Below are 72089 nucleotides of genomic sequence, written 5' to 3'. Positions count from 1 at the left end.
GAAGAGCGACGAATATTCAATTTACGTTGAGGAAATACGTACAAATGGTAAGAGAACTTTAGGGGAAGTTACCAATATATATCATTCGATCAATTAGTTTATCAACATATGCAGTGTATAAGTATGTATATATTTAGTATAAAGTATAAACTACCTATATCTTTTGTACATATTTGGTAAATTAGATGGCCAAATAATTCCGGCTCGTAATTAACCCACTCCCCTCCCCTCTCCCCCCCCCCAAAAAAAAATAATAATTAATGAAGATAAATATAATAAAGAAACAATGAGAAGGCAACATCCAAGTGTAGTTTATACAATAGGTATGTATAAATAAGGAAGACCAATAAAATATTTCGGATACACCACATGAAACTTTGTGGGACAAGCTACAACTTAGGATTAAGATTAGTGTAATGACAGAAATTTACCTATTTTTGCAAATCAATTTAACATTTGCCATGTATATATAGGAGTCATCATCAAATCTTATATAGTATTTTGAAGTCTCAAATACTATCCTTCAGAATGTAAATGTTTGGTATCAATTTAACACTTTATTTCAAATAATTTTATCTCATCATCAAAATTAGTCGAACCTTAAAATATATATCAAACATCAAAAAATGAAGAAAAGTCTTTTCGATGTGACTGCACAGATCATAGTACTATTACTTTGACAGCTGATAGTGTGACATACTTTAGCCTTTAGGGCAAAATATTCTATTTCAATTTTCAGGATAAACTATGGCAACTCTTCTCATTTCCAACGCAATTATCCCTTTCTTGCTTGGTATGATTTTGGAAAGTTGTTAACATGTAGGGACAATCATATTAAGGTAACTTTTAGAAAGAAAAAAAAGCAAGTAAATTTCATTTTTAGGATATATTTGCTAGATTTTTTTAAAGCAATTTATAGACTTGGTATCAATTTTATTCAAAAGTGTCGCGATTCGAATTCGGGTGTGATGACACTTATTTCTTTTCATAGAAAAAATCAGCCTAAAACTCAACATTTGCGAAAATTAAAGCAGAAACAGTTTAAAATAGATAGGTAAATAAACAAAGCAGAAGTCTTCCAAACTTTAATAACCTCAAAGACTGGTTATCACATGTACAAGCCACTAAAACAAAATTAAAATGAAAATACAAGTCTCAAGTATGTCTTTGACTCTCAAGTAGAGTAAAGCATAAAATACAGGAATAAGAGAGTCCGCTTGATGTCAATAACTACCTCTTTCAGTCTCCCGGAAGCTTCAGATGATCAGAAAAGTGAACACTCACTGTCTGGGCTTAGAATCTATACAAGTGTAGAAGCACGGAGTGAGTACCAAATAACACGATACCTATCAAGCCAACTAACCAAACTAAGTAAATCTAATAGGATACATGAGCTCTTTTCCAATCCAACTAAACCTTCATAGGTACAACCTGCACAGAAAATTAGCTCAACCTAACAATTCATACTAAACAGTTCAAATAGTGTCCATAATCGCAACTCAATGTCACAAGTCATAACTCACAATTAATCGCAAGTCAAGTAAAAGTATCAAGTCTACCACACAAAATATGCAGGAATGCATATGCATACTCAATGATCATGTAGGTATGCAATCGCCGACAAAGACCTCGGTATCACAATCTCACCGAAAATGACCTCGGCATCATTCACTCATGTCGGCAATGACCACATCAAGCTCTCATCATAAATGATCTCGGCATCACAATCTTCTGCCAAAAATGGACTCGGCATCACAATCCTCCATAAAAAATAACCTCGGCCGCACAATCATGTCCATATAATCATAGTGTTCCAGAACAAAATGCAATCAACATGCTCATACATGTAATGAGGAAAATGACAAGTTCAAATAATCCGCAATCACAATGAGGTTATCAAAGTATCTCAACAAATACACATAGATATCAACATCACGACATGTCACAGTTTGAATAACAACATTAGCACATAATACCTTTTATTAACCTCGTTGATCAATTAAGATTAGTTCACAAAATAATTCAACCTGTAACCTCATCCCCATTACTCCCCAACACATACAAGAAAGGAAATTTGGGATCCTCTAAGATTCACAGAGTTTTAAAAGTTCACTTGCCTTAGTCAAAATCACAATCAATCAATAATGTGAGTCTTCCCCTTTCGAATATACTCTGAAACATGATAATCAAGTTAAATAATGATTCACGATAAAAAATTGAGTCCAACGACACCAAAAATATGAAATTCGGGAAAAAGGGTCATAATGACTCAAAAATATGATTCGAAAAATGGGGTCTAGATTTAGAAATTTTTGGATGAAAACATTTCTCATAGCATTAGGAATTTATTTGTGAAAACCGTTTTGAAAAGGAGTTCAAATCAGATCATAATCACCATTTAAATAAATTTCTAATGTTCTTGAAAAACTCCAATTTAACCAATTCAAAATCACCAATTTTCAAGTTAAAATCCACAATTAAGTAATGAGTTATGAAGATTATGGGTTAAAATCACTTACCCAATATGTTTGCCTCAAAAATTCTCTTGAAATCGCTTACCCAAGCTTCACAAACTTAAAAATGGTGAAAATGTATAAACCCTGGCTAAACCCCTCTCAGGTGTCGCGATCGCGATTCCAGGCTCGCTATCGCGACCCTCGCAAAAGCAACACCTAGTCATGAAATTAACCCCCGTAAAAATAGTTGGCTTCGCAAAAGTGCAGGGGACATCATGAAAGCGAAGTTCGAAAAAGCGAACCTCTTATCTCTCGATTGCGATGCATACACCAGATCACAGAAATTTCCAAAACTCCATTTTTCAAACTTTCTAATAGACCCTCGAAATTCGACTGGAGTTCCGTACACACAAATTATATATGCTACCATACTAATTTCGACGTTTCAGACTCAATGGAACCCTTAAAATTTAAATTCAAGGTCTCCTTGACCCACAATCCAACAAGTCGCAACCAAATTAACTCCAAGCCTCAAAAAGACCAAAACACCCTCGGAGCCTCCAAAAAATACACAAGAACTATGCATAGGCCTAACATCATTCTCCGAATAAAACAGAGTCATTGGAATTATATTATGAGCATCAAAACTCCAAACATTGACCAAATTCAACTCTATGATCAAAATTTCAAGAATTCACAACTCAAGACCTCAAATCTTTGTTGCAACTCCAAATCTAATTTTATCAACTCTCGTGGACCATAGTCCATATTATGGAGCTGATGGAATTGACGGAATTTCATTTTGAGACTCATAGCTTTAGTTGGTCTCAAATACCATTTTTGAACACTTTAAGCCTCTGAAAATTTCAAAAACTCCCAGGACAACTTTTCAAAGAATTTTCTAAAACCAATATCCAACACTGATCAGAAATGATTCGGGACAACTATCGAGAGAGGTAAAATGGTTATTTTTCAATAATTTTAAAAAATGACCTTCAAGATCATTACATCATTCACCAATAAAAACTATGTTTGTCCTCAAACATAAAGTAAAAGAAAGTACTTGAAGCCTCAAAAAGATAAGGATACTGAGCACGCATATCATCCTCTAATTCCTAAGTCACCTCTCTGACTGAATGGTGCCTCCACTACACCTTCGTTTAACTTATCTCCTAGGTTCTAAGTTTACGGACATGTCTATCAAGAATGACTATATGCTCCTCCTCAAATGTCAAACATAGATCCAACTCTAACGAACTCAAGGAAGATCACATGGAACTCGTCCGGAACATACTTTTGGAGCATGGAAACATGAAACACAGGATGCATGGTTGACAAACTAGGTGGCAAATCCAATCTATAAGACACCTCTCCCACTCAGCCTAAAATCTCAAATGGGTCAGTGAACCGAGGGCTAAGCTTTCCCTTCTTCCCGAACTGTATCACGCCCTTCATGGGTGACACTCGAAGCTAAACATATCACCCTTTATGAACTCCAGTGGTCGAACTCTACCATCCGTATAACTCTTTTGCCTACTTTGGGTTGTTAAGAGCCTGTCCTGAATCATGCGAACCTGCTCCATGGCATCTCTAAGCAAGTTTGTGTCTAAAGAGTCCATCTTAGCTGAATCAAATCACCCAATAAAAGATTAACACTGTCTACCATACAATGCCTCAAATGGGGCCATTTGAATATTGGAGTAATAACTATTATTGTAGGAAAAGTACGCTAAGGAAAAATATTGATCCCATCTAGTACCAAAATCAATAACATAGGCTCGAAGCGTATCCTTCAACACCTGAATAGTCTGCTCGGACTGAACATAAGTCTGTGGGTGAAAAGTTGTACTTATATCAAGCCTAGTACCAAACCATGCTTAATGCCCTCTAAAAGTGAGAAGAACAATGAACCCCAATCGGAAAAAATAGATACCGGCACCCCATGAAGCCAAACAATATGGCTGATGTACAACTCGCCTAGCTTCTCTGCCGTATACTTTACCCGAACTAGAATGAAATGGGTAGACCTTGTCAGTTTATCAATAACTACCCATATGGAATTATAACTACCCACGGTGGTAGGCAATCCCACAGCAAAGTCCATGGTCATTCGCTCCCACTTCTAAGTAGGAATAAGCATTCTCTAAGTCGTACCTCCAAGACGCTGGTGTTCACACTTGACCTGTTGACAGGTCAAACATTTGGACACAAACTCTGCGATGTCCCTCTTCATTCCATACCACTAGTAATGTTGCTAAGGTCCTGATACATCTTCGTCGCACCCGAATGAATAGAATATCGAGATCAATGTGCCTCCTCCAGAATCAATCTGGTCAAGTTAGACACCTTGGGCACACAAATCCTGCCCTCAATCTTTAAAACACCATATGAATCAAGCCTAGCCTATTTGGCTTCACCCCTCAACACATTGTCTCGAATGAGACATGTTACATTCTTATTTTTGCAACTAAGGCGCAACGTCGTGGGGCTCATTTTAAAAAAATTAATTTAATAGTTTAAAATAAAATTTAAAGAAAAAAATATTATTTTAAGGAGTCACCACCTAATTTTAGGTTAATTAGAAAATCAATTAATTATAAAAAAAAATATCTACGAAACCAATAGATTCTAGATAAGGGATTCAAGTGATTCCAAAGAAAAGGTATTAGCATACTTCAGAATCCACAACTGTATGTTTCGACTAAATTTATTTTTTAATTTGAGGAGGAGATAAAAATATCGCACAAGTATAATAAATATGAAATAAACACATAATATAGAGTAAAACAATAATATGAAGAGCACTCTAATATTTGTCTAACGTCAATAATGTACATAATAATAAATAAAAGATATTGTTCGAATTATATTCGAATAACTTACTCGGGAGAAACTCTGGTTACCTGTAAAGACATTTAGTAAAAATATTAGTAATACATAAATATGAACCAAAATAATAATAATAATAATAATAACAATAACAATAACAATAATAACAATAGCAATAACAATAGCAATACCAATACCAATACCAATAACAATAACAATAACAATAACAACAACAATAACAACAACAATAACAATAATAATAACAATAACAATAACAATAATAATAATAACAATAACAATAATAACAATAACAACAACAATAATAATAATAACAATAACAATAATAACAATAACAACAACAATAATAATAATAACAATAATAATAACAATAACAAATAATGATGATTATAATAATTATAGTAATGATGATAATGATAATAATACTACTAATAATAATGATAATAATGATGATGATAATGATGATAATAATGATGATAATTATGATGACAATAATGGTGATAATGATAATGATAATAATAATAATAACAATGTAACGACCCATTAGGTCATTTTGAGAACTAAAGCTTTTTATTTCATAAAAGACTCATTCCATAAATTTTTAATGTGTATTTAAGATTATTCAATAAATATGATTATTTAGTTGAGGGGTGAATTTAAATAACTAATTAAATTAATGGGCTAAAGTGTTAATTTAATTAATACTATATACCAATTATTAAAGGAAAAGGATAGGGTTTATAATTTTTTTATACATAATTAGTTTGAAAAAAAAAGAAGAAGAGGAGAACAGCGACGAACAGAAGCAGAAATTGGAAAAAAAAAATACGGAGGAAGAAAGAAAGCAAAGGGGAAAAGAAAAATAAAGGAGAGGAGAAAAATAAGAATTTTCATTCCAAAGCGTCAAGGTAATTATTCTCATCCTTTCCATTAAATTTTTATGTGATTATGAGCATATTTTTAGGGTATATTGGTGGAGAAATAATGCTAAAATAAGGAAATATGACCCTAGGGTTCTTCACATAAAATCTTGATTTGGGGGTCGAATTACGATCCGTTTTAGCTGAAATTTGACATGTGAATTTATTTTATCATGAGTGAACATAATCGAAAAGAAAATTTCAAATTTGACTTCAATGACTCGGGATGACTTTTTGACCCAATTTTTTTATCCGAAAATAAATATAGCTATATGGGTGTCATTGGATTCGTATTCTTATGAAGATTATGTATTTGAACATATTCTGATCATTCGGAAGCATTACGAGATGCTCAAGTTTTAAAGTGATTATTTAATTTAATTGAGGTTTAACCCTAGTTTTGAAATTCATAAATTATGGGAGTTGACATGTTAAGTGGCATTAAGATTAGGAACGTGTTTATAGAATTTGGTGAGTTATTGGGGCTAGGTTAAACAAATATATAATATTGGTGTTTACAGATTAGTTTACTTATAAATATTATATATTTGATAGATTGAGATTGGTCTGAGGCATTGAAGAAGGGGAAAGACATTGGTGGATTAGCTTGCTTTACTTTGGTTTTTCGGTTGAGGTAGGTTATGGTTTTTATTCTATATCATAGATAGACTCTTAATAGTGATTGATATTCATTGAGTAGTGTGTGAAGTTTACTACGCATTTAATTGTTGTGGTTTGGATGGTTGATATGTTGTTGTGATTGGTCTGAAATCCCGAGGCCATGAAATCCATAATCTTGAACTTGCCCTATCAAAAATGGTGCCTTGAATAAAGAAGGCTTGATGAAATATTGTTAATGAAGTGGAAGGTAATCATAAAGAATGATAAATTAATTATATTTGGATCGGATGTCACATTCCGACATGATATATTTGGATCGAGTGTCATGCTCCGACATGGTATATTTGGATCGGGTGTCACGTTCCGACACGGTAATATTAAAGGAAAATAAATTAAAATGACTTAATACTACCCAATCTCCAATAACTCATTTTCCAAAAGGGTGTGATATGGAGGCTTGAGTCCTCATGTGTGATCTTAATATTGTTGATTGGTTATGAAATTGTTCATTGTGTTGTCACTTGATCTTGATCTTGTTGGTTGCCACCTGTTAAGTGTTACGGTTGATTTCTCGCTATTACTTATTGCATATTGATTCCTATTTTGAGTCGGCCGATGATACCTACTCAGTACATGTTGTCCTTTACTGACCCCTACTTGTATCTTTTCTTGTTTATTTTGTGGGGTGCTGTCACGACCCAAGCCTAGGGCCTAGACGTGACATGGCGAATGAGGAACCCGAAAGTACCTCAAACAAGCCTCTTAGCATTCTTTTAGCCTTTCATAGGTAATGATGATAAATAGACAAGCGGAAATCATAATAATAAATCTTCAACATACATATGTCCAACAATACCTCTAACTATTAGATTTAATGGGGCTAAGACAAGTTCCTAGCTCACCCTCAATCATAATAGAAGAAATGCCATAATAAAATATCTTAACATATCATAAGCTAGAAAGACAAAGGAGTATTGTTCCCGGAACATGGGAACTCACCAAAAGTAGTCTTCAATGGAATATCAACTAGCCACGTGGAGGAGAACGAGGAGGAGCACCGATCCCTACATGGTGATATCATGTAGGTAAAAGAGTATGCGTTAGTACTTTGAATGTACTAAGTATGTAAGGATGCATGAACATTGAGAAAATATTATAACATTTATGTAATATGGAACATAATGTAATACATGCATAATAAATCATATGTATATCCTTTAAAACATTCATTTTGTGGGAAGCTAACCATAACCGACATTTAAGACCATGCGAGCTATTACATGGAATCCAACATAACCCCCTACGTTGGCCGGAGAGACTACTTGCCAGGTAGAACTCCGTCAACTTCATTCATTTCTTTAACTTTAACTTTAATGGCTATTTATGGATCCATTAGCCTAAGCCTACAAGGGCTCCTATGTTGGCACATAGTTAATGAGACAAGGGGTTGCTACTAGGATTCCCTTACCGAATCCCACCTCAATGCCTCATTCGGTGCTAAGTCATTCCCACGGAATAGTTTAATACTTCAAAATATTCATAGCATATAACTTGAGAATTCAAACATCATATTCGGTAGAATAGCTCATTAAAACATTTGATAATTCAAATATGCAAGAATTGTCCTTATTGCATAAAGAATCCATCATTCATATCATTTCATCATTCTTTCATTTCATAAGACTCCCTTTTTTATCATGGATATTGCTTTCATAAACATTTATTTGGAGTCAAAGCTTTCAAGTCAAATTTTATTAAAAATATAGTAAAATTAGGTGGGTTCAAATCACTTCAACTTAAAAACATGTATGTAAATAAATATACATAAATACTTTGAAATCCATTAATTAAAAATTATGTTTTAAACAACTCACCATGAATTTCAACAACCTTTAAAAATATAAATAAATAAATTACTTGCAATCCATCAATTCATACATATAAAATTATGTTGTATCAAAATAGACCAATAATCATTAGTTTAACCATGATTCATACTATTAAGTAAAAATAAAAATTACCATAACAAAATATTACTTGAAATCAAGAGACTTAATTGAAAGAGTTTTTGGACTATATGGATGGAAGAATTCATGGATAAACACCACATAACTTAGAGTAAAACTTAAAGAAAATAAATATAATTTATCATATAATTAAAATAATTTAGACATGAGAGTGGAATGAATACTCTCATTGAAACCTTACATACCTGGAAACCGAAGCTTTAGTTGGTACCGGAAGACTTAATGAACACTCTTGAGTCCTAGCTTCTCTCCTTGCCGGAACGTTTTGTGTACTACCCGGAATATATGAATCACCGGAATAGTATTTCTTCACTACTAAGAACTAAAACTATATTTGATAATGTGTATAGAGAGAAGATTTGCTTGAGAAAGCTTGATGAATAAAATGAGAAAATAAGGTGGGTATTTATAGGTGGGAAAGATGACCTAACAATAAATAAAATAATTATAAATAAAAATCTGAAAATTTAGTGGAATATATTGATGTCATGGATGATGTTAAATGGAGGACAATTTATGTCATGAGTGATGTCAAATGTATCTAGATCTTTCTATGGTAGGTGAAATGAGTTATCTTTGACAGAATACTGTTTTTGGGAGCTGCGTTTGAATAAGATAAATTCCTTATTAGGATTTGGTATCTTCATAAGAATTGTAGATATAGAAGTCTAGTTTCATATCGTTCAAGAATCAACCAATTTGGATAAACCTACAGTGAGATATGATTTTTCTTCTATAAACACTCATTTCCGTAACAGCATCCTACCTTACAAAGATTAATTTATTTGACCTACTTAACCTCCGAATCTTAAAATATGGTCTTCATAAAGGTTGTAGGTAATGATCTTGTGGTTACTCAGAAATTGGAATCACTCAATTTGGATATTTCTATGAAAAGTTATGACCAAAATACAGAGGCTGTATCATGTTTAGGCAAAAATTGAAATATCGTATACAACGTTTTTAGGGGATATTACAGGTGCAGTGAGTGTTCCACCGACTTCGACTCGACCTCAGCTTTAGTCATTCTCCAGTTCATAAGATTTCAGGGTGAGTTATCCTTCTAGCTGACGATTGATTCTCTTAGTCATGACATGATGTCCTTAGTGTTTGGACACAAACTATGTCACTTATTTTATTTTAGTGTTTAACATTCTAGACTTAGTATTTTAGAATTATATGTCCTTCATGTGATGACTTTTAGATTTTGGGGAAAATGTATTTATTTGAGCTTCCACGTTATTATTATTAGTTGGGGTTTGTATCGTTGGTTCTCTCACCTAGTCGGTTAAGTGTGGGTGCCACTCACGGCCCATTTTGGATCATGACAAACAACAACAACAACAACAATGATGATGATGATAATGATAATGATAATGATGACAATAATAATACTTCTTTCACTCTTTCTTACTTAGTGTTAAGGGTCTCACATTAATTTAGAGTTTGAATTTTGATACCTTTATCCTCCTCCTTTCTGTCAAGTACTTTGTTATTTTTTATTGTGTTCCACTCCACACCTTGGGGTTTTCAACTATTCTTTCACTCGATAAGAATCAGGTTGAATTTTTTTTATTATGGATTGTTTCTTAGTATCTTGTTGATGTTGTTAGTCTTCATTTCGAGACTCCATCTTTTCCTTCTAATTCTCGGATATGGTCTCTAGCTTATTTTTCATCAATTTAGGATGTAAAATTATGCACTCAATATTTGAGCATTTCTGAATTTTACGGTTTGAAAAATACTTTGGGAGATAGTCATATTGCATTATGTCTCTTTCTTTCCTTATTTCTTCATTATTTTTATAGTAGCTTGCCTTGAAAATTTGGCCAACAGATTGACCAGTATTGTGACTCTAGAGCTAGACCTTATTTTGTTGATTGTGGCCTTATGTCTTGGGATGTCTCCTCATCTAGCCTAAATTTTGCATGTGATATTTAGATCAATCCTTGAATCTGAGAAAATATGCGCTTTTTGAATATGATATTGCAGAAATCTTCGAGCAGACTAATCTAATTAAAACATGCATGTTTCAAAAATATTCAATCAGACATTCTCTTTTGATTTCATATTGCGTAGGAATTAATAATCACATTGCCTGGTCCATCACCAACGATGGTCGACCATTGATCTCAACCTTGATTTAAATAGAACGCCTTTTACAAGTTGACTAAAAACTTCTTTTAAAACACTAATACAATCCTCCTAAGGAACTAGTCTAATTAGATACAAGAGCTACTAACAGAGTACAATATACAAAAAATAAGACACAACTTCCACCATAAGGAAAGAAGGAGTGAAAGTTGCTGGAGATCATCATCATTTTCTCCTAAGAAACATCACTGATCCTACAATCAAACTATGCCAAGTATCATAACAAGAGTAATCAGTACAAACAACACGTACTGATAGGCATTATGGATCGGCCTGAAACCCACCACATAATATAAAGTAAATATGCAAAAGAAAACATGCAATAAGAAAATGCACCACCAAAATCTTTATCCGCATACTCTTACCATCCCTATTAGCTTAACCGTAATTAGCACACTTGATTCCATCCTCCTAACCTATTCCGCTACCAACTTTACCATTGTTCATTCCATCCTCTTATTATGCTAATGTTTTCCAAAGCTAACACTTGGACATACACTGAAGCTTCCCCGACCTAACACTTTATCTAATCATAGCTTAGGCCTTCTATCACATAGAGGAGTTCCCAATTATAGTCACTACTAACCCTGTCTAACTACTCTACCACTTTACCTCATGCTCTCACGCCAACACTCTAGCCTTGACTATTTAGTAAACCACTTCAAGAGTCACAACAATCGAGTAGATGACACATCATCTCGGCATGAATATAAACCACTCGAACTCTCAGTCCTTATATTTGAATCATTATACAACATGAACATGATGAATCATAATACAACAGTGTCAATTAATGATTCTCTCATGGAACCTACATCCAAACTATTAGTATACCGGTGTGGTACCCGATCCCAAACATAGTTACTATATTAGCGTGGTTCTCGATTAAATTATATCAGTGTGGCACCTGTTTCAATTGTACTGGCTTGGTACTCAATCTAGTCGTACTGGCGTAGTACCCAATCCAATTGTGCGGGCATGACACCCAGTCCATATGAAATCACATATAAAATCACAACTCACAATACAACAACCACACTTAAGATCACAAGTAATTTAGACATGTTCATTGCATGAGATTATCAACATGAAGATATTCACATTCAACCATTATTCCTTGAGAATGCGTTACACGAGTAGTTCACATGGGCAGTCACATAATCAAACACATATACATATATGCACCTATGCTTATACATAGCCATAGACTAGTAATGGACCCCCTTATAAACACACTTTTATACTTAGGAACTACCAAATATATCAACAGAAATTATCCAAGCTAACAATCAAGAACTGACCACTTACCTTTAGTCATAGAAAGGTCATAACCCAACCAATACACTTCTACCCTTAAACAATATTAACAACACATTCAGTCATTAAGACTATATGCCCGAAGGTCTAGACATGAAATCTTTCATCAATTGACAATATATTATATAAATGAGAACAGATCTACAATTACTCGGTTAAGAAAACTAGCCTACCTGGGTGCCAAGTAGATGCTGACAAATTCCAGAGCAATTTCCAACTTTCGAAAGGTAAAACATAAGAGGCAAGCTGAAATTCGTGGGTTGCGACCCTCTTTGCGCTAAGATTCCTTCTCTCCCTTGTTCTCAAGTCTAGATGAGTTCCTTTGAGGATTTTTAGGGTGACCCTTGTCTATTTTACCACTGAAAGGTAGAAATAAAATAAAAGGATTCATGCTTCAGAGATTCTACCCCCGATGACCCTACTATAGCGGTCAGATCCTGTTATAAGCAGCACCACCATAACGGAAGTAAGCCTACTATGGCGGGGCAGTCTCAGTTCTGTAATAGCCTAATTTGCGAAATTTCACCATGTTATCCCAATCTCTTTCACATGAAGTGCCTTTTTATATAATGATTGTTTAGGTCGTTACATTTTCATATAACTTATATGGCGTTTGATAGGTAAATAAAAATAAGTTATTCATATATTAATTTTTATATAAATTATACGACATTTGATAGGTAGATAAAAATAATTTATTTACATATAAATAATATGATTTTTAATTAATAATTTAAAAACTTGCATAACTAATACATGTATTACAATGAGAGCTGACTACTTATCTTGGACAAAAGTGATGAATTGTCACTTTGTGAAGTAACCAAAATGAACTAAAAACAAACTGCAACATTGATGGAGCCTCAAAAGGCAACCCTGGACCTAGTGCAACAGGATTTTGTCTTAGGAATTGGGTAGGGGATTTTGTTTTTGCTGCTTCTTACCATTTGGGGTTTAAATCATTCATAGAAGCAAGAGTTATTGTAATAGAGAAGGTTTAGAGTATTGTTTGGCTCATAATTATACTCCTCTTATTATAGAAGCTAATTCTATGGTAGTGCAAAAGGTGTTAAATGGGATATGTGAGATCTCTTGAAATATTGGCATGATAGTTGGAAAGATCAATTGGTTGAGACAAGGCTTATAGGTGGAAGTCCATCATGTTCTGAGGGAAGGAAACATGGTGGAAGATTATTTCACTACATTTTTTTTCTTGTGTAGGTATAGATTCAAAAAAGTTTCTACAATATCGAGAGATACCTAGGGAAGGAAAAGTACTTCTTTCCATGGATGCTCAAGTTCCTCACATTTGAATAACAAAATGTAGAAACACTCATTTCCAACTCTAACTAGATGTGAAACTAGTAAGATATGAACAAAGTTTTCAGTCACAATAATTATAATATTTAGATTCTTACCTTGATGAAAATCTGGACCATCAATTTGGATTGTCTTGACAATGGTGTTGTCTTATTTGAGCTCAGCCTATTAGAGAATCAAATTTAAGGTTTGGAATTTCATTAAGGAAAAGAAGGGAGAATGTTACCACTATTCTAGAAGAAAGAGGAGGGTGTTGTCTTAGCTTTATCACAGATTGACTAGGCATCAAGATGAAGAAACCCCTTCAAGAAAGAAATAGAGATTAGTTGATATCCATCAAGCAATAACAAGGATTAGATTATTGAGTCTCACCTCACTAAGCTGAAGTAGATATGTGGGAATCAAATCGAAGAAGTCTTCTTTAGACTAGAACACACGGTGCCGGTGAGATCTTTGGGCATCTTAGATGTGGTGTATCCAAGCTTGATGAAATAGACTACCGAAGCTTCCATGTCGTTGGTCTCTCTTGATCGTGGAGTGGAATTTCATTCCAACAACTTTCTTTTTGGGAACTGAGAAATGAGCTATTTCTTTTTATTTTTTTGAAAAAATTACTTAATAGAATGTGTTTCAAAAATATTTATTATTTTTAAACATACTTTTATTTTATTACCATTTTTAACAATTACTAACAATACTTTAATTAAATAAGACATTATATACACTTTTTTATTTGGGGAAAAGAAAAAGTGTGTCATTATCTCTCTCTTTCTCTTAGGATTTTTTCTTCATTTTTATGGCTCTCTCTCTTTCTCTTCTCTTAGGGTTTCTTCATTCTTTCATTATTCCTTTATCTTTTTATTTGTTTCAGACGGAATTCGAAGGTTTTAGGTGCACAATTATAATGGAAGGTCAAAAATCTCCTAGAAGAAGCCCACGAATTCAAATTGTTGATTCAATCGGTGGTGATGAAGTGAATAGCGGTCCTACTTTTAGTTTGGGAATTTCTGCAAATCAATCTCCAGAAGAAGTTGGTGGTGAGGTTAATCAAAATTTTCAAGCAATGCATGTGAAGAAAAAGGACGGTATAAGTAAGAAAAAAACCACTGAGTTGAACTCTAAATCTAAATCGAAAAGAAAACGAGTTGATATTGTATCGACATCTAAGAAAGTTGTTGACACTGATGATGATTTTGAGGATTTACCTCCTCAATTTTAGTCAAAGAAAGTGAGACCTACAGTTGCTCAGGAGAAGAATCCAAAAAATCGAAATTGATTGAGCAAACATACGGTTCTGCCAGAGAGTCTATATACGGTAGGGGTGGGCTTAAAATACCGAAAACTAACTTACCGAACCGAACCAGCTATTTCGATATTTCGGTATTCGGTACTGAAATGTTAAATTTCGATATTTCGGTTTTGATTTCGATATTTATAATTATCCCATTCGGTATTCGATAAATACCGAAATTATTTCTGTTGGGCCTCCTAAAGATTTCTTTTAAACATAAAGGGCTATAGGTCCATTCCTATAATTTAACTACTGAAGTCCATCCCAGTTGCCTTTAACATACCCTAAGTCCCTAACAGGCTAACACACTAATAACACTTAACTTAACCTATTCAGTATTCACCTCAATACTTCACTACTTCAGTTCTGAGTTTAGAAGTTCTGAGCTCACCGCTTCACACCGCCTTCAGCCCTTCAACTTCACCACTTCATGCCGCCATCAGTTTTACCGCTTCACACCGCCTTCACCTTCGCCACTTTACGCCTCCATCACCTTCACCGCTTTACACCGCCATCACATTCACCGCTTCACGCCGCCTTCACCTTCACTGCTTCACTTGAAAGTAAGTTCTCTTTGCTTCTTCTCTTCCTCTTTGTCTTCCAATCTTCCTTCAAATTTGTCTCTATTTTCCCCCCCAATAATACGCATACCCTAAATTCTATTTTAAATAGATTATGAAGTTTTTGTCCTTTTTTGAGTTTAGTTGAAAAAAGTGGACAAATATATCTATACACCACGATTTCTGACTTGTGTGTTCTGAACCCATATACGAATTGCTTCTCACTCAGCAAAATACCACACTTACTTGTGTGTTCTGAACCAAGACTCACACAACACTTGCCTCCTAACTGTAAGTCATCCCATTCCTTTTCTAATAACATTTGTAATCTCTTCTATGTTTAGATAGAAGATAAAACAAGTCGAACAACCAATGTCAGTAGAAGCGCATCTCTGGCTCTTAGTGAGTCTCTTGATTCAACACCGAAAGTTGAACAACATTCAGTGACTGTGAAGAAGAAAGCTATAGAATCAAGATCTACTGCTTGGCCGCATTATGATAAGCTCATAGAAGATGGAATTAATAAAGCAAAGTGCAAGCATTGTGGTAAAGTTCTCTTAGCTGATTCAACTAAAAATGGAACAAGTGGACTGAATAAACATTTGAAAACTTGTCCTAAAAATCCAAATAAGGTTAACACTTCCAATTCCAAGTACAAACAATTAAATTTAAATTTTCCATTAGAAGGTGAAATGCGCAATGGGGCAATTTGGACTTTTGATCAAGAGGCATCTCAGAGGGCTTTAGTTGAGATGTTAATCCTTGATGAGCTTCCTTTTTTGTTTTGTTGAAAAGGAAGGTTTTAAGAAGTTTATGAAAAAAACCCAACCTTTATTCCGAGTTCCTCACGTAGAACAGTAACTAGAAATTGTTATGTAGTTTTTGGTGAAGAGAGACAAAATTTTATGAAGTATTTAAAAGAAACATCACCGAGAGTTTGTCTAACCATCGACACATAGACTTCTATACAAAGAATAAATTATATGTGTTTGACAGTATACTTTATTGATAGTGATTGGCTCTTGCATAAATGAATTTTAAACTTTCAGGTTGTTACTAGTCATAAGGGTGACGAAATGGCCCGTTGTATTAGTAAGCGTTTGATTGATTGGAAATTAGAGAAAATAATCACTATAACTATAGATAATGCTTCTTCTAATGATGTCATGGTGAAAGAGTTACACAAATAAATAGTTACTTGGGGATCTAACATGAAATGTGGTAGCCATCTTCACGTGAGATGTATGGCTCACATTTTGAATCTCATTATGCAAGATGGCATGAAAGAAGTTGGTTCATCGATCAAATGTATTAGGCAAATGGTGAAATATGTTAGACAATCTTCCGCAAGGATTAGAAAATTTGCGGAATATTGTGAACTAAAAAATATAGACAGTAAGAAGTCAATATGTTTAGATGTTTCAACCTGGTGGAATTCGACCTACTTGATGTTGGATGCCGCACAACATTTTGAGAGTGCATTTGATAGGTTTGATCTTAAAGATGGTGGATTGTCAACTTATCTTGCTAATCATGTTTGTGAAGATGGAAGTGTTGCAGGTGTACTTGAAAGTGATGATTGGCAAAAGGTGAGAAATATGGTAATATTTCTTAAAAGATTTTATGATCTAACTGAGAAGATTTCAGGTTCACTCTACGTCACTTCTAATGGTCACTTTGAAGATATAGTTGAGCTTCTCAATCATTTAAGAGAGTGTATGGAAGATAATGATCCTTCTTTGGCAAAAATAGGAGAAAAAATGAAAGAAAAGTTTGTCTAATATTGGGGTGCTCCTAAAAAAATGAATAAAGTGCTTTTTATTGCCTGTATCTTAGATCCTCGTAACAAACTTGAGTATGTTGGCGACGCACTTGAGGATATGTTTGGAGATGAAAAGGGGAGTGAAATAAAAGATGAAATGGTAACTTACATGAAATCTATGTTGGAAGAGTATGTAGGAAAATTCTCTAATGTATCTCGACGCTCATCTTCTCTCTCTGATTTATCGGGTCAGACATCAGATTCATGTATCTCTAACACTAGCACAAAATCAACAAAAGTGAGAAATAGGATCTAAATGAAGAGGAACAAACAAGATGGTATAGGTTTGTGTGGTAAATCAGAGTTGGAAAAGTATCTTAGTGAAGAACTAGAGCTGAATGATGATGACGACAATTTTAATATCTTGTCGTGGTGAAAAGCTCATTCTCCTAGATATAATATTCTTTCTAAGATGGCTCATGATGTATTGGCAATTCCAATTTCTAGCGTGGTATCGAAATGTGCTTTTAGCACCGGGGACCGTATTCTTGATTCATTTAAAAGTTCTTTGACTCCGAAATTGGTGCAAGCTGTTATTTATCTTCAAGATTGGCGTTGAAATGAGCCTTATCCCATAAATATTGAAAAATATTTTAATGATCTTATGAAACTTGAACTTGGTATGTTTTTCAGTTTTTATATTTTATTTTTATATTTTTTTACTTTGTTTAATTGTTGACACATTTTAAATTCTTTTTAGATATGGATGATATTGACTGTATTGTTCAAGCTGAATAACAGTGAAAACAGATTTTGAATCAGTTATGGATGTTCTGAAGAGATATTTATTAAGCAAAAATTCCAAGCTATGATGTATTGATGTAATGATATGTTCTCAGTTCAAACTATTTGTGCTTATTGTATCCTATAACACAACATCGTTAGCTGTTGCAGCTTATGTTGTTTGTTGATGTTGTTGTGTGTTGCAGGTGTAGTGTAGCTGCTGCACCTTATGTTGTTTGTTACTGTTGTTGTGTGTTGCAAGTGTAGTGTAGCTGCTGCAGCTTATGTTGTTTGTTGTTGTTGTTGTTGTGTGTTGCATGTGTCAATTGTTGCTGTTGCAGATGGGTGTTGTTGAGTGCTATTGTTGTGTGTTGCAAGTGTAGTGTAGCTATTGCAGCTTATGTTTTTTGTTGCTATTGTTGTATGTTGTAGGTGTCAATTGCTGCTGCAGCTTATGTTGTTGAGTGTTGTTGTTCGGATGCAGTGTTCTGTGTTCCCCTGCTTTTGATGAATTCATTCAACACCCAAAGTTGCATCCTCTCTTCTTATAATCTAAAACAAATTAAATATGGATCATTTTATTGAGAAATAATTAGATCTAAATTTTTGCTATTTTTTTTGTTAGCAATTGGGCAGGTTATCATCGCTATGTAATTATGTTGAACTGAGTGACCTGAACTGATCAACTGATAATGAAAATTATCTTCATTTAGCTCTATGTTTAATTTCTTATCTCTATATTTATGTACTATCTTTTCTACTTCGGTAATATACTATCTTTGTTATTAAAAATCTTCACATCTTTTATTGTTGTTATTGTGAATATGATGTACTAACATATTTCGTGTGGACTTGATTCTTGACTTCATTATGGTATTATCGAATACCGTATCGAACCGAATTTTAATTTATCGATTACCGAATCGAAGTTTAAAAGTTCGATATTTGATATATACTTTGAATTATCCGAATATCGAATGCCCAACCCTAATATCCGGTATGTCATTCTACCAACACATTATTTAACTGATAGCATTTTCAGTTTGTTTATGTGTATTTTCTTAGTTTGTTGTTGTTTTGAACTTGTGTGCTAGATGTTGAAGAAAACAATTGTGTATTTGATACTTTTATTATAGTCTAAATTTATTTGTTCAAGTTTATTATATCAGTGATTGTTGAAAGTTTTGCCAGGAATTGTTAGATCTTTTGTGTTGCAATTTGTTTATTTTTTAAAATAAATAAATATAAATAAATTAAACTTTTAACTAAAATATATTACACATACATTAAAGTTGAATTAGAAGAGAAAATAAAATCTATAGTTAATTGAAAAAAGTTTTTCACTGATCTGTACACCACAAAAATAAATTAAACTTTGAACTAAAATGTGTATTACAACTTTGAACTAAAATGAATTAAAGTTGAAGTAGAAGAGAATTAGAGACGAATGAAACCTATAGCTAATGAAAAAAGTTTTCAGTGATCTGTACACCACAAAAATAAATTAAACTTTGAACTAAAATGAGTATTACACACACATTAAAATTGAATTAGAAGAGAATTAGAGACGAATGAAATATGTAGCTAATGAAAAAAGTCTCCAATGATCTGTACACCACAAAAATGAATTAAATTTGAACTAAAATGTGTATTACACACACATTAAAGTTGAATTAGAAGAGAATTAGGATGTTTCACCAAAGGTCTATCTTGTTTTATTTCCAAAGATAGTGTTGAAATCTAGTTTGACCGTATAACCATCCTTTTGATATTTCTAAAGAACATGCTCATATGAGGAATGTATTTAGTTTTTGCTCTAAGGTGTAGTTGATGAATTGATTGAAATGTGGCTCTACTCGGTCTGTATTCAGTTAAAATTATGCATGTTTACGAGTTGCAAGCCTGTACTCCACAAAGAAGTCACTTATATATATTAGTCATGCTGAACATTGTCACTAGTTTTGCTTCTGTTCTTTTTGGTGCAAATCACAAGAAACACATCTAGTATTTGATTACTGCTATGAGGAAATGAATTCATTCTTCTCAAATATATTATTTTTGTTTTATTTAAGCCGATGGTCTATCAGTTACAATTTCTTGATCTTCAAAAGGTAGGGGTAAGACTGTGTACACACCACCCTTGTCGAATTACATTGGGTATATATTGTTGGTTTAATTTTTACTAGGATTTTCTCTAAGTATGAGCTGATATTTGATAAATCACTTCTATTGTATACACAATTGTAGTTTTTGCTTATAAAAGGAAATAAAGAGGAACAAAATGATCCTTACTTTTGTTTGTATGTTCTTTCTTGGCATGCATATTATTTTCTAAAGGTATAAACTTATTTTTACTATTTTGTTAATGAATTAAACTTTAAACTATATGTATTACACACACATTAAAGTTGAATTAGAAGATAATTAGAGATGAATGAAACCTGTAGTTAATGAAAAAAGTCTTCAGTAATCTGTACACCACATAAATGAATTAAACTTTGAACTAAAATGTGTATTACACACACATTAAAGTTGAATTAGAAAAGAATTAGAGACAGTGATCTGTAAAGAACAAAAATAATTTTTTTTGTGTATTTGATACTTTCATTATAGTTTATTTTATTTTAATTTATGTATTATATTTTATGCTCTTCTAAACATAAAGAGCATATGAGCAGCAAATAAGCTAAAATTATCAGTTTTTCAAGTACACAGGGTAGTTCAAAGTATACCTCAAAAGTGCAATCCCGTAGAAATCTTCCTGAAAATGAAGGGGCACCATCCCACCTACGTACATCAAGAAGAATTTCTGCAGATAACTTATATCCTCTTTTGGTGACTGCAACAAATAAAAAGATACAAACCAAGTTTGTCCAATTAGCTACTTATTAATTAAAAAGAAAAGATTTTGGCAAATGGGTATTCTTGCCTGCACAAATTGTTGGTATAACGAAAACTTTGAGGGGATATCATTGATTGTAAATGAAGAACTGCGATCATCATGACCCTCTTCTTCATTTTGTTCTTCTACTACTTTGGTCTCCTATGCTTTGTGTCCTTTCTCTACATATTTCTAATTGAGGTTAGTATATTGGTGTTGATTTTAAATGTTGTTGTTGATTTTAATTAAGCTTACTATATTGTTGCTGGTTTTAAGTCCTATTTGAGGGTTCATGTTAAGATATAATTATCTATAGTGATAGATTGATATTATTTATATGTAGGATCATAAATTCTGGAGACATCCAGATATTTTTTATTCTTCAAGTAGGTGGTCGTCATATACTAATCATGACGTGATTGAGAAAATAAAATTTTCTTTATCTGAAAAATAGCTTGAGTTGTTTAGGAATACTTATTTTGGTTACTTTCTTGACCTTCCGAAAGTGACCACATAACTCCAACTTATTCATTGCCTTATGAACAAGGAGTTAAAACACACATCAGATGATGTGTTTGCTGTTGAATTAAAAAAGAAGAGGCTATTTTTCGGGCTTAGGGAATTTGGATTAATTACAAGCTTAAAGTGTGTTAGTAATGGTTGCTCTATTAATGTTCCAAATTTTTCTTGTCGGTTGTTGAGAAATTATTTTCCTGAACAAATCAGTGTTCAAAAGAATCATCTATGCGAGTTGTTTTTATCAAAAAAATTCATGATGATGATTCCGCCGTTTCACTAGCTGTTTTGTTTTTTATTAATGATTTTTTGTTCTCATATGAGAACAATGAATACCAAATTAGTAATTGAGATTTCTAACTTGTGAAAAGTGGACAATTCAATTCTTACCCATAGGGTTTAGATGTCTACAAGAAATTGCTTGATAATGTGAGACACAAGCTTAATTCAACCAATCAGTACTATAGATTAGGTGGATTGCCTCTTGCCCTTCAAATTTGGATTTTTGAGTGTTGTTCTAAAGTCGATAAAGATTTAGCTCTTTGAATTTCTGATTCTATTTCAAAAATTTTGAGGTGAAAAACAGTTGTCGAAAGTCCTTGGCAAAAGCATATTGAAAGTAAACTTTACCTAAATCCCATAATGGAAAAGTCTAATTACTATACATCCCTCATTGTATCAAAATTACTCGATATCCCATTTTTTTCAACTTTTCTGATACAACAATTATCTAATGAGTAATTAAAGAAGATCATCTATTTATGGATAGTATCTTAATATAAGGGATGATTGGTTCTTTAAATTAATTACTAATTTAATTAATGGGATTAATTTGATTAAAAAAAACGGTTGTGTACTTGAAGATTCAAGCCAAAAAACAGAGCATAAATTCAAACCAACTTCGATTTCAATTTTTTTTTCCAGTTTTGGTGATACATCAGTTATGTATCTGATACATCAATTGTTAAAAAAAGCAATTGTTATGTCCATGAAGATTCAAGCCAAAAAATAGAGCGTCATCTCGAATGGAAAAAACAGAGCAGCAATTCATACCGAAGTTGATTTCAATTATTTTTTCACTTTTGCTGATACATAAGTTATGTATCTGATACATAAGTTATGTATCTGATACATAACTTTAGCTATAGAATAGTTAATGCAGATCAGGTATTTATGGATAGAAGATTGAGATAAGGTATGATTGGCTCTTTATATCAATTACTGATCTAATTAATGAGATTAATTGGTTAAAGAAGGCGACAGTTATGTACATGAATTTTGAAGACAAAAGTCAGAGCATCGACTCCAATTAAAACAACATAGCATCAATTCAAAGCAAACTTCGCATTTTATGAATTAATCGATATGAATATCCCGATACTGCTGAGATATTTTGGAGTTTGGCAATCCGATATTACTTATGAACAATACAAAAGTGATGGAATCGTTGTCGGTGACAATGTATCTTACTCAAATCTAAAAGCAGCAATCGCTGCTGAATTGAGTGTGGATGAATCAGAGAAAAATATTGAAATCCGATACATAGTTGAAGGTAACTCGTCGTCAATTTATATTCGTAATGATATGGGTGTTAATTTTTATATAGAGTTGAAGAAGAAAGAGTCTGGTTTAGTAAATTATCCCCTGTGCATATCAAGCTCTGATATAAAAAGATGTGAGATAAAATCATTCGACAGTACATCTGGAGCAATCGTTTGTGCCGAATCAAAAGCGAATGAGTCCCATATTTTTGGTTTAGAAGAATCTGGTAATGTCGCAAATTGTTATATAGCAAAATTGGATTTGACAAACTACATAGCTGATACAAATGGTGCGGAAGTGAAGGAGAATCAATTCTATAAGGATAAAGCAACTCTAGTTGATGTAATGGCCAAATACAATATCAATAATGAATTTAATTTTAAGGTTAAAAGATCCGACAGTAAAAGGTATGCGCATATTCTGCATTTGGAAATTTTGATGTTGGATATTATCCAACAGTATGTATCAGATATATATGAATGTGTGTATCTGATACATTCTTTAAAAAAATTAGTTTTTCCTGTCATGATACATCAAAACTCTATTTCTGTAACTCAGTTAAAAAATGGTAATAATGTTGTCAGTATGTATCAGATTCATATGACTTTATGTATTAGATGCTTTTTTTTTCATAATACATACAAAGAAGTATGTATCAAGTACATGCGTTGACACACTTCCTATCAGTATGTCACTTTATTTGTTGATATTATATATGAAAAAATATTGGTATGATACATGTTATTTTTTTATACAAATGCAGTTATGTGTTAGTATGCCTTTCAGACGGCTGTTGTTGGAGAATGAAAGCTTCATGTTGGAAAAAATCGGATATATTCAAAGTTAGATATTTCAATAGTGAACATTCATGTGCATTGAGAGATAGGATTTTCAACAAAATTCATGCTACAAAGGCTTTTGTTAGTGCATTTACAGCACCTAAATTGGTTAATCATAAGAGAATTCTCACCCCTAATGATATACGAGAGGATATTAAATCAGCGTATGAAATTGATATTACCTATCAACAGGCATGGCGTTCAAAAGAGCATGCTTTGGAGATGTTAAGGGGAAACTCTGCTGATGGATATAGACAGCTGCCTGTATACATACATATTCTAAAAACCGTATATCCAAATTCATACATAAGTATGCACAAGTCATCAACTGATGAGTTCATGTATTTGTTCATAGCGTTAAGGCCCTTGATGAGGGGGTTTCAATTTTGTCGACCAGTAGTTGTTGTTGACGGTGCGCATCTTGATGGACCTTATAAAGGGACATTTGTATTAGCTAGCACACTTAATGGGGTAGGTATTACTTTCTGATACTGTTGCTTATTGAATAACAATATGTCGTCTCATTTGTCACATTTGTTGTGAATCTGATGAATTCTAATAACTATTGTATCGCTATTATTGATTTTTTAGGTTGCATATTATCGTTGGCGTATGGTATTGTTGATACAGAAAATGATGCATCATAGATGTAGTTTTTTCAGAATTTGAAGAATGCATTTGGTGAGAGGGACAATATGTGTGTTGTATCAGATAGGAACGAAAGCATAATCAAGAGTGTAAGCATGGTATTTCCCAATGTTCCTCATTTTGCATACGTATGGCATATATGGAAAAATGTGTGTACTAAATACAAAAGGAGCAAAGTTGTACTAAGTGACATCTTCTATTCAATGGCCAAGGCATACCGAAAAGATGAAGTCGATAAATTAATGGCCAGAGTTGAAAGAATCGATCAACGGATGGCACAATATTTAAAAAATGCAGGATACGAAAAGTGGTCAAGGGTTCATGCCACTGTCAACAGGGGTAGAATGATGACTTCTAACATCGCAGAATATATTAATGGATGTCTTGTTGAAGCACGAGAGCTGCCTATAATTGACTTTTTGGAGCAAACGAGAATGTTATTTGGTTCTTGGAACTGCAAAAATAGGGAAATAGCATCTTATACAAAATATACTTTGGGTAAAAAATTTGAAGATATCCTAGTTTCAAACACGATCAAGTGTTCGAGAATGAAGGTACACGATACATACTTTCTGATACATATATACTGATACATCAGTTCTGGTACACGATACATACTTTCTGATACATATATACTGATACATCAGTTCTGATACACGATACATACTTTTTGATACATATATACTAATACATCAGTTCTGATACATCAATTCTGATATATCATTTCTGTAATTGATACATACTTTCTGATACATATATGTGAAATTTATTTCTTGATGGCTGATGATTCATCATTTATGTATAACATGTGCTAATTAAATAATGAAACATCAATTATGATACATAAGTTCTACATTTGATACATAAGTTCTGATACATATATGTAAAGATTATTTTCCTTCAGGCTGTTGATTAATCAGTTATGCATAAAATATTTTAAATATATATTGATACATCAGTGTAGATACATTAGTTGTGTAGATGATACATAAGTACTAATAGATATATGTGAAGTTTATTTATATCAGTTTGTTGCTTCGTCATTCAGGTATAGCCTGTGCTCATTATACACTGATATATCAATTCAGATACATCAAATGTGTAGTTGATATATAAGTACTAACACATATAAACATAACATGTTTTAAATATATACTGATAAATCATTTCTGATACATCATTTCTGTAATTGATACATACTTTCTGACACATATATGTGAAATTTATTTCTTGCTGGCTGTTGATTCATCTGTTATGTATATCCTGTGATAATTATTACCCTTTTACATCAGTTCTGATACATAGTTGTGTATGTGAGGAAGGAGTACTGATACATATATTTGAAATATAATTCCTGCAGGTTATTTCTTCATCAGACTATCTTTATTCTGTTTACGAATTAGGTATAAGATACATTGTGTGTCTAGAGAGAAAAACATGCACTTGTGGTAGATTTCAACTAGACGAGATATCATGTCCACATGCAATTGCAGTGTTGAAGAGCAAGAACATTACTGACCTGCACCCATACTGTTCTGATTACTACAAACCAAAGGCGTTGACAAATACTTATGAATTACCAATGGTTTCAATGCCAGATAAGAAAGACTGGACTGGTCCGAAGGAAATTTTGGAAGAATTTGTCTTGCCGCCAATATACAAAAGGATGCTAGGAAGACCAAAGAAAGGGAGAAAAAAGTTCGCTAGTGAGAAGATAACAAGTAGCACAAATTCTTGTGGACGTTGTGGCCACGAAGTCCACAACAGAAAGACTTGTAATTTCATTCCTAAATAGATATGATGTTTGTGGTATCTCGGTATATATTCTATTTGAATCATATAATAAGATCTATTTTTATATTTTATATTTGAGTTTGACACGTGACATAAATATAAAAATCTTTTTTCAGTTGATATGTATCAAGATTAGTACATTTTATTGCTACAATTTATTTTAAAATAAAATAAAGGACGTCTATCGGTTCTCATTGACTTGGATTAATGAAATCTCACATTTTTTATTTTTTGGATCGTTATTTTCACAAACATAAACATTCTTATCTTTTCGAAAACCATAATTACACAAGAGTTGTGGGTGATACATAAGATCTTATTTGATATAGGTTGTAGATTATCATATGCAGTAAATCTTGATAAATGCAAATCTGATACATAAGCAAGATGCATCATAAACGTTAAATCTTGAGACATGGAATTCTTATGTAAAAAATTAATGTATCAGAATCATTAAATATTGAGAAATGAGAATCTGATACATGTGCATGATGTATCATAATAGATAAATCTTGATTTATGAAAATCTCATACACATATAATATGTATCAGAATTCACAAAATGTGACACTTATGAATATTATACTCAATATAAGTTTGATACAGTAGAATATAAAACATAAACTTTGATTTTATATTCGAGTTTGACACCAGAGAAAAATATACTAAATTTGATATATGGAAATATTAAAACATACTAAATCTGATACTTTACAGTTTATGTATCAGATAAATTAAAAGTAGCAGAAACACTTAAAATGTTTACTATAAAAAAAAACAATTGGACATCAATCAGTTCTCCTTAGCTTGGAGAGATGTCTCTCCTAGGTTTTTTTGGATCGTCGTTATCGCTAACATAACCATCTATGGCCTTCTGACAACCATATCTCCATAAGAGTGCGGCATATCTTGAACGGAAGAATTCAGCATTTAGTTCAGTATTTGGAATAGAAATTCCATCACTAAGATATTCAGCAAAAATGGCCAAGAAAACTCCACAATCCCTGTAAACAAAGGAATACACAAGTTTAAAAAAAAGTAAAATTGACATATGAATGATTTAGGTATACATAATTGTTAATACTCACAAGCTATCACTTCCCTGTTGCGCAATTCCTTCAATAGACTCAACTGCAAATGGGTGATGTGGTTCAAGCATGTTACCGGTTGATTTGTCCTTGTATGAATCAAGAGACGACCAATCAGTACGTTTGTTGTTATCAAAGAAATCACTGTCTTGCAGGTATGTTGGTAGCATTACTGCTATCTTTTGGATCTCTAGGGAATGGTTGCTACTTCTTTGTCTAGGCGATGAATCATACACATGTATCAACCTCTCTTTCAACACAACTACCACAAGAACCCAATGAAAATCCCTGTCGCAGTTTACTGGAATGTATACCTCATCTACCAAATGCCAGGGCAAACCGGCTGGTATTGAAAAACCTCTTATTATGTTCTTCACGAATCTCTCGTGATGAGTTGTAACGGTGGCCCTTGCCATATATTCTTGTGTAGAAATGTTAGGTGGAAGGTGATAGTAGCGTGTGTGTGCATATTCGATGTAAATTTTGAAAATGCAGTTTGTCGTTGTGTATCGATACTGATTGTTCAACTGCATCTTCGATTTCTTCCGAAGTTAGTAAAATATTACATCGATATGCTGCACATTTTAAGAAATTATTAGTTATATAACAACTAGCATCATGTATCAGATTATGTATGTATCAAATACATTAATCTGTATGTATCAGGTAGTAAGTATGAGTTGTATCATATTATTTATGATGAAATTTTTACCTTATCATTCCAGCATCTGTTCGGCTGTGACATTAGGTAGAATCAGTTCTTATCTTTAGGAAATGCCACTACAAAGTCCATTTTTTCAAAGCCAAATGAAGAACACTTAGATCTGTAATGATCCTCCTTCGAATTCCTGAATGGAAGCTTGTCGTTTAATAACATAACAAATATAATACACAACTTGTATGGGTATAAGTTGAATATATCATACTTACTTGTTGCCATGTGATTTTAGTAGTCCTTTATCTATCCATTGAGAGTAGTCTGTGACAAGCTCGGATAGGGGATGATAGCATATACCAAAACCTTCAAAAGGGTGTGTCTGATGCATAACAGCTGACAAAATTTTCTTTCCCTTTTCACTCGACCCAAAGTTTCAAAGATACGGCGACTGTAAGATCTTCGAAGGAATCCTGCTTCTTTGAAATGGTGTCTTCACATCGTCAGACAATACATTGGCTTTTGATGGAAGAGTGGTTGGTAGCTGGCTATTGCGTAATAGACATTCATCCTGAACTTGCTCATGAGTAACAGCTGTCAATGGCATGGCTGGTAATGGAAGTCCGTATATTAGAGCATCTATCACATCTAGAGTTTTGGTCGAAAATGGTGCTAAAGTATTGGATTTCGATATGCTTGGTTTGATTTTTTCTTTTTCAATCTCCTCAACTTGCTCTTCTACTTTGTCAATTTTATCATCGGCTACTCTTCCATATTTCTTTCCAGTGTTCTACATGTAATGTATAACGTCATTAAAAAACTTAATAATGTTGACTTTATCTCAATAATGTATCTGATACATTACCTGTAATGTATCAGAATCAGCAATAAGCTGATCAGTATTTGCTTTTTGTGGTTCCATTTGGTATGCTGATATATCCTTCAATTGTGGTATAAAAATTAATGTTTTCGGTTCCTACAAATGTTAAAAAAACAATTACTTAATAAAAAGCTGCGGATATCATACATTATCTTAAAAAACCAATTACTTAATAAAAAATCTGCTGATATCATACACCATCTGCTACAATGTTATATTGTGATACATCATTCACCTTTTGTATCTTGACGGATGGTTCATCTTCCTGGAAACATAATAACATTTACTTATGATATATATGTACTAAATATCTAGATATATATATATTTAAAAAGGTTGAGCTTATACAATATATATATATATATATATATATCATCAAATTGTTCATCAATTTGTTTCTGATACATTACCTTTAATGTATCAGAATAAACTTGCTGATCAAATAATTCTGGAACATCTGCTGAAATGTTTTGTTCTGATATATTATCCATCTGTTTTATCATGGTGGATGGTTCAGGTCCCTGAAAACATAATAACATTTACATTCGATACATGACAATAAAAAGTATCTAGAAGTTTAAAAGCATAAATATCAAATATTACATGATGTATGTACCTTAATATCTTCCTGGACATTAGATTGGTAATTTTGTTGGAGTGGGTCAGATTTATTTGCAAAATTGTGCACCTCCAATCCAGTAGGTGCTTCTTGTTGTTCAACCACATGGAATGTTTGATCAAAATCATCTGTTTTAACTTGAGATAATGTGCCAGTCATTCGGTTCGCCATACCGTCGATGGCTTTCAAAAGATCAATGTGATTTGAATCAATTTTATTCTCCAAATGCTTGAACTTTCGGTCAACCTTGATACATGTATATGAAAAATCAGAATGTATCACCTAATTAAAAGTATATTGTATGTGATACATCTTAAAGTAATAACTTACGTATCTCTTTAGAGACTTATTTATGGACTTCTTCAATGCTTTGAATTGCATATGAATAATTTGATCCGAATGACCGGAAGATTCACCTCCTACAGCTGACTTCGCCCCTGGTATATTTTCAGAAGAAACAGGCTTTTCTGATTCATTTAGTGGTATAAAATCCTTGTGCATGTTGGCTATTTCTACTTGAATTGGCTTTTTAGCAAGGGAAGTCTTCATTCTTTTGGAAGGAGGTAGAGAAGATGTATCAGCGACATGACTGAATCTTTTTAATAATTCTGTGGGTGGTGTTGTTGAAAAGTCCTCAAATCCGGGGACTTCATGAGGTTTTCTGAAATTGACCCTGGCAGCCGATGTTGAAGCTTCAGGTTTCTGTTGGCTGCCATGAATGACAATAGATTCCATTTCATGTTGAGATTGGACAATGTTGAAGCATGAATACTGCAAAAAATATTGATTGATTGTCAGAAAACAATTGAATAATTGATACATGTTAATGCTGATACATAAACATGATGTATCAGAAACATTAATCCTTCATACATGAGAAACTGATAGAAAAATAACATTATCTGATACATAAATGCAGATGTATCATGAGATGTAATTCTAGATACATTATAATTTGATATATAAGATAGAGTTTTCATGAGCTGTAAATACTGATAAATGAGTTTCTAGTACATACAATTATATGTATCAGAAAGGTTATATAAAGTATATGTATCAGATACATTATATCTTGATACATTTATATCCTGATACATAAATATATGAGCTGATACATCTACTTTATGAATCAAATTACAATGTATCAAGGTCATGAATATATAATGTATCTTAGATGTTATGTATAATGAATCAGTGCATAAACGAATAATATTCAAAGCATGTACCTCACTGAAGATGGTAGATATGAAGGTCTCAAATTTTGGCTTCACGGCGACAACACACCAGTTAAGAATTCTGGGAATTTTATTACCCACTCTTACAGCAATTTCAGAGGGAACTTGAGATGCACATTCATATATCCAAACATTCAGAGTGTATGGCATGTCGCCTAGATGATACATTTGTTTGGCATTTGAAAACTCCTGACACATTCCTTTTATCAATTTTGAAAATGCTATTTTCCCCCATGGATATTGCTCATACCTACCATCTTCTACCATCTTAAAATCATCAACAGATATAGGTGCATTACCTAGTTGAGAAAAAATAAAAGTGTGGATAAAATAGAGAATGGCCATCTGAACAACGTCTTCGTTTGTTTTCTATCCTCCAACTAGAAAACGCTCAACAAAACGAGCTTTGTTGACCCCATTTTTGGCACCAGGAAAATATAAAAACAATAATCTACTTGTTTGGTCATTAGAATACCAAAAATCATTGATATTACCGGTACATCGCAAACCAGTAATGATGGCAAAATCATTTATTGTAAATCATAGTATATTACCCTGCACATGACGAATGTGCAATTCTTCTATAATGTTTTGGTCTACCTCAAGAAGTAAGAGGCATTTGATGATTTGCCTTTGAAAATTGCAGTTTGGCATATCTAAGTAGTGACCAAATATGGATTGCCTAAATAACTTTATACCTTCTTCACCTATTGATGATTCAAAATCATCAAGAAAATTAGCCCTATATGCCGTTCCGAATCTTAATGGATGGGACGGAATCTTCTTGATGACGTATTTCATTCTCTGTATTGACATGAAAATGGTTAAATACAACTTGAACTTTATACATAAATACGATGTATCATATGCATTAAAATATCTGATGCATGAGATGAGATTCTGATACATACAGAAGATGTATCAGAAACAGTTATATATTATATTCTGATACATAAATGTAGATGTATCAGATTCATTAAAACTTAAAACATCAAAAAATGATACTTACACATGATGTATCAGAAATAGTAAATCTCCAAAAAATTGCATTTGAAAAAGATATTATGTATCTGATACATAAATGTAGATGTATCAGAATCATTAAAATTTGAAATAACAGATACTGAGACTTAAAGATGATGTATTAGAAATCGTAAATCTCAAAAAATTGCATTTGAAACAGACATTATGTATCTGATACATAAATGTAGATGTATCAGAATCATTAAAACTTGAAATAACAGAAACGGAGACTTAAACATGATGTATCAGAAATAGTAAATCTCAAAAAATTGCATTTGAAAAAGATATTATGTATCTGATACATAAATGATATGTATAAGCTTCATTAAAACTTGAAACAACATAAAATGACACTTAAACATGATGTATCAGAAATAGTAAATCTCCAAAAAATTGCATTTGAAAAAGACATTATGTATCTGATACATAAATGTATATATATCAGAATCATTAAAACTTAAAACAACAGAAACTGACACTTAAACATGATGTATCAGAAATAGTAAATCTCCAAAAAAATTCCTTTTAAAAAGACATTATGTATCTGACACATAAATGATATGTATCAGAATCATTAAAACATTCATAAAATTTTCATTCTAAAACAAAAAGCTTAATTGAACCCATACCTTTGGGAGATTAGAGCGTGTTGTAACCCCTTCAATCTTGTTGTCTATTTCTTTGGGTGCATGTTTAACTGTAGCTTTCGACTTCAATTTCTCACGTAGCTTATTCATCACTGCTGGATCGTTACGATGTTTGAATCTAACTTCGTTGTAACCTTTCCAAGACGAATCAGAACCAGGAGAAACAAGAATTCCTTGATTTTTATTGAATTGTTTAAGACCATGAACGGATTCCATATGTATCATTGAAGGCATGAGAAACAAAAATAGAAAGATTTACAAAAGAAAGCAAATGATAAAAATTTAAAAGATTTTTCAAAGATTTTCAGAAGAAATCAAAATATACAAATTTTAGGAGAAATCAGATTGAATAAGGATGAAGTGAAATTCCATATAAGGAAAGATTAAAATATATCTTAGTTGGAACCTTGAAATTGATTAACGGTTGAAGAATATAAATTAACTAGAACAAATTAGGGCAAAGATGAAGGAAGAGGCGGATGTATCAGTGAGGTATAGAGAGAGAAAGGAAGAAGAGGGAATTTGGAAATTTTTTGGTGTAGAAGGGAATAAAAGTAAATATAGCATCATATTATGTGTAAAAGGGTAATTTTCCCTATTGAAAATGGCATCTTCATGCCTATGAAACACAAGGTATCTATACAAAGTTAATACAATTTATGACACACACACACACACACACACACACACACACATATATATATATATATATATATATATATATATATATATATTAGTTCAACTTAAGTTAATACATCTATTTGTTTCTGTATTTTAATTTCAGTTTGAGAATATAGTGGCAAATGAAGATGAGGTATCTAAATTCAGGCTTCCTGAACCTAGTGATTACCATTCTGAAATCTTGAAATTGGAGCCAAAGGGATCAAAGCATAGTCTAGATATGTTGACCAGGGAGGTTATGGAGTTGAGAAAAGAACTTGTAAAGGTATAAGCTAACTTGGATTTAGGCTTTATCTTTTTCAAAATTATTATTCTAATATTTGTGTTATATTTGATTATATTCACAAAGCTCTTGAAGAGAAGATAGACTTACAATCTATTCAAATGAAAGAATTTGTGATGAATTCCAACAAACAATTATTGAAGAATATTTTTTTGTTATTTGCTAAGAGAGACATCAATAGTTCTTTTACTCAAAAAGCCAGGAAATCATTTAACAAAAAGGCTGGCGAGACATTTTCGGGTGGATTAGACTTCAATGGAGGTTCTTTTATGTTTTTAATACATCTATATTATCTTGATTTGCTTGCTGACAGGGAGTTAACTAGTAGTTTATTTACTGTTTAGATTTTTTACTTATCTAAGTTGTAGTTTAAGCTTGAATTTTTTATTCACATATTTTTCTTGTAATATATTTTAATTACACACAACATTTTCTTCTTGTGTTGATGCATCAATACATGTGTCCAGAGGGCATGACACCCAAGTTGTAGAATCAACTCAGCATAAAAAATCTCAAGTGTTTAAAGCTTCCGTTAAATTTGCTACTGTTGAAAATTCTGAAAGCAAAATTGGTAATGAAGGGTTTAATACAAATATAATACACATTTCATATACTTTCATTTAACGTTTTTTAAATTGTTCATGTTATGTACAGATGAAGATGTTGCAGGAATTGCTATTAAACAAGTTTTATCTGAGGTTGTTGCTGATATAAATGGTATTATTTTTATTTTGAAAGTTCAAATAAACTTTTTTGATCTATAATTACTCTACCTGCTCCTCCCTTAGTGCATTACCAAAAGATTTATTTTGTATATAGGAGAAGAAGTTGCTGATCATAATTCAGTTGAGGCGCAACCTAATAGTAGTGCAGCTAACAAATGTGAACTAAATTGTGGTACGTCTACTGATGTCGATGTGACAAAGGGTTGTCAAAAAACTCTTCAAACGGTTGATGACTTTATGTCGTGTGTTGAAGATCTTTCCCAAATCCGTAAGGCAGAAGCACCATATCTAAGAAAGAAAGCCACTGTTGAGGAAAACAAAAAGAAAAAGGCAGCCAGTGTTGAGAAAAATAAAAAGAAAAAGAAAGTCACTGTTGATGAAAAAAAAAGTGACACCAAAGAAGCGTGCAAAAAAAACAAAATCTAGGAAAGTCAATTAAATATCCTTATATACAACATTTTGAATCTGGAGGGACTTTATGTGTAACATGTTAAATATTTGAGATAAAACATCCCTTTTCACTTGTAATCGGAGTAGATGAATCTGATTTGATAAATTCATTCATTTCGTGGCTTTATACGGGTACAAAAAAGAGGTAATTTATTTATGTTTGTTGTTGTATATGACAATTTTTTTAGTGTAAATGAGTTAACTAACTAAAATTTTTATTTTTTATACTTTAAAGGGGAAAGAAATCGTACCCAGATGTTGTTGATGTCCTCGAGCCAGCATTTGAATTAGGTGTTTTCAATGAACAAGCAAAAGAATGATTTTTCAAATTGGCACATTTTGGTCAAGCATGGAATGATAAGGTTAGTTATGTAAACTCCAGTTGAACACCATCATTTTTCTAAATCAACTTCTTCTCCTATTTTTCTGTACAAGCTTTAAAAGCTCATTGAATTAACACTTTTGCAGCATCTTGACGTTATTTTTTATTATATTAGAAAGAAGGAAAAGTATGAAACCAACAATAATGTTCGATTTACAATTATTGATTGTCTATTCAAGACAAAGATTGCTCAATCTTATTTTCAACTTTATGAAGCTCATGAAAATAAGAAGAAATTTGGAATCAAAACTTCTGATGCTATTGCTGAGTATATATGCAGACACAATTTGTTGGCAAGCACCCCATAAGACAAAGTTGATTATGTTCTATTTCCAGTAAATATTAAAGAGGGTTATCATTGGATTTTTATTGTGTTTGATATTATTGAAAGGTCTTTGAAGGTGTATGATTCATTTTCGGCTAGAGGGGGGGTGAATTTTCTGACTCAAAACGCTGTTGGCATGATTTCATCGATTTTACCACACTATTAGAGTGTGGTCAAGTTCTATGATAAGCATCCTGAATTGAAGGCATCACCTAAATACAATGGAAAAAATGAGTTTGAGCTCATTGAATCTAAGTTCATAACTGAAGGAATTTCTAGACAACAAGAAGATTCATTGTAAGTTTAATTATTTATCAAATAAATACTATCTTTTGTATTGGTCTTATTAAACTCAATAGTATTTTTACAATAATTTTATATTTTAAATTTTGTAGGGGTTGTGGAGTTTTTGTGGATGTATTTGCGGAGTTAGTGAACAATGACCAGGATATTGCAAATCAACAACTAAGTGCAGTCAGTCTCCGAAAGAGGTTTGGAGCTCTACTATGAGAATATGCAGTGAAGAAGCAAAAGAGTAACCTTCAAAGAGAAGACGAAAGACCACATAAATAAAGAAATGAGTTATATTAGTTAAAATATCTATGAAAACTATATTTTCTAAAAACAGTTTATAGCTGATGTATTAGTTAGGTTTTGAAGATTATTTTGTGCTATCTTTTTTTAAGATTATTTTTGTTCATGTAAAATACACTTTTAATATAGCTTTTTATTCATGTAAAATATATCTTTTTTTATAATGTAATACATAGCTACGTTAATGCTAAAGTGTTTCAGTAGTGTTATTAAACTGAAACCTGCATTATGAATTAGTATTGACAACGCCTTCAGTGTTCTATAGACCACAAAAATGAAACTTGAAGTAAAAATAAATTAAACTTGAATGAAAAATGAATTACATATATATTAAAGTTGAATTAGAAGAGAATTCGACATGAATAAAAAGTGTAGCTAATGAAAAAGTAATTAGTCTTGAACTAAAATTATTATATACACATTAAACTTGAATTAGAATAGAATTAGACACGGATGAAAAATGTAGCTATTGAAAAAGCCTTGAGTAATCCATAGAACACAAAAATGAATTACATACACAATAAAGTTGAATTAGAAGAGAATTAGACACGAATGAATCCTCCAGTAATCCATAGAACACAAAAATAAATTAGACTTGACTAAAAATGAATTACATAGACACTAAAGTTGAATTAGAAAAGAATTAGACACGAATGAAAATTGTAGTCAATGAAAAAACATTCAGTGATCTATAGACCACAAAAAATGAATTAAACTTGAACTAAAAAATGAATTCTTGTAGCAAACTAATGACCTAAAACAAACAGAGTTTACTCTTTATTTCAAATGTCATTCTTTATTCTTAATCCAAAATCCTAACATTCTTGCAAGTCTTTCTATTGTGACCTTGTTGTCCCCAATTGCTGCATGTTATTTTTGATTTTTTGAATCCATTTTCTCTCAATTGCATGTGTTTTTTATATTTTGGCCTCCGAGGAGGTCTCTTTCAAAGTAGTGGAAGTACAACCTCTTCAAGAACGTGTGTTGGTATATTTCAGGTGTTTTCATCTAGGAGGGGATTCAAGTAAAATTGGTATGTCAACAATAAATTCTCTCTTGTATAGTAATCAGAGCAATATTTTTCATAACCAATGTGTTTTGTTGTTAAAATAGCCAAAGCATGTAGACATGACAGCTCATCCAATTAAAATCTCCCACATGTGCATGTACGTTGTTGAAGACATACCATGAATCGTGTAATACCATTAAGTACTGTATACACATATTCATTTGTCTCCCTAACCTATGAAAAATAAGAAGAAATATAAGCAAGAGAGATGTTACATGTGAATCAGAAGAAAAAATATTAGCAAAAAGAAATTTACAAATACCATACACTTAATTTCTCCGATGCAATTTTGTTACGTTGTAGAATTTTTTCATATTTTTTTCCAAGGTAAAATCCTAAAAATATTGCCTTTGACATGTTATTGTTATTCCATTTTTGAACAAGTTGTCTCATGAATTCTAGGATGTGCAAGACTATAAGAACTTTGGCATGTCTTGTTCTTGAATTGACTAATTCTGCAATGTTTGATGTCATCATCCAAGTCCTATTTACCTGAGCATGAACACTTGACCATTTGTTGTATCCAATGTTCAACAAGTAGTCTTTAATCCTCTTATCTATATTCTCTACAATTGCCATATGTTGATTAAACTCTACTGTGGTGTATGTTTTTGTCATAGAGTAGAACAATTCTGTTACCTTTTGCTGACTCTTTCTGAAGTTTTTCATTATGTTTTGCAACAAGTGTCATATACATGCAAAATAAGGTATTTCATCATAGAAAGTTGAAGTTGCCTTAATAATGCTTGCATACCTATCTGAAATGATACACATCTTTGATCTTTGAACAAATACCTCTCTGAATTATTCAAAAAACCACCTCCAAGATGCATCATTCTCTGAATCAATAATGACATAAGCAAGCGACAGTATACTCCCTGCATTAGGTATAATGTTTAATACATTTTTAATACATTTTTGTTTCATGCATAATACACTTTTAATACATAGTGCAGACTTTTAATACAAATTAGAATTTTATTTATAGAAGCATTAGTATTGTATTCGAAAAGTCTCACCTGCTGCATCTAAGGTATTAGCTATTAACATTGTCCCTTTGTATGCTCCTTTTAGAAAAGTTCCATCAACAACTACAATTGGTCTACAATACTCCCATCCTTTTATCGATATAAATAGAGCTACAAATGCATAGAGAAAATGGTCATCCTCTGATTTGTGCAAGCTTATATAAGAATCAGGGTAAGTTGCCTCTAGTATGTGAAAGTAACTTAGCAACTTTGCATATGATTGAGTTGGATCACCTCAGACTAATTCAAGAGATTTTTCTTTAGCTCTCCAAGCTTGCATATATGTGAGTCGCACACCATATTCCTGTAACATGTCATTTTGTATATCTCTTGGTGTGTAGTTGGCATCTGGATCAATACATTTGACAATAATAATACTCCCAACAACTGTCTTTGTTGCTTGTCTTTTCAAAAATGAATTATGTAGCAACAAACACGTGTGTTCGCTTTCAAATCTCTAATAGCGAACATTTGAGATTTATTCACGCTTGAAGTGCGTAAATTCCAATTATAATTTTCTCCGAGGCATTGTATTGAATAGTTATTGAAAAAAATTATTAATAGACAATCAATAGTATAAACTAATTTGAATTTGAGTCTTACCATATTGAGCTTGATCTCAATGTCTTGAATTCGAAGTATTTAAGAATTGAATGTCTTTTAGTGCACTGGTAAGGACATATTTATTTTTCTAAACTTGATATTTCTCAAAAAAAGATTGACTGGGGTTAATAATGATGCCCGATTGTATTTCTTCTTCCTTATCAACTTTCTCACATAATCCAAAGCCAATTAACTCTAGCGCATCACCGATACCACTAAATGCATTAGAAAAGTATGAATTGTGTGTAATCCTCATGTCTTCTAAAGTGTCTGAACATTATAGTGGAATTAAGGTGGAATCACTCTCCAAGTTGATCGATTCAGTTGTTGTGACACATAAAGGATATTTTGACATATCTCTATGTTCCCTTTTGGTTTCAATATACACTTTTACTCCCATATCATTATGAATTTGAATTGGAGGAGACCTTTCATCAATCTTATATCTAATTTCAACTTTACTTGTTAATGTGTCTATTGACAATTGAGCAGCAATCACAGAAACGAGGCTAGCAAATATTGAATCGATATTTATCAACACACCATCTGCCAAGTAATTAATATACTTGTTGCTAGAATCCCATCAGCCATTGAAGTAAAGCAGCACAGCCAGATTAGCCATGTTTTTCTCCTACATATTTTTTTATTGAATTAGAAGAGAATTAGAGAATTAAACAAGAAATGAAACATGTAGCTAATAAAACCATCCTTCAGTGATCTATAGGCCATTAAAATAATTAAACTTGAATAATAAATGTATTACACACACATTAAACTTGAATTAAAAGAGACTAGATACGAATAAAATCTGTACTAATGAAACCAACCTTCAGTGATCTGTAGGTTACATAAATGAATTAAACTTGAACAACAAAGGTATTACACACATATTAAACTTGAATTAGAAGAGAATTAGACACGAATGAAATATGTAGCTAACAAAACCAACCTTGTGATCTGTAGGCCACAAAAATAAATTAAACTTGAACAACAAACATATTACATACACATTAAATTTGAATTAGAAGAGAATTAGACATAAATGAAATTTGTATCTAATGAAACAAACCTTCAGTGATCTGTAGGCCAAAAAAAATGAATTAAACTTGAACAAAAACTGTATTACACACACATTAAACAAGTAGACAAGTAATTGTGATAAACGTAGAAACAAAATTAAATTTTCATATTGAATCACAACTGAATACAAATCGTGTATCGCTAATGAATTAGGTATGCAATCTAATTCAAACCTTCAAACAATTGAACATTCAACCATTCAAACCTTTAAGTAATCACAGATCACTACTCAGAAATCACAATTCTTCAACTGATTCAAATTTGCATTCACCTAAATTTTGCCATTCTTCTGCAATAACCACCGAATACACATCACTTAATTCCAAAATTGGAGTACAAATGTTGTAGAAAATCGTGGTTGAGAAGCTATGAAGCTAAGTATTGTCCTAATTTTGGAGAAAATTATGGGTGAGAAGATTGGAGAGTATTAGTGTAGCAAATTTGGAGAGAAACAGGGGAAGAGAAAATAGCGGGTGAGAGTTTTAGAAGAATAAACACGTACTTAATTTAATCCAAACAATTTGCTATATATGATTAAAATAATTATGTTGCTCTATGTGGTAAATATTTTTTGAATATTGTACATTTTGGTGATTTACCCTTGTTTTTTTAGTCTTTTGTTTCTTTTGCTCTATTTTGAGTTAGGGCCTATTTGGGCCAAGACATTGTACACATTTGTTAGAATTTTTTTCTTCTAATAAAGGGCTAGAGCCCACTTTTGATTAAAAAAAATTGATGAAGGATTTTTTTAAATAAAGAAGTGAAGTGTAAAATTCTAATGACGTGACAACAATGATTGAACTATGCTGACCAATCTGCATAGAAAGCTAAAAGGAGTGAGTTATGAATTTGTGAATTATAGAAAGAGAAGTAGAAAAAAAATCGATGAAGGGTGACTAATAGTGAAGATTTTGCGAGGAAAAATCGAAACATAAATAACAGAGGATCGTTTCATAGGACGTAAAAGAATTGTGTTGAATAAGTTGTAAAAGAATTGTGTTGAATAAGTTGTATAAGTAATGTTGGTATTTGGGATAATGCATAAGTACTCCTTATCTATAATCGAAATCTTAATGGCATATCTTAACTTAACTAGGATCATATTACCCCCGCCTCTTCGAACTCATTTTTTTTGCATTTTCGTGTACCTTTTGTGCTGAAGTGACACCTTCAACTAAGTAAGTTGGTTGTGTTTGTACACACGCCTGCCACATCATAAATATATATTTTTTGTTTTTTAAAAAATAATTTAAAAACTTGATTTTAAAAATAAATAAATAAGTTTTAATTCTTTTTAAATCTTCTTATTTTATTTATCTTGTATTTAAATTAAGTTAATACACACAATTCCTTTTTTAAAAAAATCCTTGTATTTGAACCTTTTTTTTTACCTTCATTCATTCTTTTCTCTTTGATTTTATTTACTCTTTTTATTTTCTTTGTCTTTCCTTTGATTTGATTTCAAATTTAATTATAAATGTCTTGTATTTAAAATAATTTATTTCAAATGGATATCAAAATAAGTGAAGAAAATCAAATTAAACATAAAAAATTAAAATGTTAAAATTAAAGGATACTTTTTGATTATTTTTTTAAAAATACACGTAATTTTTTTAAAATAATTAAAAGTGAAAAGATAAAAAATTACTAAAAGAAAAAAATTAAAAGTTTAAAGTGAGGAAGAAATTAAAATAAATATTTTACATAGAAAGAAATGAATATATATATATATATATATATCCCGGTGCACTAAAGCTCCCGCTATGCGCAGGGTCCGGGGAAGGGCCCGACCACAAGGATCTATTGTACGCAGCTTTACCTTGCATTTCTGCCTGAGGCTGTTTTTAGGCTTGAACCCGTGACCTCCTGATCACATGACAACAACTTTACCAGTTACTTCAAGGCTTCCCTTCATATATATATATATATGAAAAATTATGTGTACTAACTAATTATAAAGTTATCAATTTAAAAAGGACATATGTCCAATAATTTCACTCATCACTTGCATTCAAGAGAGTGTGCACATTTTTTTATGTCACTTCAGCTTTTAGGATGTGTTTATTCCATTATAAAATAGTTGGGGTGGGGATAGGAAAAGTAATAGGACCCTAATTAAATTAAGATGTATCGCTAGAATTTCGGTCATAGCTTTAGGAGTACTTATGCATTATCCCATTTGTTATACTGATTAGTTATATTAAAATTATTTTTTATGCATTATTTGATTTAATTATTAAAAATAATACTCATTACATAATTTCTATTTTTTTTAATTTATAAAAATAGTCTCCAATGATATGCAACAGGTTTTGAGGCATACAATTATGTCTTTAATCATGTATTAGTTATAGATTGAATTTGATACTGTTAATTATACACAAATTATTATTATTATTTTATTCAAAATAAGGTATTAATAAATGATTTGTGTAATGTAATAGAATAGTACATTTGGAAATAAAATAAATACTTAACCAAATTTAGTAAGGTCCAATTTCAAGAATCACCTGATGCCAAGTGGGAAGGATAGGTAGATTCTAGAAAAAATGATAGACAATAGGGCAGCAACGTGTCGTCCAAGTCTCAGATTCTTCCCCTTTCTCTTTGGATTTCTGTGAAAAGAAAAAAAGAAAAAAGAGCAAAGAATAGTAAGTAGTACATGTATAAGGAATCCACAAACAAACAAGTTTAACTTGATAAAAAGGCGATTCATTCTTCTTTTTGTTGTGGGTAAGTCAAAACTAGCTCCTTTTTCTATCAATTCTTGGTTTTACTTCTCTATGTGAAGAAAGATTGAATTTTTAATCTGTTTTTGTTTTTATCTTCCAACAATAAACACTTAATGAGTCTCAGAGAGATTGGAGAGAGGGAAACGAAAAAGAAAGAAAAAACAATCCCTTTAGGTTTAATATTTGTCCAACAACTTGTTATTTGTTGAATTCTTGGTACCCTTCATGGCTTTGGTGCTTTTTCCTCTTACTGTTAAGTTTAGAAGAGAAGTAAGTGTTTGTTTGATTGTTGATGAGTTTTAAGATTACAAGTGCTGATAGCTATAAGCTGCAAAATTTATGTAGCTAAAGAGGCTGTTTTGCCCCTTATACATTGTTTGGATAGTTGTTTCATATCCTTTCATAATGTATTGTATTGTATATTTGTTGTGTTGTATTGTATTGTTTTGATAAATACATAGAACGTTGGATAGATTGTATTGTTTCTCATCGTTACATGATGTTGAACATCAGGGAAAGATGGTCAGATAGTTGTGATTGTCAAAAGGCATCCCTTTGTTGTTGTTTCCTCTTATGGTTAAGTTTAGAAAATATATAACATAAAATAAATTGTTTGATTGTTGCTGAATTTTATCGCACTAGATTACATAGTTTTAATGCCCATGAGTTGCATGATTAAAAGAGCCGCTGTCTACAATCTGTAAAATCGTTATGATAGTTCTAATTCTCTGATTTTCAAATGGCAGGCATCCTTTCTTTTCTCCTGCAAATTCTGTTTTTTCGTTATGTTTCTGTTTTCTGTATTTTGATAGAGGAATGTCTAACCATCTATTGATCCTAATGCATTTTGGGCAGGTCTCGAATAAGATCTTAGGAATGTAAATTGTATTTAGTTTGGTTTATCATATAATTAATTGGCAGATTCTACTTTTGCATTTTCACGATTTAATGTGTCTTTTGTATTGTTCTAATTGAAACAAGTAAAAAGAATGGATACAAGAGTCTTTGTGTTATTTGAACTGCCTTATCGTAAAGTTAAGTTGTTATAAAGGGTGCGGCACATCTTTATATTTTACTGCAATATGTTTCTTCACGTGCGGCTCTACTTATTTTTCATTCCCGAGCATGTGAACATACATGATGTCTTGATAAAAAAACTTAACTGGAACCTTGATGAATAATATGAATCAAGAGACAGAACGAAAACGGGAAATCTAGAAGAGAAAGGGACTCTTAGGTGTTCACATCTTTTCCTCTGTGCTGTTGCTTATTTAGATTGAGTTCCGGATTTTGCCCCCCCTTACACTATCTTTTTATGCCTTCCCTTACTGATTTTTTCCTTATGCATTCTTTCCACCATTAATTTTTTCCCATTAGGGGTGCATTTAGTGTGAAGGAAGATGTTTTCCGTGGATGTTTTATACTGAAAACTAAAATCTTGGACCAATTTCTAGTGTTTGATTAGGTACAAAATAGGTTGACATATGAGAATCCTAAAAGGTGTAGCATAACATGAGGGTGGTATCTTCGTGAAATTTTTTGAGTAATGAAGGCTGGCAATGACATATAAATACTGATTGAAGCAACTGATATGGTGTGAGTGTTGAGTACTCGTAAAGGAAATTGATTCTCTCATAAATGAAAGAAGTCAATTTCCGAAAAACATACCTCGAAGAAAACATTTCAGCCGTTCAAAGTAACCAAACACTTTTTTTATCATAGGGAACACACTTCTAGGTTTAACATAAGTCAAGCCAAAAAATCGGCAAGCATTGCTAATTGGTTGGTTACCGAATTTAACCTAAAATGCTGAGAAATTAAAAAATTGTAGGAAGCCATTTCAAGTAATTTTGAGTGATTGGTCACATTTTTCCTTATGCTTTTGATACGGAAGTACGGAACTACTGCATCAAGTAGAAATATCAACTGATGTGCATGATTCCATAAAAATGCTTTTGGTTAAGGAAAGAGATCTCAACAAGATAGTCCAGAAGCAACTATCAATTATGATCAAATTGTATTGATTGTACCTCTCTAAAACCAACTGTATAGACATAGTTTCTTTTCTATATTACCTTATTCCTCAAAGTTTGTACCAGAGCTCTCGAAATCTGTAATATATTCGAAAGCCCTGAAGATTTACAGTTGAAATGTTGTCTAGCATCTACATCTGGTTTAAACTCATGCAATTTTTTGAGTTTCTAGTCAGAGATAGAAAAGTATCTATGGATAAGTTAAAACTGCTTATGGTGTCTTCATGGGAGTGATTGTCATGTGAGACCACCTATGCCATGCCAAGTTGCCAACTCTGACATACAATCTTTGCTTTTGCACTTGAAGCTGATAACTAGCATATTTATGAGGTTCATGTAGTTGATGTTTAATCTTTTCATTCATTATTTTCAGGAGAAATAAAGTACAGAAAATAGTCAGTTTATATTGAGTACAACAACTATAATGGAAATCAACGCTTATCAAACTCGCGCTGAGCTGCTTCTTCGAAGCTACATGCTTTCAGACTCTTTCATTGTCTATTGTTCTGTTATTGGTGGCATTTTCGCTTGCAAGCTGGTATGACTAGTTCCTTACTATAATGACTTCTTCAAGATGAGGGCCCTCATCAAATCTTAATTTCTAATGGAGTCGTATTTTGCATTTCTGTGCTTGACTTTGATGTATAATCATGTGCTCAATTTATTTATTTTTAATTCAATTACCCAGACAATGTCTGAGTGGTGTTGTATTAGCAAAAGGGGCCTCAATACAACACAGCTTAGTAGTTACTTGGTGATTCCATCACCCAAAACCAGAAGGCCTAACAATACACCTACCTTCTGTTGTTCTCTATTTATACAAAAAATTAAGCTTCCAAAAAAATTAGCTTTGTCAAATCTAGTACTAATACTAGACATCTGACATTTGTCTAGCTGACCCTTAGTCTCTCCTGGAAGTTGTTGGAAGGTATGGATCATCAAATTTTGATCATTGCTTGAAGCTAGCTTAGCAAGAAATATGCTACTTGGTTTCCCTCTCTGTAGCAATGATTGATTTGTATTCCAGCCCTCTTTTTGTAGTTAATGATGTTGTCCACAATTTGCTCAAGCTTCAGGTTTGAAGTGTCTTCCTTTGTCACCATAGTGGCTACTAACGTAGAGTCAAGTTCTAAAGTGAAATTAATATGTCCATTAAGGAATCACCATTACTGTGCTCAATCCTCTTCAGGATATGTATACTTTACCGTTTTGTATAACTAGCTGTTTCTTAAATATCTGTATGTTTCAGGTATATGATCTTAGCCAGATATTCACCTCTATTTACTTTAAGCGTTATGCTGGGCTCTCAAAATCCCAACAAGTTGAATGGAATAACCGGTAATTAGTCATCCTTTTCTCCTCATTTTTACTATTCTTTGTCATGGTCAAGTAAATATAAAGCTTCACTTATGGTGTAGGTCCATATCTACAGTTCATGCAATATTCATTACAGCCATGTCACTATACTTGGCATTCTGGTCTGATCTTTTCTCTGATGATCAGTTGTCTGGCCTTGTCATTATGCGGAGTTCCACTTTATCAACCTCTGTCTTGGGGGTGAGCGCTTTATTATCCATTCATGTTCTTGTGTACCTGTCACTATTGGTTGCGTAGATGATAAGGGAGCTGTAAAAATGGCGACTAATTGATATTATGTTTATTGGCAGAAATAAGGAAATATATAATCTCAAGTTGAGTTCAACTTGGTTGCATTAGTGTATTTAACTTTGGTTGCTAAGCCTTTTTGAGCTTCACTGAGCTGTGATATAGTTAAAGTTATCCATCCATACTTCTGTTACAACAACGACGACAACAACAACATACCCATTGAAATTCCACAAGTGGGGTTTGGAGAGGGTTAGTGCATGCAGACCTTACCACTACCTCGTGGAGGTAGAGAGGTTGTTTCCGAAAGATCCTCGGCTCAAGTGAAATATTTTAGTTAAGGGGGGAATTTCGAGAAATGAACTCGGGACCTTTGCACCCTAAGAGAGAATCATACTGCAATGTAGGGTAATCTCTTACATTGCTGAAATTTCTAATAGTTCTAGTCAGCGTCCTTTCTAAAACACACATTACTGGAGATTGTCATATTTGGTTCAATTCTCACTTACATGGTTTTCTTGACAAGTAGGTTGTCAAAGGTTTAAAGAGGTAATTTGGCTGTTTTTGTATCTACTTCACAACAAAGCTCCTTTGCTATTGCATGTTCACCTTTCTGATCTAACACCAGAAACGGTGGCTAGGGATCATCTTCTCAATAGGATAGGAAGAACCTAGGCTTTTGTTCATTGTCAAATGAACTGTCCAGCTGGGGATCCTTGCATCCTCTCCCTTGTTTGTCATCCTCATCTAATTACTTCTCTTTAACGGATGAGGCACTTATGCCAGTGAAAGTAATTCTTCATCGTGTTTTTATCTATTTTCTGGTCAAATTACTTCTTTTGTGTTGTCATATGAGTCTCACATCAGAATCACCTAGAACCCGTGGTTTAGATCAGCATGTTATTTGTTTTTCCCTTCAGTGATTTTACATACAAAGAAAAGAGAAAAGACAAGTTAGTTGGTCGAAGAATTAACAAAAGTAGAAAACCATTAGCATCAATGAGTTGAATCCTTGACCACATGCTTTTTTCTTTATTTCAGAGGTTCAAATAGTGGAAAGTTATTATGCATACTCCAAGGACCAGTGTACATGTCATAATCTTTTGTTAGTGAAAAACAGTAGCCGCCATAAACTTGTTGGACTGAAAAATAACCAAACTGATTCTGTATTCTAATGTATTCTGGTTATGAGTGTGAATTGCCAAAACTATATTAGCAGGGGCCATAGCAGATTCTCTGTGGCAGTTGTGGTCTAATCATGGCATCATAAATATTCTTTTATTTTCTCTTCTGTCAGTAGTATAATTGCAACACTAATCCAGTGCCTTGTTTTCATCTCATTCAGATTCTGGGGATGAATAGATTTTCTTTCCAGCCTTTTTTGTTGATGTAGTTGTCCTAGTGTGTCATACATAAACTGCTTGATGAGGTATCTTTCAAACTGATTAGAATCATAAAGCCAGTTATTACATGGAATCGGGCAGACATCTTTGGGTACCAAACCTGTTTGAGAAACGTAATAGGTTCAGATAGAACATTTAGGTGAGGTGTAAAGCTGATGCCGTAGACTGTTTCAAAGATGCAATTCATCAAAGAATGTTAATATCGAAACTAATTCTGTATCTTTCTTCATTTTTATATGTTTTAAAACTTTGTAAAATATAATTCCTTGTAACTTAACTTATTTTCATCGCCATTTATGTGTTCTCTACCGGCGCTTGTTTCTTTTGTAATCAGTTTTGTTATCTTCTTAATAGGTTTCTGTGGGATATTTTCTCACTGATCTTGCTATGATCCTTTGGTTTTATCCTTCTTTAGGTGGAATGGAATATGTAAGTGCTTCTTGTTTTCCTTCAATTTTATTTAGACTTGGTTTGGTGATTGACATATTCTTCATGCTTGTGCAGCTGGTTCATCACCTTCTCTCTTTGGTAGCAGTGACATACGCAATGTTGACTGGTGAGGGGCAGCTTTATGTGTGCATGGTTTTACTTTCTGAGGCAACAACCCCGGGGATCAACTTGAGATGGTACCAATAGAAATATCAAACCACACCCTTGCGTTTTTACGAGTTATCTTTCCCCACATTCCATTTTCTTGATCGACCCTTTATGTCTGCATAGGTATCTTGATGTAGCTGGATTAAAAAAGTCGAAAGCATACCTCATAAATGGTTTCATGATGGTGTTTACTTGGCTGGTATGTAAAGTATTTGATATCGCCCATCTTTATGCTGTCATGACCGAGTAGACTTCTTATCAAGTTTTTGTTCTGTTTCTTTTCTATCCTTGATGAAATGTTAAATCATAGATGGTTACTTGCAGGTTGCCAGAATTTTGTTATTCATTTACTTGTTCAACCACATCTACGTCCACCACGATCAGGTATATTCTTAATAATAAATGAAGACATACTAACAAATGTGTTCAAGAAAATTGATTAATTGTGTGCTTTTGTTTGTGTTTTTGATTGAAACAGGTTAATCAGGTGTCTTCCTTTGGGATTGTCTTGGTATGTGTTGCGCCATTGGTACTTGCTGTGATGAACTTGGTTTGGTTCTGGAAGATTGTGAAAGGACTTAAGAAGACTTTAGCAAAGAGGCACTGAAGTTTGGATCAAATTAAATTCACCCCCATCACATATTCAAATGCTTATTTGTTTATTTATTTAAAAAAAAACTATACCCTGGGGAAAAACTTCTAGTAGCTACATGAGAAAAGGAAAAAAAAAAAAAAGGATACATCAAGAATTGACTTGCTGTTCTCAACAAGAAAAGAAAAGTTCAATAGAAATATTCTCCTAGCTAGTGTAGTCTGATTTATATGTTCTCCACATTTTTATTTTTATTTAAACGCGGGGTTTGGTCTGAAGTCTGAACCCCTACCTTGTAAATTAAAACTCAACAGATGAATACATTTAGCAAGGGATATAATACCAATCTAGACAAATCTGAAGAGCGCCTTATATGTCCTCCACATGTTTTCACATATTGGATGAATAAAACTCTTATTAATCCTCACTTTGATACAAGGCCACATTCTTTCTGAAAGGATTTACACATAGGCAAATTGGCAAAGTATCTAAAATTCTCATCAAACATGTAAAGCTAGCTAGCCTCCTTCCTACATTGTTCGATTTTGTATAATTTGAGGGCATTTTATATGCACTAGTTCACTCTCAAGTCTCAAAGTAGGAAGCTGATAAGGGAGACTATTCCTTACTGACTGCACCAATGTGTCCTAACTTTATACTCGAAATTACAATATCCTTCTAATAACCTAAACTTCTTTCGGTATTTTTCCACACCATATTGAAACTATCAATATAAATTTAATTTCTTTGACAGTAATTTTTTTTTTCATATAGACTATTTTTGAAATTATTTTCACATGTTATTTAAGGTTTCAACAAAAGAAAATTACGAAAAAAGAAAATTGAAATAAAATATCAGATTTTCATTTTTTTTGGATCAGTTCTTTTCTATTTAGAAAAAAAATATGTAGAGGAGGAAGAAACAAATAGTAAGAGTTAAATAATTAATCGACTAGAGTTTCCTTGTTCATGATGCCAGCATTATTGGTATTAGGGGTGTACATGGACCGGGTTGGTTCGGATTTTTTACAAATCAAACCAAATCATTTGTGTCGGGTTATTAAATCTATAAACCAAATCAAACCAATAAAAGTCGGGTTTTTCGATATCAATTTTTCTCGGGTTTTTCGGGTTTTTTTCGGGTTTTTCGGGTTTCTCGGGTTTTTTGGGTTTTTTGGGATTTTTTCGGATTTCTCATAGTATCTAATAAAAAGCACAGAGCAGTGCTTCTTAAAAAGAGTTCTAGTACAAAATATCAACATATAAGATGGAGGCACAACACTGTTTGAAGTTTTAACTTTATAATATAACTTTATAAGATAAGTTTTTTTTGTATATTATTTAGATGGGCTACTCAAGTCCAAATCTAAATGTAAGAAAGAAAACAAAAATTATGAAAAAATTTTAAAAAATATTTATAAATTACATTTTAATAAATATTTTTATGTATAACATAATTTAAAAGTAGTATATCTATAATCGGGTCGGTTTGAGTTCGGTTTAACTTTTTTTAGTTAAAACCAAACCAACTCTATAATGGTCGGTTTTTTTTTCAAACACCAAACCAAGTCAAACCAAACCACTAGTCGGGTTTTTTTTTCGGTTTGATTCGGTTTGTCGGTTTGGTGCGGTTTATCGGTTTGTCATGTACAGCCCTAATTGGTATCCCACATTAATGTATAAAATACTAGCTAGGGGGACTACTCTATATTAGCCTAAGGTGTCGTTTGTGTTGGGGAGGAAGCACCACAACTAAAGTTTGATATGATAATAAATAATGAAAATAAATTGGACACGAGAATTTTACGTGGAAACCCCTCAAACAGATAGAGGGGAAAAACCACGGGGTAGAAGAATTTTACTATGATAATATGGGAGTACACTGCTTTCAAATACAAGGAGAAAACAATAATTAACACTTCTCTCTTGTAAAAGGAACAACTACTAAAGAGGACACTCAAGACTACAATATTTATCTTGGTGTATAACTCTCTTTGTATTTTTACTCTCACTTTATCATAATGATTTAAATGAGGGCAAGAGGCCCTCTATTTATAGGAACCAAAAACGCGTAAATTTTTTACGTGTTGCAATATTGTCAAAAGAGTTTTCTGCCAACCTTGCATTTTTCTTCTACGCGTTTTTTTTTACTTTTCAAAAAGGGAGGTAGCATTTGTTGACTCTTTGAGGCAGGTGATCTACCATAATTGTGACTCCCACTGGGGCCATGTTCCGTTGGTCTTCCTCTCATTATCATCAAAGCTTCAGCTTGCTGCGAACTTGCTTGTCTATATTCTTTATTTTTGTGCCAATTTTCTTCTTCTAAGACAGCGACTGCAATTTCATCAAAAACTAGACTGTCTGTATTGTTCGTCAGGTTGATGATGAGTTGATCATACGAGTCAGGCAGACTTTGAAGTAGAAGCTCTGCACGTTCAGTCCCCTCTATTTTGCAACCCATTATTGTAAGTTGCAAAAACAGAATATTCAAAGTATTGATGTGTTTAGTAACCGACATGGATTCTGTCATTCGAAGAGTATACACTCTTCTTTTAAAAAAGATTTTATTATGCAAAGACTTGGCCTCATACAATCCCGTAAGAGTATCCCATATTTCCTTCACCGTCCGCTTTTCAGCTACACTAGACAACACTTGATCAGCTAGTGCCAAGTGTAGATCAGCAACTGCATTGCTGTCTATGTCGTTCCACTTGCTATCATCAGTGAAGTCTGTGGGTCTGCCTTCAATTGCAGCTAAGCAATTGTCCTTTCTTAATATCGCTTTTATTTTCATTTTCCACAATGAAAAATTAGTCCCATTGAATTTTTCAACGTCAAACTTTGTTGTACTCGACATTGTTATTTGCTTCACACCCTTCTAGATTGTTTTTGAATATTTTTGCGAACAATCGTGACAAACTGTACCGTCATTGAAATTTACTATTCACGTAAATAGTATTTTTCACCGAATTTTACTATTCACAAAAATTTACTATTCACAAATAGTACCTTCGCATTAAATAGACAGAATAATCGAGGGCTCTGATACCACTGTTGGGGGAGGAAGCACTACAACTAAAGTTTGATTTGATAATAAATAATGAAAATAAATTGGACACAAGAATTTTACGTGGAAACCCCTCAAACAGATAGAGGGGAAGAACCACAGGGTAGAAGAATTTTACTATGATAATATGGGAGTACACTGCTCTCAAATACAAGGAGAAAACAACAATTAACACTTCTCTCTTGTAAAAGGAACAACTACTAAAGAGGACACTCAAGACTACAATATTTATCTTGGAGTATAACTCTCTTTGTATTTTTACTCTCACTTTTTCTGAATGATTTAAATGAGGGCAAGAGACCCTTTATTTATAGGAACCAAAAACGCGTAAAATTTTTACGCGTTGCAATATTGTCAAAAGAGTTTTCTGCCAACCTTGCATTTTTCTTCTACGCATTTTTTTTTTACTTTTCAAAAAGGAAGGCAACATTTGTTGACTCTTTCAGTTTGGTCGGTGAAATGAGATAGATAAATTGATATTTTACTTCATCTCTATATGAAATAGTGGAGTAAAATAATCTTGATGGTAAATAATATTCATTATCAAAGGCAATGAAATATCTCAAGATTATTATTTGTATTCCACCAATCAAACAATTCCTAATTTTATTTAACAATAGAAACATGAAGAGATAGATAAATCTAGGTTAATGTGAGAATTGTCCTTTGTAGATTGCAAAACTTGCTTTGTGGAGGAATCACAATGGGAATTTTGATGATAATTATCCAAAGGCCAAAAGTTGATCTCCCTTTCACATTCACTAACCGTTTCATGTGGAAACTCACAAGTTTCACTACTTGGACCACCATCTTCTTCTTCTTCATTTGTCATTCCACTGCTTAAACTTCCTTGTGCTTCCTGAAATCACACAAAGAAATTTAAATGAAGTCTAATGTACTATTTGAATTCACTATTTAAGCTAGTAAATACAATTTTAAATACTTTGCTTATGTATAACTACAACATAACAAGTATTCTAATTGGATTAGATTAATATCACAAGATCATTTATCAGTTATTCAATGAATGATAAATAACTACAAGTGACGGAGATAAACCATTTAAATAATGGAAAATCCTATATTTAAAAACTATATAAAGAATGACTGAAAATGTGGATACAAGACCAGCTATAGTTTGAGAGTTTAACTTTTAAGACGATTTTTGGCATTGAACTAATTGTATTTATAAAATTATGGATTCCGACCCTATACTAGTTATTGCAATTTTAGTGCATTTTTATATATAAATTTATCAAAGAATGTCCTACAATATGCTTAAACTATTCAAATTGGTACAAAACTATCATTCGTATACCTTTTTGCCCTCAAATATGCCCGATATCAACCTTTTGCTTATGCTATGCCCTTATTTTTAGCGCCTTTAATCACTTCGGTTATAATATATGTGTCACTTATGTATTGGTGACCTATAATTAACTTGAACTAATTAAAACCAGTGAGGCTAAAATGCTCTTCACTGAAAAAAAATTGTTTGTAATGTTTGAACTCAAGACCTCTAATTAAGATAAGGATTCCAATCATCCCACCATATCCGTTAGTAGTAACCAAGTTGTCTTCACATTAACTATTTAAATTAGAATTAAAAAATAAGTGAGGAATTAAAGAAAATCATCAAACCTGGTAGTCATAGCAATATATATTATTTTCAGCAATATATGCATTGATTATTGCTTTGTAATTGGGAAATTGATCACTTCCAGGGTCCATCTGCTTGCTGCTCTTTGAAGGACCATGTTCTAATGTTTCACACACATGCCTGCAAAAGTGTAATGAAAAATATTTACATGTCTTGATATGATTGATCGAAGGAATTTAGTTGGATACAAACTAGTTAAATTATATACAGATATCAACATGATTGAGTCACCTACTTAGAGTTGCTTCCAACATCAGATTTTCTAGCACATATTTGAATTCAAATAGGCATTTTGACCATAGAAAATCAAATATTTTTTTGTTCACTTTGTCTGAATATTTTTGAAGTTGGAGTTGTGTTTGGTTATAATTTTTGCAAATAAAAGTAGAAGAAAATTCCGGGAAAAAAATTTGAATAATTCTCGTATCAAATTTGAGCAGGAAAAGTCGCCAATTTCGTTACAGCCACTGGACTACTTTCTTAAGTCATCTTCTTTTTTTTTCTATCTGATGTCCGGTTATCCATATTGAATTCTGATTAAATTTGGACACGCAATTCGAACTCGAGACCTCTGATTAAGGATGAAGTTGTACTTATCAGTACTCCACCACAACCCTGGTTGTTCTTTCATTAAGTCATCTGCTAATATATAAAAATAGCTAAAAGTAAGATATAAGCGTAGTATTATTTGTCTTTTCTTCCTCTTTCTTTTGATACCTTTAATTTCTTTACAAAAAAGTGACGATTAGGTAGAAATATCGGCTCAAAGTCTATGGAAAAATTTACACTGAGTTGATTAATTGTACTTTTAGCTGAGTCAATGAACACTGGCTGGGATATTACTATTATTCATAACCAAAAGTCAAAGTGTTTTGGTAAGGTAATTATGCACTAATTAATGAATGCATTTAATTATCATCTAGGTCTTTCCTTCTGCAGTCAAGTAAATGGAATTTAAATTCATATATTGAAAAAAAAAAAAAGAAGAAGGAAAGGAAACACTAAATGATTCATCTAAGTGCCCTCCCTCTATCACATTTTATAGAAATTAAGGTATTACAACTAAACAGTGAGTTAAACATTTTTTTTTTACTATGATTTTTCAAACCCTTTATAAATATTTCATTTTGAATTATAGTATATACATATATTGACTTATGATGGTACATTTTACTTAGTTTTCATATATGCAAATTTGATTTTAAAATCTATATGTCCAAATTCACATTGAAGACCGGATGATTAACCTTTTATATATACTTTAAACTCCTTTACATAAATTGAGATCGAAGGAATATTGTAATAATTATAATAAAGATCAATGGATAAGTGAAGAGAATATATATCAAAGTGTTTCTTTATAATTTGTTTCCACCCACGCGGTGTTTGGTACTCATTAGTCATTAATTAATTTATATGATATTCGAGACTCGGCTAATTTGATTCTCACCATATAAAGTTCATTAAAGGGGGAAGCGTTTAACTTGTGATTAAGATTGTGGATATACATATATATAAAGAGAGAGACTTACTGTGGGGAGGACCAAGAGAATTGTGGTCTCTCACTATTGAGGTTGGCTGGCACCTTCAAGTTTCTGTACATCTGATTTTTCAGAAATTCAATTATACATCAAACAATTAATTACAAAAAACTGCTGGTATTGATAGAATTACCAAAAACAAAAGGTATTTTTATAAGAAAATAAGGAAGTTATGCATGGCTTAGAATGGAACAGCTCATTAATTAATTAGTAGAGTGGATTTCAAACTTTTAAGGTTTATTATTCAATAATCGTAGGGCTTCATATATACCAAACCTAATCAATTAGTATCTAATATTAAGCATCATGTGTAATATTAAAAGTCTATTAAATTAAATTAAAACTTTGTGTACGTGCCACTCAAAAATATGCTTTCTTAAGTTTAGATCAATTTAATTCTTCCCTTTTTATGTATGCCTCGCAAAATATGGTATGCCAGACTTGGAGACTTGTGGTTGTGAATATTAAAAAAATCAATTTGCAAGTATAGTTTCGATATAAAACATACTCCCTTCCTGTTTACTTTTATCTTTCCACTATTTTAAAAATAGACTTTCACTTTTTACAAGTCATTTTTAATATATCAAGAAAAGACAATTATTTTTTTCATGTTTTACCCTTTAACATTCATTACTTATTTTTCAAATCATTTTTTCAAAACTTAATCCTAAACATCAATTAATAGGGATAGTATGGTAAAATAGTCATGTTAATCATTGTTTTCTTAATAAATGTCTCAAGTCAAAATACGACAAGTAAAATTGAACGGAGGGAATATTATAAACTTGCTTCAATATTCTTTAATTTCCTTTTCTTTATTTCTCATTTCGAAAATTTGCGTCATGATTTAATTTGTATTCTTGAAACCTTTATTTTCAAGAAAAAAGATCACAGAAAATTCCATTTTAACAAATTTCGAATTTGAACAATGATAGTAATTATTACAATGCAAAACTAGAAAGAATGATAATGCATATATATAGTTATAGTGGGTGCAATCCATGTGTTGCTTGATCTCTTCAAAAATATTATTATATTTATGTCAGATTTTTCAAAAATAATGTATGGTTAGCAAATCCGACAGACACCCGTTGTTCCTCAATATTTTTTAAGAATCCGAACAACAAAGACAGTACTGTGCAATAGTATTAAATGAATTACCTGGAGATGGCTTTTGACATGAGAAATCTTCAATCCCTTTACTGCCATCATCTGTTGAATTCTCTTTGGAGTTGCTTCTGTCATTTTAATTCAAAACAGAAAAAAACATTACTCCTAATTTATCCTCAATTCTTACAAAATACATCATCATAATTAACTCATGATGATCATATATATCCCATAAATCTTGAAATGATCTTTATAAAACTCTTTTTACTATCCCTCCCCACCCAAACTTATAGACAAAAACATCAAAATTAGAAAGAAAAAAAATATATTGATCAAGAAATAAACAACTAAGAAAATATAGTACATTTTTTTTATTGGAAAACTTACTGTACCCTCCTCCAAGATGTTGAACAGCTTCAATAAAGAGTTCATGAAGTTGAGGTGTCCATCTAAGTCGAGGAATTGATGATTTCTTGTATTGTCTAACGCCTATTTTCTGAGAACATTTTTTTTTCATTAGAGATAATTCCATCATCAAAACATATAAAAAAATAGATTGGCCAAACTTAATTATTTGGAGTACATATCTATATATATATAAAAATGTATAAGGTTGGAACCATAAAAAGAAAGAAGAGAATTACGGCTAAGTAGAGTATGATATTATGGACTTTTCGTATGGCTTGTTAGACTTATCTTATCTAAAATAACTTATAAGTCAAAAAAAATAAGTTGAGCTCTCAATTTTATTTTTTTGGTTTATAAGTTGTTTTTAGCTTATAAGCTGTTTTAGATTTAAGACAAATATGTCAATTATTTTTTTGGCTTATTTTAAACACAAAATAGATTTAAGTTGGTCAGTCAAACACTCAAAAAAAAATTAAAAACACTTATAAATTATTTAAGTTATTTTCAGTAACTTATAAGCCAATTCAAACGGTATCTTAGTCTCTCATTTTGACTTTCCTAAACATCATCTCATTCTTGCCATTTCCTTCCCAACAACCCCCACCCCACACCCCACTAGGTATGGAATTGGGGCGAACCTACTTTAATTATCAAAAATTTTTATTATATATATAAGTTTAAAATACATTTTATGGATATGTACTAGATATTAAATTTTCTTGACTCTTTTCGTGTGTTTATTTTTTGTTATATTGAATCATCTTGCTGAGAATATATTAGCTACTCAAAACTCCAAAGAAAGAAAAAAATAAATATTTAAAAAAAGAAAGTAAAAGTTTAATTTCTAAATATTTTGAATTGTTAACTGTTGTGCCTTATAGGACATTTCATGTATGTAAGTCTAATTTCAAAAAAAAATTAAAGATTTTATGTTTATACACTGTACCAAATATTAGTTAGTCTAACCATGTACTTGGAATTAAACCAAATACGTTAAAATAGAGAGAGTATTTGGGAAAGAATTTTTCTTTACGAAAAGACTTTTGCATATGGTCATTTAATAATTAAAGACTTTTGGTATCTAATGTTGTACGTACCATATGTATATAGATAACCTTTTCCACCATATTTACTTTTTAATTTGTTTTGTATACGTAACACGGAATTAAGATGCATTGAATCCTAAGGGCAAATATATATATTAATGCATCTTAATAATGCCCTTAACCACTAACTTAAACTTAAGAATGTTATATTTATCTTTGAAATTTTCAATTCAATCTCAAAGAAAAAAAAAACCAATTCAATATGGACATAGACGAAGTATTAAATTTTAATCTTAATTAAAAGATAGATAATATGGAATGAATGTATTAAATAATACTCCATAAATTTCATTTTATGTGACATTATTTCTTCATTAGTTTATTTAAAAGATATTTTTTTTTAAAATATAGGAACGTAACTTTAAATTTCTCATTTAATGTTTTCAAAATTTCTATATCCATCCAAATATTATGTAATAGTTAAAAAAATTATAAAAATATTTTTGTTTTTTAAAATTTTATTCAAGTCAATCTACCGTTAGATAAATTAAAACACAAGTAATAGTCCTGAATGAAAGTTGTGTTACCATTATCAATTACACACCCAAAAGAAGTTCATTTGAGGAACTTACATAATTAATAGAAAAAATGATGATGATAATAATGAAACACAATGCTTGTATGAGCCCGTTTGATGGGCTTTAAAGCCCTTTTTTAGCTTTTCGACGTGTTTGCCTAATGCTAATTTTAAGCCATAAAGTTCTTAAAGTCAGTCAAAAATGAAAAGTTAGGATTTCTAACTTTTTTTTCTAAGTGCTTAAAACCATTTTGTTTGAACATGGAAATTAATTTTATATCCCTTATATTTTAACTAAATTTCCATACCCTTTTTATTCTTTTAATCCTAAAATTCAAACACTTATTTTCAACATAAGCACTTTTATCCAAACACTCAACTGCTTATTTATAAAAATAACTTTCAGCACTTCAAAGTTCTAAAAATACTTCATACATAAAAGTTACTTTTTTTTCCCATCCAAACGGGCTCTATATCGACCGGAAACCTAGAATATAAATGTCTTCTTATTGGTTAAATAGCTCGAAATGAAATAAAAAAATAAAGCAACAATATTTACTTCTAAAAATAATTACTCCCTCAATCTCAAAATAAATATCGTTTTAGCTTTTTCTATGCTTAATAAAAAATAATAAATACAATATATCATTTATTAAGTTATTTTTATTTATTAGATGTTTCTTGAGAATTGAGCATTATTAAAAAGAAACAATTCTTTAATAGTCACTCTATTCATTTTTACTTGTTCAATATATTAAAAATAGATGTCAATTTTTATTTATCCAGTTTAAAAAATCAATATATAATTTGCCATTTTATACCTATTTTACTATTATTATTAAATACTAGTCATTTTTTAATATTTAGATAAATTTAGAATTAATAAAGTTGATATATAGTAAAATCACTATTTTATTTATTATTTCTTAAGAATTTTGTTAAGTCAAACATGGACAAGTAAAATATATAGAGAAAGTATAAAGTTATAATTGAATCAATATGTCAAAATTTAGTCTAGCACTTTTATAGACTCTCCCAATGACCGTAAACTAGGCAGAAATGTCCGACGGAACCACTCGACGATTCGAAAAGTATGGAAGAAGATCATCCAGAAAAGAAATCCTTTAAGGAAGTATTGATGGACAAGCAAACGGGGCTCAATCAATCCTATTATGAACTTAAGGACAAAGGACTCATGGAAACAGAAGAATATGAAGATTTAATCGAACTCTCTGAGGAAGATAAACAGAGGATTTACTAGCCATGAAAATTCTTTGTCATTATCAAATTAATGGGGAAAAAGATCCCTCATCTCTATCTAAAGAATAAACTAATGGACCTCTAGAGGCCCAAAGAAAGCCTCACTCTCATTGATTTGGGTTGGGATTTTCATATAATAAAATTTAATAACCAAGCGAATATGGAAAAGGCCCTTCATGAAGGACACTGATTCATTGTTGGGCACTTCTTCACAGTCATGCACTAGGAACCAAACTTTGTGCCTAAAGAATCAACCATCATGCACAGTGCTATCTGGATCAGACTTGAGACTTCCTCAATGCCCACTAAATTCTATGATAGATAAATTCTCGAAAAGGTGGGACAGAAGCTGGGAGCTCTCCTAAAGATAGACACCTGTAACTCTGCAACATTAAGAGGAAGATATGCAAGGATTTGCATACAAGTTCCAATGGGTACCCCTGTCAAAACGAAAGTGACGATCGGTACCCATACACAAGAAGTATTGTATGAGGGGGAAGGCACTTTATGTAAGGGGTGCGGACGACTGAGCCACATAAAGAACAAAAGCACATTCATAATAAATAAACAATCAGCAATAAACAATAGTAGAGCTTCAACTAGTGGAACAAAAATCGATCAATGGCAAACTGTGGTGTTTCTAAAAAGAAACAAAGGCAGAAACATAAATCAAAGAGTTTAGCTAAACCAGGTAAATGCAGATCATAAAGGAGCAGATATGGTCTCAAAAAAAATCAAACTATCACATCCACATACAAGGTATGTCCCTCCCAAAACATTAATAATTCTCTTGCTTTGAAAAAAAATCCAAATTTGGATTATAATAATCTCCCCAGTACGAAATTCCCCACCGAAATCTCCAAAGACCTCAACTTTGTGGGCCTTACATCGGAAGTACTAGGAAGATGAAAGAGGACATTGACATTAATGAGAGAAGACCAACTCCCAACTCTACTAATGCTATGGGGCCCAGGGTAATTGAATACCACGAGGCTAATCCTCTCCAAAAATCCAATTCGGTATCTTCTCCAATAGAGATACCAACTATTAGCCCTCCCAGCTTCATAGATAGTCATCATAACCTTCCCGCATGGTCAATGTCAATTAACTCTTCACCTGCTAACTCATTCATTAAGAAGGAGAAATCCTCTGGTTAACCACCTATAAACGTTAGGAATTCAGTAACTAGAACCAATGGAAAATAATCAGAGATCAACGGAGAGGCCTCCTTTGGTCTTCGTAACAAAGCCGAAACCCAGAGAACCCATTGCTGGAATCTTAGTTGGAGATTGCACTACAAGTTCAGACCCTCAATCTGAAGAGATTCATTCTGGAGATGAAGAACCAGAAAATGGAATCCCCATCCTTAGTGGTAATGAATCCACTAATGGAGCTGAACTTTCCAACCATAATGGAGAGGGAAAGGGAGTGATGACTAGCCCACCCCATCTGATTTCTAAATGAATTTCATTATTTGAAATGTGTGAGGAGCGAACAATGCTAGATTCAAAAGGCATTGCAAATCCCTTATCAAAATACATCACCCTAGCATGCTGGTGTTCTTCGAAACCAAAATGAAAGATCACAATAGCCTGAGTGTTGACCTGGGTTATGATCTCCTAGTCTAGTCAGCTATTGATGGGGCTAGTGGAGGGATTTTAATCATATGTAAAGAAGGGAAATTGAAGATGGACGAACTCTCAATCACCACCAAGGGGATCCATGTTCTTGTCAAGATCAGTAAATACCCCAATCCTTGGCTCTTCTCCGCTATTTATGCTAGTAATGACTTTGAGTGTCGATCTAGCCTGTGGGAGAACTTAATTAGAATCTCCCAAACTTACACCAGAGACTAGTTCTTAGGTGGGGTTAATGAAATTCTTCTAGGCAAAGATAAGTTAGGAGGGAGGCACATCAATAACAATTGTGCTAGCCTCTTGTGGGACTGTCTGAATCACTATAATATGGTAGATCTAGGGTTTAAAGGTCCCAAATTCACATATCAATAAAACATATAAAAATAAAAAAGATCTCATTTTTGAAAGGATTGATAGGTGCATGGATAATGACTCTTGGGTACTCAAATACTCCAATACGACTGTTACCCACGTACCCACTCTGACCACTACCCTCTCTTCGTTCAATTGGAGAATACTAGGCCCAGTCCTAGTGTTAGAACTTTCAAGCTGGAACCCATGTGGTATGGGCACCCCAGCTTTAGTGGACTAGTCCAAGATAGCTTCCAAACCCACAACAGCTTCCTGGAAGCCATCCAGACCTTTCAAGGGAGAGCCAAGAGCTCAAATGCTACTACTTTTGGTAACATTTTCTTGAAAATTAGAAATATTCTAGCCCGGATCAATGGAATCCAAAACTCTCCTCATTATATTAGAAATATTCTAGCCCGGATCAATGGAATCCAAAACTCTCCTCATTATAACCACAGATCATTCCTACACAACATGGAGAAGGATCTCAATGAAGAGTATGATTTCCTTCTCAGTTATGAAGAGAAATTTTAGAAAACAAGATCCAGAATTAACTGGCTGAGGGAAGAAGATTCCAACACCAAATTCTTTCATACCTCCACTATCAATAGAAGAAGTAAGAATTGAATACTTCTCCTCAAGAATGACAGTGGAATGGAATTCCACTCCCAGAAAGAAATAAAAAATCGCATAGTACAGTACTATATGAATCTGTACACCACTGAGCATGATAGTCTTTGTAGGAGACTGAATGCCTACATCACCCACCCCCAAGCCCTTGACAACCAAATGAAGGACAAAATTGACTCCCCCTCACTAAAACTGAAATCTTAGCTGCCCTTAAATCATTTAGTCCCATGAAAGCTCCTGGTCCTGATGGATTCCACCCTTTGTTCTTCCAGAAAATTTGGGATATTGTGGGCCCAAAAACTATCTCCTTCTGTAAGGATGTATTTGCTAAGGCTACCATGGGCCACACCATGAATGGTACTCTCATTTGTTTAATCCTTAAGTGTGCCAATGCCACTAATATGAAGAACTTTAGGCCCATTAGATTATACAATACTTCTTATAAGCTGATCACTAAGATAATTGCTATTAGGATTAGGAAGTACCTCCTCATTTTAATTGGACCCACCCAAGTCAGTTTCATAAAAAGGAGAAGAGCCTCTGATAATGTCATAATAGTTCAAGAATATATCTCCCACTTCAAGAGAATGAAAGGAAATCAGGCTAACATGATCTTCAAAATAGACCTAGAGAAGGCCTTTGATAGACTAGAATGATCCTTCATTAAGGAATCACTCTTGTTCTTAAACTTTCCTGCTAATCTAGTGCCCTTAATTATGTCATGTGACACCACCTCTTCTGTCTCCATACTGGTCAATGGAAACAGAACTCGGGCCTTCAAACCCTCAGAGGTACTAGACAAGGAAACCCTCTCTCCACATACCTATTTATCATTTGTATGGAGAGGCTCTCTAGCAATATAGACTCAGCAATCAATAAATAAACTTGGGAGCCTATCTACATCTCTATCTCTGGTGCTCAAATATCCCATCTTGTTTTTACGGATGACTTGACCCTATTCTCCAATGCTAATGCCAATAGTTGTAGGGTAATCATGCAGATTCTTCTCTCTTTTTGTAAGGAATCTAGCCAAAAGATAAACCTTAGCATATTTAAAGTGGTTTTCTCTAGAAACACTACCAAGGATAACAATGACAGTTGCTCTTCTATCCTAGGTATTCAAGCCAACAATAGCTTTGGTAAGTATTTAGGCTTCCCCATTTTCCAATCCAAACCTATCAATAATGATTTTCAATTCATCATTGATAACATGAAATCCAAACTGAAAGGATAGAAAACCAAGCTCTTGAATATGACCGGAAGAACTATCCTCACTAAGGCTTCTCTAGAAAGTATTCTCTCTCATGTCATGCAATATATCCATTTGCCTTTCAAGATCAGCAACTCCATTGATAAAATACAAAAGAACTTTATGTGGGGGTCCACTAATGAAAAGAAAAGACTCCATATCCTAAGCTGGAACACCATCACAAAAACAAAGAAAGAAGGAGGTCTAGGCATAAAAAAATATAGTGTCAAAAATGGAACCCTTCATATAGAATTGGCCTGGAGAATGTATCATAACATCAAAGCTCTGTGGTTTCAAATTCTTTACTCTAAACACTGCCATAATAAAAACATGTTCAGAGTGCAAGGGCCACGTCCATCCCATGGCCTTGCATCAAAAGGGGTTGGAGGAACCGCCAAAAAAGGATCAAGATGGTTAGTCGGTAAGGGTGACAAGGTAAAGTTGTTTGATGAAAAATGGATCATTAATCATGATGCTATAAGACACTACATCCATGGCCCCTCACTAAGGAGGAACAAGAGCTGAATGTGGCCAATGTTAAGGGAAATGACAATTGAAATCTGAACAACTTCACTGTGACTATCCTTGAAGAAGTTATCAGGAAAATTCAAGACAGTTATCTGTCACTTTTGGAAGGAGCAGAAGATAAAAGAATTTGGGGCCAAACCAAGAATGGGATCTTCACTTTTAAGAGTGCCTATAAATTTTTTGACAACACAACCCTCTCCCCTTACCCCCAGACCAAAAGAAATTCCAATGGATTTGGGACCTCAATGCTCCTAAAAAATCAAAACCTTCTTCTAGCTGTTCCACCATGATAGACTCCCTACAAAGCATTACCTCAACCACATAGAATTAAATATCAACTCATCCTGTATCTACTGTGGAAATTCTAGGGAAGACATTAACCACATTTTCTTTCACTAAATAAAGGCCTCTACGTTTTGGAATTCTATTGCACTACACAGTTCCCCTACTATAACCATTGACTCCAATTCAATAAACACTAAGAATTGGATTCCAATGTGGTCATCCCTCAAAGATAAAGCATTTAATAATTGGATCACCTGGAAGGATATCATACCCTACTGCCTTTGGAGAATATGGTTAAGCAGAAATGATAACAACTTTAACTCTAACAAAAACCTTCCTAAGGTAGAGCAAATCACTGCTTGGGCCATGGAATTCCATCTCATCATTCAAAACCAGAGGACTAGTAACTCCAAAAGAATTTCCATAAAAGCTAATTGGAAGCCTCCTCCGAAAGGAGTTTACAAACTCAACTCTGATGGAGCTCTAAACAACCCCATAGGGAAAGGTGGGATTGGGGGGGGGGGGGGAGGGGGTAATTAGGAATTCCAGATGGGACTGGATTGTGGAATTTAGCAAAGGGTGTACCCACACAACGGTTGATCAAGCTAAAATTGTAGCAATCCTTCATGGCCTCAGAATAGCTTGGAGAAGAAATCTCAGGCCCATTGAGATTGATATTGACTCAAAAGAAGCTATATCCATGATTGAGAATCAATATTTGTCGTACACTAATATTATTCTTGAATGCAGGCATCTCATGCAGGAATTGAAAGGAGCAGTCATCAACCATAGCTTCAGAGAAGAAAATAGAGTGGCAGATGCAATGGCAAAAGAAGGAATAAAGAGACTGCCAAATTTTGAAATTGTTATTTTTGAATCTCCATCATCGTTTGCAAACAATCTATGGTTTGCAGACAACCAAGGAACTATTGTTGAAAGATTTGTAGAACAATGTAATGGTCAAACTCTAGACCATAATATGAGGTCTCCCATAGTACAATATTTATCTCCGTTTTCAAGTTAATTATATAATATTATCGTGTTAGCCAAAAGAAGTTATAATTGAAAATAATTACTACTAATTATTATTTTTAAAGTAATAATTATTTTGGAATAATTTTAATTATCTTTTTTATTAAAATGATATTTATTTTATGACGAAGAGAGTAACGTTAAACATATCATGATATTATAAATTGATGAATATTTTGAAAACTGATTAAAAAAAAAATTGTTATGTTAATAATTAATATGAGATAGAGTATAAATTATTAGTTGAAAAGTGTGAACCAATTAAAGGAAGTTTTGTGTTGTACTAATATTCCTTTTTCCTTTTAATGAATATATTGTCGTGTCAATAAACGACGGTGCCTACTATTGGACCCATCTTCATAATTGGTCCTCATCTTATGTATGCCATGTTCAACACAATTATAAATTCTTTGCCAAATTCAATGTTGCATAAAGAAATTTTTAAAAGGTGAACTTGGAATTTCACGAAAGCTACTTTTGGAATTATGAGGGCGTTTGAATTGGTTTATAAGTTGTTTTTAATTTTTTTTTAAGTATTTGGCTGATCAATTTAAAATTATTTTGTGTTTAAAATAAGCCCCAATAAATAGTTGGTTTTATTTGGATGAACTTATTTTAAGTAGTTTATAAGTTGAAAACACTTTATAAGTAAAAAAAAAAGTTTGTCTGTACTACTTTTTTTTTTAAACTTATAAGCAATTTTCAACTTATAAGTTGCTTAAAAATAAGTCAATCCAAACAGGCTATATATTAAAAAGATAAAGCTCACTTGTTAGTGTACCATGATCAAACTCTATATAAATAATGACATTCTCGTTAGTAAAGGAGTCAAAATTTTATTAAGGAGTTTTGAATTATAAAAAATAAATACATGAATGGAAGAGGCAAAAAGAAGTTCAATATTTGTAATATATATACAACAACAATAACCTAGTGAAATCTCACACGTGGGGTCTGGAGAGGGTAAAGTGTACGCAGACCTGACTTTTACTAAAGTAGGACGACTGTAAATTTTTTAAAAAAGGGGGTCGAATAAATTTCTTGACCCTTACCTCCAGCTCTGACTCTTGGTGTGTTCAGTATGGATATGAAAAATATTTTCTAGAAAAATAAGTGAGATTTTATTTATTTATTTGTGCTTTGTAAGTAAAAATAATTATTTTAAAAATAATATTTGTATATAATCCAGATAAATATTTTGGAGGTGAGGGCCAGATAGGAGATGCATGTGGGATGGAGAGAATGGGCTATGGAGGAATGCCGAAGGACATAATCAACATGGAATGTTATTTGTAAACTCATTTTTCTTATTTTCATTAAGAAAGTCATTTTCCTCATTTTTAAGAAAGTTATTTTCTTAGAAAATATATTTTTAAAAATATTTTTCAACTGAATGAAAAAACTACACAACAACAACATACGCAGTGAAATCTCACATGTGAGGTCTGGAGAGGGTAAAAAACTAATACTACTAATTCGTTACTATTTTACTTGTAGCTAACAAAAATGTGCCGCTAATTCGTCGCTAAATAGAATTAGCGATGAATTTTGTTGTTTAGCTACAGATTTTATTCGTCGTTAAATTCAATTTATTTATTAGTGTAAAAAATATTTTTTAAAACATTTTTCAACCGAATGAGAAAACTAAACAACAAAAATAACAATATATCCAGTAAAATTTCACAAATGAAGCTTGAAAAAGTTTTTTTCCAATGTACCAAATGTTCGTTATTAGTTTCTTAGTATAAACACAACACGCATTTCACATTTTTGGATCCTTTCGTGAAAATGAGGATACTTTAATATGATTAGATTATTAAAACGATAATTATATGCAAGTATTAATATAAAAGAATAGAAAAAGTGACATAAAAATAATATATGTGGATATATTAATTTAGTAGCTCGCCGCAGTTTGCATGCATAGACCACAACCCTTTTGAATATTTTTTGGGTGAGAAATGGAAAGAGAATCATCACATGGCTCGTATACAAATTAAATAGATTAATATCAACGGAATAACCTAATAAAACTATTCCTGCACGTGATTTTATTGGATTAATTTTTTGCAGTTTATCATTGTTCGCTTGCAAATAATTTATCAGTATGCTTGAATCGATTTACTCTATGTAGATTAACTGAACACAAAAAATCTTTTATTGACAAATAATTGTGTTTTTCACATAATTTTTTTGTTTTTCGTGTTAGTATTCTCACTTTTGATATCTCTAGATTTTGTCACTAAAAATTTTAATTCTCCGCCTGATAGAAATGTTCCGCTACTATGATGAATTTGGGATTGACCGTGGAATCAACCATAGAGATGTTCAGTTGCAAATAATTTATCAAGTAGGCTAAATTTGTGGATGATATCGAAAATGGGGAACACAACATTGTTCTGCTTTCTATATATTAACAGAAAATTTGAAAGTTGAAACTTATTTTATTCTTTTACATATTTTTCATCTCTCCAGTTGTGCGTACCTTATGTTATAAGATTAAGAATAAAGTCGCTGGTTTAGGTGATCATTTAATGTTTGCAAGAAATTAAAAGAAGTGGCCGACACTTTAGCTAAAGAAGGGACGAAGAAAGCTATTTTTTATGTACCCATCATTTTGATAGTTCCTCCGCTATTTGTTCGAGATGAAGTGAAAGGCAGACATTCAAGAAACTAGTTATACTAGAAAAACAAACATTATTTCGAAAAATACATCCTAATGTAATAGATGCATAAGTACTACAATTTTAATGCTTTAATATATATATATATATATATATTAAAAGCATGAACTCTATAACTTAAATGTTAAATTATTTTAAATACCCTTCCTATTAATTTAAATATTTAGTTAATATCTAATAAAAATACATCCACTTACGAATAGAAGTAACCCTTCATATTCAAACTTGCTCCAGCCAAAAGTTGCGTTGTTTAATTTCATTCTTTCACTTTTCAATCTTCTCCAATTGGTTGACGTAGTGAATGTCAAAATTAAACAAATTGTGAAAAGTTCTACCGTGTAGATATTGATGATTTTGAAGACATTGATGGAATCTTATATGCTCTGGTGCGGTCCCTGACCACTTTTAAATTGTTAGCAATCATACATATATTTTCCATTTTGTTCCACTCAATCAAAGTTCACTTGAATAAAATATTTTTTAAATAGAAGATGACCTGTATCAACAACTAAAGTTTAAAGTGGAATCAAAATCTTAAGGTAGTAAGTTCTAGATTCTCTAATTTAAATTTTAATCCAACTTCATAGTCCTATACTTTCAAATTATATGGCACAAATGTCAACATTTTGACATCAATGAGATGATGAGATATATACTAATTACTAATGAATTGGATCATTCAAATGCTTCAACTTTTACTCGCAATGGAAGCAACATAAAAGCACGGAATGAACATTAATGGTTTGCATATTCTAAATAAAAGGTACTTCCTTCAATCACTTTATCTTGTCACTTTTGGATTGGACAAACTCATTATGAAAATATTAATTGACACGACTGTTTTATTACACTGTCCTATTAATTGTTGTTTAGTATTAGATTTTAAAAAATTATTTGAGAATAAGTAATGTACTAAGGGTAAAATTTATCTTTCCTTGATATGATAAAAATGATCAGTAAAAATGAAAATTAATTTTTTGAAATAGTGCACAAATAAAAGTGAATAGAGAGAGGGCATCACAATTTTTATTTTAGGAAAAAGATAGTATTCCTACATGTTAATTTGATAGATAGATCTTTTAGAAGCAAACTATAATAAGATACAAGTTGGAGATTGGTCGGATGGCCACACTAATAGCGTGCAAGATATACGGGAGTCCTTCTAGCAGTGGGATGGCCACACTATTTTTTAGTACCTTCAAAATAGTAAAGATCATATTCTTATAGGAGCGAATGATGCCCAACACACTATAATTCTGGACCACAAATTATTTTTTTCCAATTAATTGGACTTCAAAACTAGCTAACTCGGATCGAATTAATTGTCACAATAGATCTTGTACATGCAAGTTAAATCAATTTTGTTAAAAAATCAATCTTGTACAGTACTTATATTCATTTCTTGTTAAAAATCAATCTTGTACAGTACTTATATTCATTTCTTGTTAAAAAATCAATCTTTTTTGTTCTTGTTAAGATTGAGCTTTTATTTGTTTGATTCTTTTTCTTTTCTTGCTTTTAATTTTATATTTATTTTGCTTGTTTGAATTCGTCTTCCTGTCTCCTTCTTGTTATGACGGAAGGATGCAAACTCAAAAACAGAGAAAATAAATAACACCAAATTTAACGTGGAAAAACCTTTCAAACCAAAGATAACAACCACGGGATCTTCAAAATCCGAATTGCTCCACTATAACAATAAGAGGGTTACAAATATTCTCCTAAATGGCTACACAACAATTGCCAAGTAAGGAGAAGTAATATCTATACCAAGAAAAGTAATAGGAAGAAAATCACCCAAAATAGAGCTACTGTTCAGGACCTAAAATGGGATGTTTCTGACCTCCAAATCCGATCTCCACCGTTCCAATCAAACACTAAGATGTTAGGAACACTCAGTAAAAATTTCATCCCGATCCAACGGTTAATGAATTGGAAAATGCAATTTGAAGGTTGCTGATCGGAAAGGCAAAACTCTTGCGGAAAACACTCTTTTCTTCTCTCTTCTCTCTTGTTGAAAGCTCTCTCAAAAACCTCTCTTATGTGCCTAATGTCTCTCAAAGACAATATCAATGAGCAATTGCATAATTCTCTCAAATCATCCTATTTATAGAGTGGTGCTTTTTCCTAAAGCCAAAACCAACTCCAATTAGGATTATAATTCCAATCCTTTTCCAAATAGAATTGGAAATAAAATTAGGAGATTATTCCAATCCTTTTCCAAATAGAATTGGAAACCACATTAGGAGAATTATTCAAATCCTTTTACAAATAGGATTAGGCCATAGGCCTTTGGCTGGAATATGGGCCATAGCCCAACAAACTCCCCCTCCAGCCAAGGGGCCAAATGGCTTCAAGTGGAGGAACTCTTGACAGGCTTCATGCCTGCCGTTGTTCTACAAAACTCCTATTTTTCTGCGATCACCACTTTAGTAAGCATATCTGAAGGATTTTCATGAGTGTGTATCTTCTCAACCTCAAATAATTTCTCTTCCACGACCATTCTATTCCAATGATACTTTCTACTAATATGCTTGGACTTACAATGAAAGGTGGAGTGCTTGGTGAGATAAATAACACTCTGATTATCACATAATAAGATGAACCTTGACTGTTCAAAGTCAAGATCTTTCATAAATTTCTTTATCCAAAGTAATTCTTTGGCACCTTCAGTGATAGCAATATATTCGACTTCTGTGGTGGATAGAGCTATGCACTTCTGTAGTCTACATTGCCAGGAAATAGCTCCCCCTGCAAAAGTGATCAAATAACCAGAAGTGGATTTTGAATTGTCAAGATTGCCTCCCAAATCAGAGTCTGTGTAGCATACAAGTTCAGGCTTGCCACTACCAAAGCACAACTCCATATCTGAAGTGCCCTTCAAATATCTTAGTATCCATTTCACTGTATTCTAGTGTTCTTTTCCAGGATTAGAAAAAAATCTGCTAACAGTACCAACATCATGTGCAATATCTAGTCTAGTGCAAACCATAACATACATCAGACTACCAACTGTAGAAGAGTATGGAATACATGACATCTCCTTCTTCTCTTCATTAGTAGATGGACTCTGGATCGTACTCAACTTAAAATGTTTAGCAAGAGGAGTGCTAACCACTTTTGCTTCTGTCATATTGAATCTCTTGAGTACCTTCTCAATGTACTACTTTTGGGATAATGATAACTCCTTCTTCTTTCTGTCTCGATGAATTTGTATGCCTAAAACTTTCTTTGCTGGCCCCAAGTCCTTCATTGCAAATGATTTGCTCAACTCCTTCTTAAGGAATACAATTCTAGATTTATTTTTGCCAACAATCAGCATATCATCCACATAAAATAGTAAGATAATAAAATCATCATCAGAGAACTTCTGAAAGAATACACAATGATCTGAAGAAGTTTTCTTGTATCCTTGATTTTCGATGATAGATTCAAACTTTAAGTACCACTGCCTTGGAGCTTGTTTTAAGCCGTACAAGCTTTTTCTTAATTTGTAGACATAGTTTTCTTTTCCTTTAACCACGAAACCTTCAGGCTGCTCCATGTAAATTTCTTCTTCTAAATCACCATGAAGAAAAGCAGTTTTGACATCCATCTGCTCAACCTCTAAATCTAGACTTGCAGCTAAGTCTAGAACCATGCGAATAGAAGACAATTTCACAACAGGAGAGAAAATTTCATCAAAGTCAACACCCTTTCTCTAGACAAAACCTTTGACAACTAACCTCGCTTTATATCTAGGTGCAGATGTATGTTGCTCTTGCTTTACTCTGAAGATCTATTTATTTGTCAAAGCTTTCTTACCTTTCGGTAACTCCACTAACTCATATGTGCCATTCTCATGAAGTGACTTCATCTCATCTTCCATGGCTTCTATCCATTTATCTCTATGAGTATCTAGCATGACTTCATCATAATCTTGAGGTTCTACCATGTCAGTCAAAAGTATATACTCATTAGGAGAATAACTTGTTGACTTTTGCTTCTTCCTAGTAGATCTTCTACAAGAGGTTTCTGGAGCATCTGGAGTAGTCATTTGAACACGAGTTAGTGGATGATCAATCATAACATCATTACTAGGAGCATCTTCAAGTTCTACACTCTGATGATCATTCTGATCTTGATCCCCATCGACATTTGTATCTTGGATTCCTTCATGTGCAAAAGATGTGTCAATACTAGGAACTAGATCAACATCAACGAAACTCTCATCAATATGAGAATCTGTTTTCTCAGTCTTATTAATATCTTCAATTGTTTGGTCTTCAAAGAATACAACATCACGACTTCTAATAAGTTTCTTATCAATCGGATAATAAAAATGATATCCAAACTCATCTTGACCATAACCAATGAAGATGCACTGCTTCATTTTAACGTCCAGTTTTTATCTCTCATCTTTTGGAACATGCACACA

At 32.4% G+C, this 72089-nt stretch overlaps 3 protein-coding genes across 4 annotated transcripts; 1 reads left to right on the top strand and 2 right to left on the bottom strand.

Annotated features, from left to right (window-relative positions):
• Positions 1–28457: 28457 nt before the first annotated feature.
• On the bottom strand, positions 28458–31022 carry LOC129892719 (uncharacterized). Its single transcript, XM_055968290.1, has 7 exons — positions 30747–31022; positions 29851–30291; positions 29518–29766; positions 29312–29422; positions 29098–29166; positions 28887–28997; positions 28458–28811 (listed from the first exon to the last, which is right to left on the bottom strand). The coding sequence occupies exons 1-7, from the start codon at positions 31020–31022 to the stop codon at positions 28458–28460; spliced, it is 1611 nt and encodes a 536-aa protein (XP_055824265.1).
• An 11147-nt stretch (positions 31023–42169) lies between these two features.
• Positions 42170–48969, top strand: LOC129892497 (uncharacterized). 2 transcript variants are annotated; one of them, XM_055968077.1, is made up of 9 exons: positions 42170–42378; positions 44784–44948; positions 45660–45748; positions 45829–45967; positions 47773–47847; positions 47923–48044; positions 48139–48214; positions 48340–48399; positions 48494–48969. In XM_055968077.1, exons 2-9 carry the CDS (start codon positions 44835–44837, stop codon positions 48620–48622), a joined length of 804 nt encoding a protein of 267 aa, XP_055824052.1. In that variant the 5' UTR covers positions 42170–42378; positions 44784–44834; the 3' UTR covers positions 48623–48969. The 2 variants fall into 2 exon arrangements, with proteins under 2 accessions (XP_055824052.1, XP_055824053.1); XM_055968078.1 differs by lacking the exon at positions 42170–42378 and adding an exon at positions 42395–42647.
• A 3291-nt stretch (positions 48970–52260) lies between these two features.
• LOC129892458 (myb family transcription factor MPH1-like) lies at positions 52261–56541 on the bottom strand. The gene is made up of 5 exons (XM_055968030.1): positions 56373–56541; positions 56037–56113; positions 54867–54937; positions 53316–53454; positions 52261–52533 (listed from the first exon to the last, which is right to left on the bottom strand). Exons 1-5 carry the CDS (start codon positions 56518–56520, stop codon positions 52285–52287), a joined length of 684 nt encoding a protein of 227 aa, XP_055824005.1. The 5' UTR covers positions 56521–56541; the 3' UTR covers positions 52261–52284.
• Between the last annotated feature and the right edge of the window lie 15548 nt (positions 56542–72089).

Source organism: Solanum dulcamara, chromosome 6 (genome assembly GCF_947179165.1).
Source record: "Solanum dulcamara chromosome 6, daSolDulc1.2, whole genome shotgun sequence".
NCBI lineage: Eukaryota > Viridiplantae > Streptophyta > Magnoliopsida > Solanales > Solanaceae > Solanum > Solanum dulcamara.
This window is presented reverse-complemented; position numbering and strand designations above follow the sequence as displayed.

Coding starts and splice junctions, on each gene's coding strand:
- LOC129892719 (XM_055968290.1), bottom strand. CDS start 31,022: ATGGTAGAAGATGGTAGGTATGAGCAATATCCATGGGGGAAAATAGCA. Junction 29,767..29,850: donor ATAAGTCTCTAAAGAGATAC/GTAAGTTATTAC, acceptor ACATGTATCAAG/GTTGACCGAAAGTTCAAGCA. Junction 29,423..29,517: donor ATGTCCAGGAAGATATTAAG/GTACATACATCA, acceptor TTATGTTTTCAG/GGACCTGAACCATCCACCAT.
- LOC129892458 (XM_055968030.1), bottom strand. CDS start 56,520: ATGATGGAATTATCTCTAATGAAAAAAAAATGTTCTCAGAAAATAGGC. Junction 56,114..56,372: donor ACATCTTGGAGGAGGGTACA/GTAAGTTTTCCA, acceptor TTAAAATGACAG/AAGCAACTCCAAAGAGAATT. Junction 53,455..54,866: donor TTCTCTTGGTCCTCCCCACA/GTAAGTCTCTCT, acceptor ACACTTTTGCAG/GCATGTGTGTGAAACATTAG.
- LOC129892497 (XM_055968077.1), top strand. CDS start 44,835: ATGGAAATCAACGCTTATCAAACTCGCGCTGAGCTGCTTCTTCGAAGC. Junction 48,045..48,138: donor CCGGGGATCAACTTGAGATG/GTACCAATAGAA, acceptor ATGTCTGCATAG/GTATCTTGATGTAGCTGGAT. Junction 48,215..48,339: donor TGATGGTGTTTACTTGGCTG/GTATGTAAAGTA, acceptor GGTTACTTGCAG/GTTGCCAGAATTTTGTTATT.